The following is a 72089-nucleotide window of genomic DNA, read 5'->3' on the forward strand; positions in this document are numbered from 1 at the left end:
ACTTGGCCCACTTCACAGTTCGGATTAGGCAGGATTTCAGAGTCAACGTCTCCTCCTCCTACTGCTCCTCCTCCTCATTTTTAAATATGGTTTTTCATTTTCTCCCGGGGAGGAATGTTCAGGAACAATATGTACGCATCTGACCCAAAGGGGGGGGGGGGGGGGAGGGAGTAACTTGGATGTATACATTTCACTAAAAAAAAAAAAAAAAAAAAAATTAGCCAATGCTTAGTGCACTAAAAGATACCTCCGGTGACAAAAGGGCGCAATTCCGCATATTTAACCTAAGAGTCTGCAAATGGTTCTAAAGACTTCCAAATCTCCTCCCTAGGATAGTTTATTTCTCTCTGGTAGCATGGAGGCCACCAGAACAGGGGAGGAGGGGAGATAATTGGGCAGTGGCATAACTCCTTTCTCAGCTGGCAACCTTTTAAAGCCTATTAAATCTAACCGGCAGTTGGCCTCTCCGTACCTCCTCCGGCTGATGTCTGCTGCAGACTCCCCAGCCTGTTTTGACCGGCTCTTAGAAAGAAAAGCAAAAAACTGTCGGTGGCCTGCATCAGGCAGGGAAACACCCCCACAAAACTGCAAGAGCAGAAATGGATAGACTGTTAATAGCACGGACATATCCCAGGGTCTGTGCTTCTGCCTAATGGGACTTCTTGTCTTCAGATTAGTCCACAATGGGGAAGTTGTTCATCCTAAGAGAGATTCAAATAAGAGAGTTCTTCTGTTTGAACAGCAGGCAAGTAAATAGAATGCAATCTGCAGCCTGCACACAGCTCCAGGCTGAGAGAGGCAGAGCTCAGGCACTGAGCAAGCCAGCTACCAATTCCCTACTTCTCGAGGGTTAGCAACAGGCTCTTTGCAGAACCGTTTTGGAGGAAACAAATCACCGTAGCAACACTGAAATGAAAATTTGGTATTTAAAACACGGAGTCTCAACTCTAGCTGCACATTAGGAGCACTTGTGGAGATTTTTAAGAAGAGATGACTGGGTCCCACCCTCAGGGACTTTGTTGTGTTCTGGGGTTTTTTGTTGTTGTTTTGTTTTTTTTTTTTAGCTCCAACAGGGAATCTGATGCTACAGAGACCGGAAAAGGCTGGTGTGGGACATGGAGAAAGTTCATAAACAGAGACTTGAAAGCAGGACTCCACAGAACAAACTTCACAGGTAAAGGGCTGCTGACCCATAAAGAAGGCTCTGTGATAGCTTCATACTGAGGAATATGGTTTCCATATCAAGACCCTGGGCTATAAACAGTTTGTGATATATTTTTATGTAATTGTTAATTGTTTAATATAGCATTCCAGTTGAGCCAAAGTCAGCATAGCTCAGAATACAAGCTATCATCGACCATGCTCTTCGCCGCAAAGAGACACCGTGCTCCTGGAAACTCATAGAGGGAACTATTTAGCCGAGACTAGCCTACAGTTTCAGAGGTTTAGCCCACTGTTTTCGAGACAGGAAGCCTGGCAGCATGCAGGCGGACACAGTGCTAGAGAGGTAGCTGAGAGTTCTACATCAGGAACAGCAAGCAGCAGGAATGTGATGCCCCCTTCTTCCCCAGGGCTGTTGCCCACCAGCCAGCAAGCACGAAGGAAGCAGAAGTGGGGTGGGGGTGGGGTAGGGCTCGAACAGCTGGGACTGACTTCCAGGATCAACTTCAATGAGACAGTTCCACTTTATTGGGGATGAACAAGGTTTATATAGATCTTGAGGAGTGGGTAGGTAGGGTGGGAATACTTCTTTTGCATGAAGAAGAATTCCAAGAACCTGCCAGGCATGTTCAGGTTCAATGGAAGTGGGGAAGGGGGAGTGTTTAACCTATAATCTGGCCATAGACTATGTGACTGTGCTCAGAGGTTTTGGGGGGGGGGGGGTTACAGGTGGGAAGTGCTGTACCTCGTTATCATTCACAGTAAGGGCTGAGCAGGACCTCGGAGCTGAATGGAGTAGCATTTACAGGAAGCTCTGTGCAGGGTCATCCTCCAGATAAGGTAGGGCACCTGTGCCTAGAGACAGTCTCTAGATAAGATCAGACAGAGAGGAGGAAACCCCGCTGAGAACGGGAGTCCTCCATTTTGCACCAGGCTGGGAGAGCTTATCTGGTCACGATAGACTTTGACCTTAATAGCAGGGTCTTCCAACACAGGAAGAGAGAGAGATTGGTCCTGGCTTGAGCATTTGAAACCTCAAAGTCTACTCCCCAAGCCCTGACCCCATGACACCCCTCTCCAACAAGACCACATGTACTCCAACTCACACGTCCTAATTCTTCAAATAGTTCACTCCCTGTGAGCCTGTGGGGGCCGTTCTCATTCAAATTACCACACAGTCCTTGCATCAGAAGCAACTGCATTGCCCAGGAGCTTGTCAGAGATGCTGGGCCTCCAGCCCAGGCTTGAGTGCTATAGTGGCTATTCCTGGTTGTCAACTTGACTATATCTGGAATAAACTACAATCCAAAATTGGAAGGCTCACCTGTGATCCTAATCTGGAGGCTGGGAGATACAAGTTTCTGACCTGGATCTTGGCATGGAGATCTTGAGGCATAGTGGCTATGAATCCCAGAAGATTAAGACAGGGAGATCTCTGAGTTCAAGGTCATCTGGGACAAAGCAAGTCCCAGATCCGGGCATGGTGGCACACACCTTTAATCTGGGACGCGCCTTCTGCTGGAGACCTACATGAGGACACTGCAAGAAGGAAGATTTACTCTCTCTCTCTCTTTTTCGCCTGCTTGAGTTGTGGGACTGAGCAACTGCTAGATCCTTGGACTCCCATTCACAGCTGCTGCTGACCATTGTTGAGAGTTGGACTACAGACTGTAAGTCATCAACAAATTCCCTTACCATATAGAGACTACCCATAAGTTGTGTGACTCTTGAGAAACCTAAAACAAATGCTCTCCACAAACTGGTGGCAAGATCCTATTGCTGAGGTCAACATCTACACAACTCGTGAAACATTGACAAGTCAAGCCAGTGCCTGCCTATACATAGCCTCACGCCTACTGACTAGGAGTGTCCCTGGTATGGAACAGGACTCTGCACACTATCAGAGAAAGGTAAACACTAATCTAGGTACAAACCCTTTGATCCTCAATGGTGACCTGCCTGCATGACACATTGGTGACACTAAATTTGTGGAAGTGACGAACCACTCTCTGATTGGATTGAAGGTCCCCTTCATGAGATGGAACCCATGCCTGACACTGCTCAGGTGATCAAGAACCTGACACTGCCTAGGCCATGAGCCTAGGGGAAAACTAAATACTATTGTTCTGCTAAAGTCCTCTCACTGTCCATCATAAGGTCCAGAGAGTTTCCAGGTATGATATCCAGAGATTTCAGAAGCAGGGAGGTGTTTTAATAATAATAATAAACAACCAAAAACATATCCTGTCTTCGCCATATCAATCGCACCCAGGTCACGGCCTGAGGATGTTCTCAAGAGGAAAAATCCTGCTAATTAGAAGGAGTGATCAGACACAACCCTCACTACTCCCAGTGCAGTAATAGAATACCTACCAGTGATTCTCAGCCTCACCTGCTGTGGTTTGATTGTGTCCCTGGGAAGTGGCACTATTAGGAGCTGTGGCCTTGTTGGGAGGAGGACATGCATCACTACTGAAGTCCTATGCTCAAGCTCAACCAAGTGCCCCCGCCCCATAGCTTCCTTGCAGAAGAAAATCTCCACCTGTCTGCCTTCGGATGAAGATGTAGAACTCTCATCTCCTCCAGCACCATGCCTGTCTGGATCTTGCCATGCTTCTGCTTTGATGATAATGGACTGAACATCTGAAACTGTAAGCCAGCCCCAATGAAATGTTGTCCTTTATAGGAGTTGCCTTGGTCATGGTGTCCATTCACAGCAATGAAACCCTAACTAAGGCACCTTCAGACCAGAATCACCTTGATCAATGGGTCCCACCCCTCATGAGTGTCTGGTTTGGTTGATCTGGGGATGATGCCATAGAATAACCAACCACATTCAGCTAATTGTCGGCATGTGGACAGTCTTGCCTTATTTATTCCCCTCATGGTACCCCTCCTCTCCAATAGGAGATTTGAACTCAAGTTCCTTCCACAATCTACTTCCATCCATACACTCTTCTGAGTGTATCTCTAAACCAGAGGTTGGCAGGATCGGCCCCAGGATTTTTTTGTTGTTGTTTGTTTGAGGAAATAATATAACTTTAAGGGTCCAAGAATCACTGAAAGAAGTCACGCTCAAATCGTATCCAAAAGCAAAGAGTGTTTGTCCTTCAGAAACAGCCAGCATGTGAGAGCTGGGGGGAGAGGGGGATCAGCCATTCCTACAAAATGGCGACCGGAGATGAGCTCATAGGCTCCTTTTAATCGCAGCTAGGGGGATTTAGGGAATGGTTAGGTCATTTTTAGTATGATTGGCTAGGTAAGCAGCAGTTACATTAGTACATGTCTAATTGGTTACTATACTAGTTTTTTCAATTTATGTTCAGGCCTTAGAGAAATTCTAGGACCTGTTTCAGTCCTTGAGCTAGCTATCTCTCCAATAGATTTCAGGGCCATTGCTGATTCATGGCTGATTCATTGTCTGTGGTTTTTCCAAGGAGCCTTACCTGCCTCTTTGGGAAATTGAATGGCCTAGTTATAAAACAGAGCGAGTTTCAGTCAGACTGCTCAATAACCACCTTTTGTAAGACAAGGTCTGTCATGCCTGGAACTCATCAGTGCAGCGAGTCTTAATTTCTGCCCCAGTTGCTCTGTCAGGGGTAAGATCGCTGACAGAGCAACTTAAGTGAGAAAGGGCTGATCTGGCTCACAGTTTCAAGTTACAGGCCTTCCAGGCAGGGAAGTCACAGCTGCAGGTGAGAGAACTGACCACCTTACATCCACAGTCAGGGACAGAAAGCGATTAATTAATGCATGCACACCACTGCTCAGCTCACTCTCCCTTGCATTCGGCTGAGGACCCAGCTCATGAAAGAGTTCCACCCATGTTCTATCCAAATTCTACAAAATGGGTGGTCCCACACCAACCTAAACAGTTCATCCTTGAGACTTCCTTTGCTAGGTAAAAGTCTACATTGTTTCAAGTCAATAATTAAAAGTAACCATCATGCGGGGCTGTGGTGGCGCAAACCTTTAATCCTAGCACTTAGGAAGCAGAGGCAGGTGGATTTCTGAGTTTGAGGCCAGCCTGGTCTACAGAGTGAGTTCCAGGACAGCCAGGGCTACACAGAGAAACCCTGTCTCTAAAAAAAAACAACAACAAAAAAAATAGATAGATAGATAGATAGATAGATAGATAGATAGATAGATAGATAGATAGATAATGGATTAGCAGGGAGTCATCCATCGTTTCATAATCCTTCAAAGTGAATCCTAGCATGAAGACGGTCTCTGGGTAGCAAAGCAGCCTGTGGCATGCCGTTGTGATACGTAAGCTCAATAGATTCCCTCTGTACTGGCTGGTTGTGTGTGTCAAGTTGACACAGCTGGAGTTATCACGGAGAAAGGAGCCTCCCTTGAGGAAACGCCTCCTGAGATCCAACTGTAAGGCATTTTCTCAATTAGTGATCAAGGGTGGGAGAGCCATCCCTAGGCAGATGGTCCTGGGTTCTATCAGAAAGCAAGCTGAGCAAGCCATGGGAAGCAAGCCAGTAAGCACCACCCCTCTACGGCTTCTGCATCAGCTCCTGCTTCCTGACCTGCTTGAGTTCCAGTCCTGACTTCCTTTGGTGATGAACAGCATTGTGTAAATATAAGCTGAATAAACTCTTTCCTCCCAAACTTGCTTCTTGGTTATGGTGTTTTGTGCAGGAATAGAAACCCTAAGACACCCTCATTCTCTGATAAATAAGTCTTTCTTAATTAATCAGTCATTCTGAAACTGCTGACAGGAAAATCCAGAGGCAGCCCCTGAAAGCATCACTTACACGCTTGCCGCTTCGCGATCGGCTTCACCTAAATACCTTTCATCTATCAAGATCGGAATATGCTACCAAACGCTGGCACTTTCGTGTTAAATATTCAGTATCTTTAAGAGCATATTTCCCACACAATAACTGGTTCTGTCATATTATGTTTGATCTAGACAATCAGGTCCGTATTCTCCTCCAGGGTAAGAGTGAGTTATTTTACCAGTTAAGATGATTTCACTGAAGGAGGAGGAGGAGGAGGAGGAGGAGGAGGAGGAGGAGGAGGAGGAGGAAAAGGGGGAGGGGGAGGGGGGAGGGGGAAAAAAGAAGAAGCTGCCAAACTAACTTGAGCAGAAAAGGAATAAGTAAGTGTATTTCACAAAATGGAAGGAAATGGGGCATCTACAGGCTCAGAGATTCTGAAACTGGGGTGACCAGTTTAATAGCTGAACAGAAGCAGGACCTGGAGAATGTCACGTCCAGGTGTACTACAGAAATAGTAGAGTCAGCACTTGGGGTCTTGGGAGGGGGGTGCATCCACATGTGCCATGGCACACCTGAGAACAACTTGCAAGTGTGGGTTTCCTCCTTCTACCATGTGGGTCCTGGGGATTGAGCCCGGAACAACAGGCTTAGAGGTGCCTTTACTCACAACCCCATCTTGGGCCTTTGTATCACCGACTGACACTTTCCAGACGCTGTGCTGGGGTTAGCGGTCATTAGGTAACTGGCAAGCCCTCTGAACAGAAATAACGATGATAAGTGTCAACCCCAGCCATTCGTTTTTACAGCTGGAGACACCTCTTAAAGCGAGCCAGCCACAGGAATCCTTTATTCAATATGTAGAGGCTGCTAAGGATGGCATCCTCTGTCATCTTTATATTTCTGGTCACATAAGTAGAGACGCATACACACCGAACTGGCTGGTTTTGTGTGTCAACTTGACCCAAGCTGGAGTTATCACAGAGAAAGGAGCTTCAGGTGAGGAAATGCCTCCATGAGATCCAGCTGTATGGCATTTTCCCAATTAGTGACCAAGGGGAAGGACCCATTGTGGGTGGTGTCATCCCTGGGCTGGGAGTCTTGGATTCCCAAGAAAAGAAAGCAAGCCAAGCAAGCCAGGGGAAGCAAGCCAATAAAGAACATCCCTCCATGGCCTCTGCATCAGCTCCTGCTTCCTGACCTGCTTGAGTTCCAGTCCTGACTTCCTTTGGTGATGAACAGCAATGTGGAAGTGTAAGCTGAACAAACCCTTTCCTCTCCAACTTGCTTCTTGGTCATGATGTTTGTTCGGGAATAGAAACCCTGACTAAGACACACATGCACAGGAGCTGGAGTAAAAATTAAGAAGTATTGTGAGGACTGATCAAATTCAGCACAAGTGTTCAGGGGAGGGACATTATACACTTGTACTATTGTCCTAACTACCTCCTGAGGATGAAGCACTGAAAGACAATTTCATTAATTCTAACCTTATGGAACTTATATTTTAGTCAGAAGGTGACAATAAACAAAATAAAGATGTAAATTACGAGGATCATAGAAAGTAAGAATTTTCATGGAGAAAATTAAATAAAGGAATGTGTAGAGTAAGCAGCAGCACAAGGTTACAAATTTAAAAGTGGTCAATCAAGGGCTCCTGGAGAGGTGCCCGTGGAGCGAAGCCTCACAGAGAGGAGAGGAGAGCAGGCAGATATCCGGAGGAAAGAGCTGTAGGAGAACAGTGACCGTGAAGCCTTGAGGCAGGTGTACTCCCTGGGCATGCCAGTGGCGCAAAGAAACGGGTATGCCTGGAGATGCGGATGTACTTACTACAGAGCCTGAGGGTCTGAATTTCATTCCCTGGACCCACAGCCTGGGAAAAGAAAACCAATTCCCACAACTTCTGTATATCCACTCACAAACACTCACAAAAACACAAATAAAACGCATATTTTTTTTAAATTTAACTAAAAGAAGACTCGGGCTGGAGAGATGGCTCAGCAGTTAAGAGCACTAACTGCTCCTCCAAAGGTCCTGAGTTCAAATCCCAGCAACCACATGGTGGCTCACGACCATCTGTAATGGGATCTGATGCCCTCTTCTGGTGGGTCTGAAGACAGCTACTATATATATATATATAGAAGAAAGACTCTAAAAGAATACAGGAATCACTGATACTACTACTAACTACCCTTGACCTGAAATAATTCTCACCTCCTGGGGCTAAGAGGCAGGCCTTGTTAACGAAAATACAGTCATGATTCACCAAACTAAAAGTTGCTGGGGTGCTATTATGCTGTAGAACTTTCTGGAAATCCATCCTCTAATGTACCAGAGAGAGGCTCCACTGTAAGATCCTATGCCTTGTAACTGGCTATAAAGCTATACAAGGGGCTGCCAAGGAAGCTGCGGGAAGCTGGATGCAGGCAGCCGACCTGCACGAGAGAAGCCTAACACAGGGCAACCGCTCCCCCAAAGGAGCAGGTCGGTGGAGGAACCACATTTGGTGGAAACTGAAAACTACAGAAGTGAGACAGAAAGAAGCCACTGGGAATAACTGTGAGTCTTTCTAGAGAGCGCAACAGAACCAGGAAGAAAAATTCTCCCCAACATCCCTCGAGCACCCTCTAGTGACAGAGTTTAGCATGGCACCCACCACCTTCAGAGGAGAAACACTTCCAGGGTCAGCGAAGCTAAGAGGCTAGCTAGCCAGGGCTACATGGTGAGACCACATCTTCGGGAAACCAAAGTAAATACTTAAAAGATGATTCAGATCTGAATTTTTTCGTTGCTCTGATACTTACGGATTTTTATTCAACTGTCTGTGGTGAAAGCCTGGTCGAATGCTCTGCTAATTACCATATCATTTCTAAGCAATGTTCCAGAGTTGCTTTTAAAAGGCCAAAAAAATAGCAAGAGTGGTAGATATGGTCACTAAAGAGTAAAGCCGAGTCTTGTAACACTAGCTCTCTGCAGGCTGCCTCACGGTGACTCTGTCTTCAGAATGAGAGACACTTCTTAGATGTGAAGTCCCCTTTCCTCTTAAAACCATCTTGCTGTACCAATTCTATCCTCAACTTAGAACGTTGAAATAGCAAGTTACAGGGAAATAAACTTGCCCCTCACACGGAAGGCAGCGATTGCCTCACCGAGTGGGATGGGTGAAACGTTGAAGGACTGAGAACAAAGCCCTGCGTGTGAGCAAGATCGTAACCGCTTCGGTTAGCACCAGAAGGAACCCACCCTCAACTTTCTCATCAAATCAAGCAAGCTGCTAGAACGTTGAAATCTAATCTCCATTTCTAAAAGCCCCCAATGTACTTTTAGACTGAATATCTTTTTTTTTTTTTTTAACATTGTTAATGGGCTTCATCTTTAGACCAGACACGAAGCCAAAAAGTATTTTCAGGGCTGGCAAGACGGCTCAGCAGTTAAGAGCATCAACTGCTCTTCCGAAGGTCCTGAGTTCAAATCTCAGCAACCACGTAGTGGCTCACAACCATCTGTAATGGGATCTGCCGCCCTCTTCTGGTGTGTCTGAAGACAGCTACAGTGTACTTAAATATAATAAATAAGTAAATCTTTTAAAAAAAAAAAAGTCTTTCCGATTTTTAGGAGTTAAATGTTATCCAGAAATGAAGCGGAGCTCTTCCTTGACGAGAAGTTCTAGCCAAACCAATCAGATCCCCAACACAGAATCAGAAAATCGAGAGTGAAATGGAACCCAGGTGTTAGACTAATTTTTAAATTAGCCATAAATGAAAAGAGGAGAAATATTAGCCCGCGATGCAAGCTGTTGTGTTATTACGGAGAACGTCTTATAAAGGAAAGACCCCACATTGCTCTGTGGTTAACTGTATAAATGGTAACTGTGTGTGTTGGGGTGGGGATGGAGGTGAGTGGCCGTGGCAAGGGGACATCATGGTGGGAGTTGGGGATGCAATGGACATCGTGTAATGACCTGGGTTTACCGCATTCTCAGTCATGACACAGTTTCTCAAGATCTGTTCATGGACATTGGTGGGATTATGAGACAGCAAGATAACATTTTCACTTCGGAACAAAATTTCCTCATAGAAAACCTAATTCTTTGTTGTTATTGTGACTTGAAGTTAAACATGGCCACGCTGGTAATTTAAGGTTTTGTAAACATATGAATGTGCATCTGTTTGTCATTCATGAATGTCTGCGTCCTTTTATATAGCCCTTTGGGTATTAAAGCCTTGGTCATATGCAAATTGATTCATTCTGAAATGTTTTAATTGCCCATTATTTAAATAAGTTTCATATTTTTAAACATAGAAAAACATAAAAGGCTAAAACTAATATCTGCAGTGGATCAGACCCTTACTGACACTGCTTCAAGGAACATTATTTGGGTTATATTCTACCTAGACCCATTTAAACAAAAAAAAAAAATTCCTATTATGAAGGTATTTTATTATAGCGTAAAATGTCATCTGCTGGAAATGTGTATGAATTTTTATGAGTCTCATTTTATTTAAATTCATAGACTTATTAGTTATATGCCACACTGAGGATTTGAAAGAGAAAACCCCTTTGTATCACTTCTGGGCCTTGCAGAACCTTGCCCTGTAGAACATTCATGTTGGTATACATATATGCTCTCACATGGTTCTTGCCCTGGAGAACATGCGTGTTGATGCACATGCTCACACATCCAAATTTATCAGCATGCAGCTAACTCTGAACTTCATGTCAAGTGGCAAAGTTCCCACCCACACTAATCCACCTGCCTTAACTCAGAACTCTCTCCTCTCGCCTCAAAATATGTTTGAGAGCAATCAGAGGTATTCAACATTAACCCAAAACAAAGCAATTTTATGAAGGTCTAAAGTAAATTATTTGTTTATATCATCAAGTGATTTAAAAAGCAATGTGCTTAAAACTGGAAACGTTTTTTTGTGGTTTGTGCACTATTTAAAATATACCCCTCCAAAAGCATGAGAAAGTGTAGTGTTCTATTACATATTATGACCCCATCAACAGTCAATGACCAGAAGGAAGGAAGGGAGGGAGGAAGGGAGGGAGCGATGGAAGGAAGGGTAGACTCTAACCTTTGGATAGGATATTATCCAATTGCTACAGATTATTAGAAAATCCAATGCTCTACAGAACTCATTTATAGCGTGCATATTATAGCTATGTCATGCTGTTTATGGTCAACATTTAATAAGATGACGCCATGATCAGTGACCATGGTTTATGAGCCGAATCTGGCCCGGCATTTATTTCTGTCCAGCCTACAAGGTGTGCGCAGTTTTTCACATTTTTAACGATGGGAAAAAAATCAAAAGGATAACATTTTATGATATGTGAAACTGATGTGAAATTCAAGTTTTAGAGTCCATAAATCAAGTGCTATTGAGACCCAGCTGTGCTGCTCACTCATTGGCTGCTGCATCGATGGTAGCTACAGAGTCAACCCATTTCAACAGAGACAAGCCTCAAAGAATGAAACTGTCATTGGTTCCAAGTCAGCACTATGTGCAGCACATAGTAGGGGTTCAGTAAATGATATTTATGTACATATATATATATATATATATATATATATATATATATGAATGATTCATGGACTAAGTTTATGTCCTTCAGGAGGTTTTTCATGCCTTTACAATGTAGTACAGAAACTCACCTCAACAGCCAGGCCACTTTGAGTAAGCTATTGAACTGGGCAATGGTAGTTCAAGCCTTTAATCCCAGCACTCAGGAGGCAAAGGCAGGTAGAGTGCCTAGTTCAAGGCTAGCCTGGTGTACACAGAAAAACCCTCTTGGAAAACAAACAAACAAGAAGATTCGTTGAACTGACCTATAGGCTGTGGTCCAGGCAATCCAACAACGAGTATCAATCCATGTAGCTGAGTGTCTCAGAAGGCTCAGTCTGATGCTGGTGCCCGAGACGACTCTGGAGAGCTGCTGGCCTTCAGTCTACACTGGAATCTTGAAAATATTGTATTGAATACTGACCACAGCCACAGGCCAGACAAACCTACCAATCAGCGAGAGGGCAAGCAGGCACAAAGCCAGGTCCTTCTCCCGTGTCCTTTCACATGCCACCAGAAGGTGTGACCAGATTTAGGGTGGGTCTTATTACTTGAACTAATCTGATTGAGGAAATCCCTCACAAAGAGAGGGGGTTCAGTTCCCAGCACCCACATGGCAGCTCACAACTGTCCTCACCTCCAGGATCCAACACCCTCACACAGACATATGTGCAGGCAAAACATCAGTGCACATAAAATAAAAATAAATTATACGAAAGAAAAAAGAAAGAATATCCCTCCCTGGGGTGTCCAGAATTTGGAGTCTTAGTTGATTCCAGATGTAGTCAAAATGACAACCAAAATCAGCTACCATAGCTACATAATGAAACCTGATGGAAAGAATCAATAAAACTCTACCCAGTGTGGTAAAGGCTTAAAGATCAATGGAATAGAAATGGTTGTGAGCCCAGAAATGGTCTACATAATATTATTTATTTTGTCTTTATTCTTAGAACTTAGGATATACAGTGAAGTACAAGCACACCAAGCCCCACCCTCCCCTCCAACCCCCTCTGTATCCCCAACGTTCTCCATCCCAGTTTGTTTGTCTTATAACCCACTAAATACAGTTACTGCTACCCATACACACACGGGAGTAGGAGGATCCTCCACTGGAGCACAGGAGTCCTACTGGCAGCCACGTCCTCAAAAAAGACCAATTCTCTCTCCCCAACTCGTTATCCACTGTCCACAGTTCCACAGTGAGCAGTGCAGCCTTGAAGACCAGCTACTCCAACGATTCCAGAATGTTGACTGTCTAAGACCAAATTATTGTTAGCGAGGATACACAAGACTTCTGTTGGAAAGAACAGGGTTCTAAACAAGGGGTGTTAGGAACACGGCGTATCCACAGGCCAAAGATTGAAGAGGTCGCTCAGCGGTACAGTGCACACTCGATACCCAACACACACACACACACACACACACACACGCGCGCGCGCGCGCGCGCGCGCGCCAAGAAAAAAAGAAGGCTTGGCTGGGATGAGGCACTGCGTGGATGAACCGTGGGGATACCGTGTTAAGTGAAGTAAGCCAGGAAGTAAATGGCAAGTGTCATACAATTCCACTGTGTGAGGCACTTAGTTAGAAATCCTAAAGAGAGCGGAATGGTGGTCTCCAGGAGCTGGGAAGGAAGGGAAATGAGCATCGGGTATATCGGGCACAAAATGTGGATGTTGCATCGTGAACAGAGCTTCGCAGACAGGGCAACAGCTGCTCCACACTGAAATTCATGTAACACCAGGGTACACTTAAAAGTGGATAACTCACCAGGCATCTTGGCTTGTACCTTTGGTCCCAGTGCCTGGGAACCAGAGGCAGGCGGATCTCTGTGAGTTGGAGGACAGCCTGGTCTACGGAGTGAGTTCTAGACCAGCCAGGGCTACACAATGAATACTTGTTTCAAAAACAAAACAAAACAAAACAAAACACAAAAACCAACCATGGATAATGCAGTACATTTTATGTCTCTTTTCTCTCTTAAATACAAGAACTGTTATCAAATCATTATCCAAAAAGTAGAACCCAGGACTGGGTGTGGTGATACCTGCCTCTAATCCCTGCACTCTGGAATCTGGACAGAAGGACCACAAGTTCAAAGCCAGAATGGGCCACACAGTTAAATATTAACAATAACAACAACAACAACAACAACAACAAAATTTAAATGTCCACTATTACTAAATTTAAAAAATAAGAAAAAAATCTTATAATCATTTAAAATTTTGGAAAATTGCTTAGAAGTTTTATGGTAATTAGAACATTCTACCAGGATTTGGCCATGGACAATTGGATAAAATCCATAACAATATCAGAACAATAAAAATTTCAGATCTATACAGTGTTTCTCAACCTGTACGGGGTTGTGACCCCCTCGGGAATCAAACGACCCTCTCTCAGGGGTGGCCTAAAACCATCAGAAAATACAGACATTATTATTACTATTATAATTCATAACAGTAACAAAAATACTACTGTTAAGTAACAACAAAATAATTTTATGCTTGGGGTCACCACAACATGAGGAACGGTATAAAAGGGTCGCACCACTAGGGGTTGAAAACCATTGATTTAAAAAGCTGGGGGAATCTTCCTAGGGAGGTTTCTGGTAGCCTGGGGATCCCCTCAGTTGTAACTCGAGACGCATTGTTCTAAAAGCAGTTACACTGCAAACACGTGAAGGCGGAGGACACTGATGGTTGGAACATTTGGCCAAAAGAAGTATTACAATATTAGAAGAATTAAATTTAGCTGCTAAGTCAATCACTTATCTGAATACAGAATCCCACTTGCCAAAAGGTCTAAGACCAGATCCAAACAAACCTTCACGTGTAAAACAGATGCAGTGATGCTGCAAACAATAATGTTCTATTACATAAAAATCAGTAAAAATCAGGAGAGATATAACTTGTTTTTAGGATATCAAGAAAATGCTGATAATAGAATATTATTGGAAAGAAGAAGCATTTTGCTACCATGGGATTTTAGATCAATAATTTGATTTAAAAAAAAAGACCCTCAAGTGCCCCTTTCTACTTATTTAAAAACAAGATAAAATCTACCAGAGTAAAATGCCTCTGGATCCATATGCTGCCTCAAAACTAAAAACTCATTATCAAAGGATGGCACAGCCCCAGTTCATCCAAAGGAGTTTTCCTGCTGTTTTTCCAAAACCTAAATGCAGTCTGAAGGACAGACTCCCTTTGGAGAACCAGGGCAGCAGAAATTCCAAGAGTGGAAACTAAAGATAAAAGCCTCAAAGACAGAAGCTGGTGTCCAGTTCCCCCAACAGGGCAGACCAAAGGTCACACTGCTCTGTGCACACCCATAACTGGTGCTCAGGGAATGCCTGCTCTTCCACATTCCCATCCCAGGAGTCCCTGGCCAGGAAGTATGTCTACAGACACCCAACGGGGGCTTCTTAGCAAAAGCTCAATTAAAAAAAAAAATGCATGCAGCTCAGAAAAGAAAACTATTGGGTGTGTGACAGTAAGGGGAAGAATCTTTGGTCAGGGCACTTCTCTTCCCTTGAGCCCCAAGCATGCCGGTCTCGTCTCTACACACACATCTAAAGAACAAACGAAAGCTACAGTCCAGGCTTAAAAATCATTACTTTAGAACAAGGTTTTAGTTGTAAGCTTCTAATTAATTCGAAGTGCTCAGTTAATCTCTGGCTTTTTTGTCAACTCAATCTGAGGTTAGATCTTCAACCACAAACTGTGAACAACACAGGCTCCATGGTTCAGGAGTTAAAAGAATTTGCTGCTCTTTCAGGAGACCCAAGTTTGGTTCCCAGCACCCACAACTCACAGCTGACAACTGCTCTGTGGTCTGCACAAGCAAGCATGAACACATACCAACAAAATCGGGGGGGGGGGTTAGTCTTTAAAAAAAAATCAATAAATTCTACACACTGAACCCAACACGGGGAGGGAGGCACTGGAGAAAGTTCCAGTCAGAATTTTCCCTTCTGACTCATGTAATTCTAGATTTCTGAGCGACTGTAATAGTCATGTTTTTGTATATGATTTCTGAGATTACATTTCCAGGTCCTTTGAAACTACCTGAGATGTACGTACACAGCCCAATGATAAGCCATGTGGTCTGCTAAGGCACTTTGTCTATTCATCCAACAAACTAACTCCCTTCAGGAATAATCCTTTGACATTTAGAGGGCACTGTCCATGTGCCAGGCACTGGCTCAAGAACTTCCTCAGAACTATATCCTTTAACTCCCTCCCTCTTACACCATACCAACCCTGACCGTTCTTCATATGAGGAGGCAAAGCTCAGAGAGGGTCAGTAAACTCCCCAAAACCCTTCAGCTGACACTGACAGAGCTGCCATTTGGCTTCACAAACACCATCCATCACTGTGTGGCTTCACCCTCCCCAGCCTCCTCTGCTTTATCATCCATCTGGGAAGATGGCGTGACTGGTCAGAGCCCTGTGCTAAATGTACAAGAGGGGATATGAGTGGTTGGAGGGGACCCTGGGGGCCTGGAGGGGGTGGAGACTGGCAGAGAACATTTCCCAGAGAAAGCTTCCAGCACAGGCAGGTACAGGGTACCTGGTGAGTGTTTCAAACAGGTCATCTCGCTGCATATCCAGAACAGCTCCATGAAATAGGTGACATGTTCCCATTCGCCAATCAAGAGGCTCCAAAACTGAAAGTTGTCTGATGCTAAACAGATCCAGGTGTCAAAGATTTTAAAAGATAAAAAAAAAAAATGAACATTTATGAATCTGACTTACAGCCCAGGGTCTTTCTACTATACTGCCTCCTCACAAGAAAGAGAGGGGAGAGGAGGAGGGTGAGGAAGAGGAGGAGGGGGAAAGTAAATGCTCATTAAAACTATTCTGGCATAGACTAGTGAGAACCCTCAGTCAGTAAAGTGTTGTAGGGCATGGGTTCAATTCCCAGAATACACACATACACACTGTTTAAAGAAGATGTGGAGGCACACATTTATAATCCCAGAGTTATGTAGGTAGAGAAAAGGAGATTCCTGAGTCTCACTTGCCAACTAGCCTTACCCTCCTCAGTGAGTTCCAGGCCAGGGAAAGGAGTTGATCTCAAAAAGAAAGAGAAAAGGAAAAAGAAAAAAAAAGAAGGAAAAGGTTTCCCAAAACTCAAGGTTTGCTTGAGTTATGGCGGTGCTCATCTTTGATCCCAACACTTGGGAGGCAAAAGGATCTTTGTGAGCTCAAGGCTAGCCTTGTCTACATATCGAGTACTAGGACATCCCGGACTACATTGAGACACTGACTCAAAAAATTAAAAAAATAACCAAGGTTGTCCTCTGACCTCCACATGAATGCATACATGCACGCGCACACGCGCGCGCACACACTCACATGCACACGCACACGCAGACGCACGGACACGCGCGTGCAATCTTGGTTCCATAAGTCCCTAGGTGCTCCCAAAGCAGCCTGGCAAATTAAATAAGCAGGAGGCCAGCGACTTGAAGCTACCAAACTCGGTTTATAAAGAAACTGGAAAATTCAGACTTAATAGTCTAACAGATAATTGAGACCCAGCCAATCAGAAGCGGCTGAGCGCCAGCTCATCACAAGCTGTGCACCCTCAGACCTTACCAACGAGAGGAAACCTGAGCATGCCCAGTTCAGCTCCCCTGACCCTCACTCCCCCTGCGGGTCTGTGCTCTCCCGCCTGCTTAGCAGCTCCTGGAACCTCTCCTGCCTTTCCCGCTGGTGACTGAGTCTCTTCTTGACTGTGAAAGGCTTTTCTTTTTAACTGACCACAGCCAGCCAGCCAGCCACCGCACACACATCCCGTGGGGTGATCGTCTGTGTCTGGAAATGTTTGTGCAAATGTGAGCATGTGTCAGCTCGTGCTGGAAGGGCTAAGGTGAGAATTTAGACTACCCGACCTCTGGGTACCATTGAAGCTAAAGATAATATTATTCCATGGAATAATTCTTGGTTTCCATGGAAACGCGAGCGTTCCCAGAAGTTAAGTGCAGCTACAAAATGAAGTTCTACTTAGCGCTGGTTTTGTTGCTGTGACAACATTGTACTTCTCTGAAGACAAGAGCGTTGCCTCGTCACCTTAATTATGCCAGGTGTGGTCTTCACTCTTTTCAAGGACACACAAGCATCCTTACCGGCCTCTCTGTTCTCCTCTTGCTTAACCTCTCAGCCGTTGCAAACACGTCCTCCAGACAGTTTCTCCTGTTTCCATGGCCCCACACTTCCTCTCCCCTGATCCTGTCTGTTTCTTCTTTGCCTCTTTTCCCGGCTCCTCCTTCTCCAATCTTCACATTGGAACCTGGTTTGGGACTACCTCCCCTGGTATCTGTACGCTGTCCCTGGACCAACTGGCTCATCTCCTGATCTTTGAATAATCACCCTTGAGCAAACAATGCCCACACTTGAGTCTTCAGCCCTGACACACCTGGGGTCGATGTGCTTGAATCCAACACGCACCTGAAAGCAACCACCAACCTGAACGCAGAACTTCCACCTCTACAGCTCTCTCCTCTGGTTCCCAGTAATTTCTCAAGACAACTCTTGACCGTGGCAACTTACACCCGCCATCTCCAACGGGCTGAGGCAGGAAGATTGCACAAATGCAAGGCCTCCCTGGGCTGTGTAGTGAGTTCTAGGCTAACCTGGCCTCCAGAGTGATACCCTGTCCCAAAGAAACAAAATCGTGTTTCCTCTATCCCCATTTATAACACATCAGTAAATCCCTTTGGTACTCCAAAATGCATGTTACAATCAACAACTTTCTTCCTTCTCTACCATTTCATGGCTCACCTGAAGTAGCCTGGGAGCTCTGCATTCTCGTCCACAGAATTGTTCTCCCAGTTTCTATCAGAATAACATCTGACCTACTCCCCGGGTCCTTACATCATCTCCGCACCCGCCTTCGCTCCCTTTCCTCTTTGCTCCCTGGGCCGCAGCTACCACGGCCCCTTCCATTGCTTCACTCACTGCTCACTGGCTCCTGCCTCGGGCCTTGACCTGTGTTTCCAATATCCCGGGCGCTAACCTTCCTCACCGCTTCAACACCTGCTCTGATGCCCTCAGACGCCCTCTGCTTCCCACGCCCCACGTTCTCAATCGCATTATCCTGTCTTATTGTCCACATCCGCTCTTTGTTTGTTTGTCTGTTGTCTTTATTTCCACTTGACAATAAGCTCTAGGGAGGCTGAGACTCCACCCACCTTGTTCATCAGACTCCCACTGCTTCGGAGGCCGCTGGTTCTCAGTAAATATTTGTGGAAGCCATTACATGTATTAAAGTTTTCTGTTCCCGGGCTAAAGAGATGACTCAGTGGTTAAGAGCACTGACTGCTCTTCCAGAGGTCCTGAGTTCAATTCCCAGCAACCACAAGGTGACTCACAACTATCTGTAATGAGATCTGATGCCCTTTTCTGGTGTGTCTGAAGACAGCTACAGTGTACTCACATACTAAATAAATAAATCTTAAAAAAAAAAAAAAGTTTTCTGTTCCTTGAGTCTGGCGATAGTTTTCTGCCATAACAGGAGTTTAAAGTATTAAAGACATTGGCCTCTGTCATAAGCTAGAGATCACAGAATCCCAAGTGGCCCAAGTCACCCCAACTAGACTCTATCGGTCCTGAGTCTTTTTTTTTTTTTTTTTTTTTAGATTTATTTATTTATTATATGTAAGTACACTGTAGCTGTCCTCAGACACTCCAGAAGAGGGAGTGTCAGATCTTGTTACAGATGGTTGTGAGCCACCATGTGGTTGCTGGGATTTGAACTCCGGACCTTCGGAAGAGCAGTCGGGTGCTCTTACCCACTGAGCCATCTCACCAGCCCCGGTCCTGAGTCTTATGAGTGGCCCTAGAGCAGCGTCAGGGGCATATGGGATCCATTCCTTTTGTCTTGCTTTCAGTTTCTTCATCTCCCATTCCCAATGTTTTAAAATGAGAAATGGAATTAAATTTTTTAAAAATTAACTGGTTTCTTCCAGGACTACGTGTGCTTATTCAAAATATAAGTTCAGCATGGTGGCGCACGCCTTTAATCCCAGTGCTCTGGAGGCAGAGGCAGGCGGATCTCTGTAAACTGGAAGTCAACCTGCTCTTCATCGTGAGTTCCAAGCCAGCCAAGCCCATATAGTGAAATCCTGTCTCAAAACAACCAAAACTAAGTTAATAACAGTGTGCTTACTTACTTAAAATGCAAAAATGCCAAGGCAGAATAGTACTAAAATTGGGCCAGGACATAAATTATTCTGTTGATACAGTCAGATGTGTGACCTAGTCTTCTAAAATACTATTCAAAAGTAATATCATGACCCAATTCCAATTTCATAGAGAAATTCCCATGTGGACACCCTCCGAAATCTCTAGTGATTTTCTGGTTTCATAAGCAAGTGTATATTCAGAAACATCCACGATATCTAGATATTAAAGCAAATCTCATAAGGAGGATTAAGAATTAGGTGTTATTAACATTGGCAAAGGTAAAATAACCATTCATAATCATGACTGCATTAAGGGGGAAATAACTCCCTTTCGTTGGCTCTTGGCTTATCATTATTCCGAAACTAGCTTCTGAAAGGTCCCAAGTAACTCATCATAGTCATGATGTGGGAAGACACAGTTTGCCATCAGTCTCCTATTGCTTCTAGACTGTTCAGTTATCTGCGACTGGATCAATAAGGACTGCCGGCTCCACAGGAAGGATGCTGCCGTGACAGACAGAAGTACAGAGAAGATGAGCGTGACAGATAGCAATGTGTGAGATACTTGCATCCCCTTGGACTCTTCATGCCAACCCTGCTTCAAAGAGATGCTGGGAGGAGTGAGGGACCGGCTTATGTGAGGTTGGTCACGAGGGGAAACCCTTTATGCTGTTGCTACATCACATGAGTACTGGAGAAAACAGTATCTCAAGACTGAGTCCCCCAAAAGGTTGCTCACCATCCCCAGCAAGTCCTTTTGCACAGTCGGCCACAGCCGAATGTTTCACTTCTAACTCTTCTATCAACAATGTAACAATGACTTAGTTTCACTTCCCCGGGATAGGTAATATATGCTACATTGCTCAGCGTGGCACCTCACAACTGTAGTCTTCATACTAGACACAAGGAGGCAGGAAGACCGCAAGCATCCGGGCAGCCAGCAAGCTCTTGTCTCAAAAAAATAAAAAGGTACCAGAATAAGATGGACGTCGGCACAGCTCTAAAGAAGCAAGGTGTCTTAGCTTGGGTTTTTAATTTCTGTAAAAGCACCATGGCCAAAAAGCACACTGGGGAGGAAAGGGTGTATTTGGCATACACATCCATGCTGCCATTCATCATCTAAGGAAGTCAGGGCAGGAACTCAAACAGGCAGGAACCTAGAAGGAGCCGATGCAGAGGCCATGGAGGGGTTCTTACGGACTTGTTTCCCCTGGCTTGCTGAGCCTGCTTTCTTAAAGAGCCCAGGGATGATCCCACCCAAAATAGGCTGGGCCCTCCACCACCAATCACTAATTAAGAAATGCCCTGCAGCTGAATTGAATGGAGACATTTTCACAGTTGAGGCTCCCTCCTTTTGGATAATTCTAATTTGTATGTCAAGTTGACACAAGACTAACCAGCACAAAAGAGTAGAGACTTCCGGCTAGCCGTAACTTGCAAGCCAACAGTATTACTATAAAATGCCTACAATTGTCTATTCTTTAAACTCAAAATCCATTGACCAATCTTCTGACAAGAATGTCCGGGCTGTGGAGATGGCTCAGCCAGTAAAGCACTTGTCCTGAAAAACCTAATGATCCAAGTTCCACCTCCAAAACCTACAGAAAGCTGGGCCCCACAATCACGCCTTCTGACCACCACGTGAATGTCCATGCACACATGGTCATAAAAAGTAACAATTTTTCCTAGAAGAATGCACATGGCCCTTAATTTCCTTCTTTGTCTGACAAACGGCACAAGGACAAGATGCATTGATACAATGAAATTGTGTGTGTGTGTGTGTGTGTGTGTGTGTGTGTGTGTGTGTGTGTATTTATGTGCACCTATGTATATTATGTGCATGTGTGTTTATGTGCATTTATGTGCATCTGTGTAAAAGGACAAAAGCCAGCAACCTAGGGCGTGAGTCTCAATGATGACTCTTTATTCAAATCCAGTGTTTGAGTTCCCCCCTCTTCACAGCGACACTGGATTAATTAAAGAAAATACTAATTGTTCAATAGGAGAGCAAATCAGAAAGCCACATTAAGAAATCAGTAGAGGGCTGGGCGTGGTGACACACGCCTTTAATCCCAGCATTTGGGAGGCAGAAGTAGGTGGATTAGTTCCAGGACAGCCAGGGCTACACAGAGAAACCCTGTCTCAAAAGAGAGAGAGAGAGAGAGAGAGAGAGAGAGAGAGAGAGAGAGAGAGAGAGAGAGAGAGAGAGAGAGAGAGAGAGAGAGAGAGAGAGAAGAAAAAAAGAAATCAGTAGAAGGTCTAGAGAGATGGCTCAGCAGTTAAGAGCACTGGCTGTTCGCTCCTGAGGTCCTGAGTTCAATTCCCAACACCCACATGGTGGCTCACAACCATCTGTAACAGGATCCAACGACCTCTACTGGTGTGTCTGAAGACAGCTACAGTGTACTCATATAAAACAAATAAATCTTAATTTTTAAGCAAGCTGAACAAGCTATGGGGAGAAGCCAGCAAGCAACGTTCTTCCCCGGCTTAAAAAGAAAACAGACATCAGTAGAAACAGTGGTCTGTTGTCACTCTCCTATTTTGAAAAATGCTGAAACAATACCACAGGAACTAAAACCATGCTCCCATTCAAACCTAAGGCAGGTTTTCCTCCTCTTTTAAACTGAAAATCCCTCTCTCTGAAGTAGAACCTATCTCACATCTCTGGGTCCTATCGTAATGCCTGTAAACTCGAGGGGATGAAAACATGTCCTCTAACCGTGACGGCCATAATGAGCTCCCCTGAACCATACTCCACGGAAGATACACGCTTCTCAATAGTGATGGCCGTTCTATTAAAAACGAAGGGAAATGTCTCTCAAACCATACTCCGCGGAAGATACACGCTTCTCAATACTGATGGCCGTTCTATTAAAAACGAAGGGAAGAGACGAAACCAAACAGAGAGGTCCAGCTGTCTGCTCCTGGGATCTTAGATCGTAGGATGCTGAGGCCCCTTTTCCTCAGATGCTAATGGACGCTACGTCAGCATGCTCTAGACAGGCTCGGGTGCCCATTTGTATTCAGGGCTATCCACAGTAGCCAAGTCATGGAATCAACCTAGGTATCTATCAGTGGATACGTAAAGATAATGAAGGGCCGATCCACAATGTAGTTCTATTCAACCATAAAGAAAAACAAAATTACATCAAGTACAGGAAAATGGATGGAACTGGGTATCGTGTTAATGGAAACAAGATAGACTCGGGAAGACAAATGCAGAATCCGGTTTTATTTTTTAAGATATAAAAGTATAAGGAAGATTGTTTAAAAGCAGAAAAGACACAAAGACAAGGGGGCAGGGAAAGAGGACCCTAAGGGAGTGTCATTAAAGTACATGACATACACACACACACACACACACACACAGATTATTTTGTACAATCAATATATGTTAGTAAAAAGAAAAATTGGGAGAGAATAAGGATCCTTTAATCGAATAAGTTTGAGAAATATAAACTGTATGAGATTAATTATGTATTTCACAGTTGTAGTTTTTTTTTTTTCTTTTTTGGGGAACCTTCGATACAGGGTCTCACTGTGTAGCTCTGGCTGTCCTGGAACTCACTCTGTAGACCAGGCTGGACCTGAATTCAGAGATCCACATGCCTCTGCCTCCCAAATGCTGGGATTAAACGTGTGTGTCACCACCACCTGGCTGGCGATAGAGTTTCTTAAGAAAACCTTGTTGTAAAATTCCAGGAAAGGGTTAAAGTGTGCAACTTTTTCCAAAATTGATGAAATGTATCACACTTTGAAAAACAACATCTTTCAAAATCAGGTTTAGGAAGTAATGTGTCAAACAGATGTTTAATGTGTATGCTTTGTTTATTAGAATACTGCCTTTTTGCTTAGATTCACCATTCTTCTGACCCTCCACACAAACAGAAACAGCGACTACTTAATCAGGTTGTTATGTGACTGAAATGAAGTCAAATATAGTCAGACACCAAAGTCATAACAGTCAGACCATGATGGACAAAATTCCAGCCAACAACGGACCACAAAAATGCCAGGAGTGGTGAGTTATGCCTGCTGTCTACGCACTCACGAGACCGAGGCAGGATTGTGAATTCATAGCAGGTCTGGATACACAGCTAGTCTCTATCTGAAAAAAGAAAACAAAAACAAAATAACTATACATAGGAGGCTGAGACTGCTGGATTCTAATGAGCTGAAAAAGTCCTTATTGGCCATAAGTGCAGCTCCCACCCGCATTGAAGGAACTTCTCTTTGCTGTAACAGACAGAGACCATTATAGAAAACTATAACCAATCAAGACGCAGAGAACAAGAGACCTGACTGTGTCCAGTTCCAGCTGATACCTCTACAACACAATTCCGGCACCTAAGCTTCAGGGATCATTGCAGTAGAGATGGAAAGATTGGAAGAGCCAGAGGAGCAGAAGTTTTCTGGGGTTTGTGTCTCCTAGAACTGCCAGGGGGCTGTGCCCATGAGTCTCAACAACATGGCTACCTAACAAGGACAACAGCAATGGACACGCTAACGTGGAAGGAGGAAAGCTCACAGTACCTCAACCGCAGTCAAAGAAAGACTAGCAACTGGGAATACTGAGAGCCAAAGAAATTGTCTTCCCCAAGGAAAAGCCTCACAACTGGTTATCCAATGCCAAGTGATCGGGTCCAGAGATTGTCGACATTCAGCATACAGGACACATTGTATGAACTAAGCAGTAGTGTGTGTGCACGCGTGTGTTCCTGTGTGTGTGTGTGTGTGTGTGTGTGTGTGTGTGTGTGTGTGTGTGAAATCAACTCGACTCTCACCACTCTCAGACATCAGAACTGTCACATTTGACTCCTGTTGTAGTTGGGAGCCAAGTCAGCCCACCTAGCAATCCCACCCTGTCTGGGACTTTCGCTTCTCTACCCTGATAAATACCCACCCACCCTTGACTCTTTCTCACAGTGGAAGATCCGAGAGGGAAAAAACGCCAGGATCTAAGCACAAAAGGAAGCACAGGACTTTCAGATGTCAAAGCCGAGCCGAAGGACTTCCTAAATCAAGGCGCCTAGGCGAAAAGCTATACATCATTTAGGGAAATGCAGACGCTGGAGAGTGCACTAGACCTGCATTTAATTTCTAATCTGTTTTTGCACCGCTGCATGCCAAAGTTGATTCAAATAAATATTTAAATAAAACCTGAACTGCACAGAGTACTGAGAAAATGACCGGATCGGGTGTGACTGGAAGCTCATCGGTGGTGCGCGTGCGCCCTCTGCTGCTGGACAGCGCTTCCAACAGCTCACTCTCCACGCGGCCTATTTCTGTTCCTCTTTAATGCTGGAGGGGTGGGGTGGGGGGTGAAGATAATATTATTATTTTGGTTTGTTTTGCACATAACAAATGGAAATCCGCATGCATAAACTTGATTTGTGGTTCACCCTCATCTCAGAGAGATGTCATGGACAAAAGCACTCAGAGATTTCCTGGAGGCTGAGATCATGGAGTATATACTATTCTTTCAATGATAAAATGTCCTGACTGGAGGGAGTGGCACATGCCTATAGTCAACTTGGGAGACGGAGGAAGGACGGTGCCTGAGATGTTTCTGACTTTGAGAATGTGGCTGTGGTCATGCACAACTGTGATCCTACCTCTTTGAAAAAATAAATAATAAGTAAAATGTCCCATAAAAGGTATTTTACGTGGGTATCCTGACAGCACATCATTGAGGTTCAAATTTTATTCACGATATAGACCTTTTTAGTCTTCATTTTTCTGTGGCTTACTTCTCAAGATTGCCAGATTTAACAAGCATAAACACGCCCCGTGTGTTTCCGTAGGATCTTGTTACAAATTGGGGCTGGAGAGGTGGCTCAGCAGTTTAGAGCACTTGCTGCTCTTGCAGAGGACCCAGGTTCAGTTCCCAGTGTTCTCAAGGAGGCTCACAACTGTCTGTAGCTCCAATTCCAGGGAGATCGGACGACCTCTGTGGGCAATGGATGAACACGGTGTGCGTACCTACATGCCGAAAATACTAATACACATGTCTTACTTAGGGTTTTTATTACTGTAATGAGACACCATAGCAGAAAGGAAGATGGGAAGGGAGGGTTTGTTTGTCTTACACTTCTGTATCATTGTTCATCACTGAAGGAAGTCAGGACAAGAACTCAGGGCAGGAACCTGGAGGTGGGAGCTGATGCAGAGGCCATGGAGAGGTACAGCTTCCTGGCCTGCTCATTGTGGCTTGCTCAGCCTAATTTCTTGTACAACACAGAACCACCAGCCCGGCAGTGACTCTACCCACAATGGACTGGGCCCTTCCACATCAGTTACTGGTTAAGAAAATGCCCGACAGCCAGATCTTCTGGAGGCTTCTCAATTGAGGTTCCTCCCTTCAGATAACTCTAGCTTGGGTCAAGTTGACAGAGACTAACCAGCACAACACATAGCATAAAAGAAATAAATAAATCATATATATATGTAGTTTCCAGGTCTGGTTACAGACACCTTTAATCCCAGCACTCAGAAGATAAAGGCAGTGGGCCATAGTGGCACATGCCTTTAATCCCAGTACTTGGGAGGCAGAGACACTTGGCCTCTCAGTTCGAAGCTAGCCTGGTCTACAGAGTGAATTCCAGGAAAACTAGGGCTACACAGAGAAACCCTGTCTCAAAAACCCAAAAGAAGGAGGAGGAGGAGGAGGAGGAGGAGGAGGAGGAGGAGGAGGAGGAGGAGGAGGAGGAGGAGGAGAAGGAGAAGGAGAAGGAGAAGGAGAAGGAGAAGGAGAAGGAGAAGGAGAAGGAGAAGGAGAAGGAGAAGGAGAAGGAGAAGGAGAAGGAGAAGGAGAAGGAGAAGGAGAAGGAGAAGGAGAAGGAGAAGGAGAAGGAGAAGGAGAAGGAGAAGGAGAAGGAGAAGGAGAAGGAGAAGGAGAAGGAGAAGGAGAAGAAGAAGAAGAAGAAGAAGAAGAAGAAGAAGAAGAAGAAGAAGAAGAAGAAGAAGAAGAAGAAAAGACAAAGGCAGGTGGATCTCTGTGAATTCAAGACAAACTTGGTCTATATAAGGAGTTCCAGGAAAGTCAGGGCTACTAGAGAGGCCTGTATTAAAAAATAATAATAAGTTAACACAGTGGCACATGTCCAGCTATTTGGGACTATGAGACAGCAGAATTCCAAGCCTGAGAACAACCCAGGCTACACAGATCAGTTCAAGGCCAGCCTGCAGCAGAGTAAACTCTCTCCGTCTGATAAAACACTAAGTCACCGAATAAAACAGGTATTCACTGTTTATCTAAAATTCCCGCTTTACCAGGTTTTTTTCTCTGTTTTTTTCTGATAAGTTTACCTCCATTTTCCTGTGACCTCTGAACTTCACAACTAAAATTATTTTCGCTTACGCTAACCAGAGCAGTTAGCTCATCTTAATAAAGAATAAAAACAAAGCATCTCTCCCTTCATTTTCTGTTTGTCCCCTCGAGTCTTTAACATCGGATCTAAGAGTAAGAGCCTAGTAAGGAGGGTCAGCCAGACACGAGACTGAAGTTCAAGAAACTTGTTCTTAAAGTTACTTAATGAAGAAACGTAAAGAACTCTCTAGTTTCTTTTTACAGCAAAAGTATTATACAAAACCTACATAATATTTTAAAAGTATAATAGTATAGTAGTCTAAACTATATAATCGTTTAGAAAGAGAAGGACCCTCCGGATGCAGAACCCTCCAGTCCTGAACCTCCTGTGGGAGCCTTGAAACTCCAGGATGCCCAGCCCCATCTGTTGGCCAGTCATTACATAAGATCCCTGAATCCAGAAACTCAAAGAATTCCGGGCTCTCTAAGGTGGTGGGGGTGATGTAAGCAGACAGGAAAGGAATCCACTCCCTTGGGGCTGCCAAGGTCCTTCAAGGACTACTTCTCCACTTTGACGTCTGTGTGTGAATTGAAGCACACGGACTGAGAGCTTTTGAGTCTTTCTAACCAGCTGCTAGCTGTTGTTAATGCTCAGGACCAAGGGTTCCACTTAGACAGCAAAGAGCCTAGGGGACCAAAAAAAAGAGGTAATTTGCTATAATATGGAGTAATATAAGATCTGTGTGTACTGAAATAGCAGGTCACAACTACATTACTGTCATAATGTCACAGCAGCTGTAGAAACGGGAAGGATCGAAATGGGAAGAAAAAGAAAAAAAAATCTTGATTGTTCTTCGGGTGTTCTCTGTGCTGTCTTCAGTGATGTCTTCTGTCTGTCACTTTCCACCAGCAGAAAAAGACTGAGTGCCCGCTCCCTGCCTGCTCCTCCAGAAATGCTGCCAGAATTTGGGTGAGACCGTTCTACACCCAGCATCTCAAAGATAGCAGCCATCTAAACCACATAAGTTCAAGTCATATTAGAAGTTGGTTCACAGGTCATTTCTGCCTGGCGATTCTTAACCATTTTGATCAGTCAGAGCTCCAAGGAGCAACTTCCGCAGTCCATGAAAAGGTGTGAGGCTGATCAAATCAACCCTGGAAAGCATAATTGACAAATCTCCTCGTGTGGTTTTGAGAAATTAATCAAGACAGGTCTGGTGGACCTTTGCTGAGCCTCTTTGGGACAAATGACTCAGTTCCCGATGCACTGTTATAAAGGAAAACTCCAGCTGCAAACCCCAAGGTGACCCATTTATCCACTCGGTTGGAGAATAATGACTTCTTAAGCACAGCAAATAATTCCGCTGGTTTAAAACCAATTTGGTTAATACGATTAAATGAACTATTTGATCTTTCGGGTTCAAAACCCATCAATTTGACTCACGCGTTAACATTTTAATAAGGACGTAAGCGTCTTCCAACAACGTTTCGGAGGAGTGGGTTTCCAAAAGTAGCACACGTCACATCACACTTCAAGTCCCTAGAATTACTCATAAGAATTGATACTGCAATATTCTCGCTTTAAGCACTCATTCCGTTTTATTGGTGATACCAAAGAAGAAACTGGGCTCAAGCTCTGCCCCCACCCCACCCCCAACCTACACACACACACACACACACACATATTGTGTGTTAGACTTGGCCAGTCATCTCCGAACCACAAGGCTTCCTCGGAGCACACAGGCGTGGTGAGTCTCAAAGGCCTATTTTCTGTTGTCATCAGAATGAATCAGCCAATGATAATGCGATCAACCGTTGCCTCTCTTCTTGGAACTCACTTATAGAATGTCACTCATTTGAGGCCTCTACAACCATCTTCCAATTCCTCCCCCTCAGACACAATGTTAGATGCTGTTTTTCACCAGTGTGTAATCTTTACCCTCTTCCTTTCCCGTTACACCCACTGTCTCTTTGTGCTTACATTTCACCTATTAGCCATAAATTGAGAGCTCCACCATCTGTAATTCCAAGACTGGCCTCTAGACGCCGAGTAAGATGGCTAACCCCCTCCCCCAAAAAATGTGGCTAAGAAACACATATTTTGTAATTTATTTCTTTTTATGTATATGAGTGCTCTATCTGCATATATATCTGCATGCCAGAAGGGGACATCAGATCTCACTACAGAAGGTTTCAAGCCACCATGTGGTTGCTGGGAATTGAACTCAGGACCTCTGGGAGAGCAGCCAATGCTCTTAACCGCTGAGCCATCTCTCCAGCCCCTAATAAACACATATTAAAATTAAATAAAATTTCATTCTTGCTCCAAACCAGCCACATCGAAAGCATCAGTGCCACGGTTTGGGTGTGGCTTAGGTGTTCCACATCTGTCTATTGAGACTGAGGGCCCAGGGCACAGGGTAATGGTATAAGATAGTGCAGTCTTCAAGAAACAGATAAAGACACAGAAACCCACTTCTTGTTATACTCCAGAATTCCATAAAAATACAAAACCAGAAGCCATAACATATATTCAAAGGACCTGGGGGGGGGGGGAGAGAAAGAAAGAGAGAGAGAGAGAGCTATAAATAAATTTTATACACACACACACACACACACACACACACACACACACACACACACATATATATATATATATATATATATATATCACTGAAGGGCTTGAGGTATTTTTTGTGCAAACACCCCCCCCCCAGGCAGCCTTGCAGAGGTTCTCACGACAGGATCAAGCCCAGTATTAGCTGTCAACTTGTCAAAACCTAGAATCACCCCGGAAAGAGATCTCCGTACATGCCATCAGTAACTACTCAATTACCTTAATTGAAGTGTGAGGTGTAGTAAGAATTTTGGTTTCTTTGAAAAACACAGAAAGATTATAAGAAAGTGTTTTCACTCTAATCCCAGGTGTAGGATATGGGGGCTGTTTCAGATTGCCCACTGCAGCTGACTATGATTTGCCTCATGCTCTAGCAGGGGTGTGATTTTGCCAGCTGCCAGTGTGTGACCTTTGGGTTTCTGGGGACTCTTCAGAGGACAGATAAACAGTAGGGCCCTGAGAGGTTGTGGTGGGTTGGTGGTTGGTCACTGTTGGTCATGGTCTGTTAAGGAGTCATGCACAAAGAAGAAACTAAGAAGAAATTAGTTATCTTGACAGTGAAGATCAAACGTGCCCCAAGGAACTCAATGCCCCTAATCAGCCAAGTAGACTAATGATGACCTTGCACCCTCTACCCCTCTATCATTTTCTCTCTCCTATCTAAGTGTTAAGAGGTTGAAAGGATGGGAGAAAAAGGGGTGAAGGGTGGAAGAAAGAAAAACCCACAACATAGCTCAAGTCTGGCTACAGGGAAGACTTACCCACATTGGGCGGCTCCATTCCCTGGCTGGGCTCCTGCACTGCACAGACAGCTAGAAAAGGTGAGCAGAATAGTGGCCTGTGTTCCTTGTCCTCCATTCCCAACTGCAGATGCAATGTGGCCAGCTCCATCAAGCTCCTGCCGACCTAACTCTCCCACCATAATGGATGGTGTGAGTTACAATACCTCCCTCATGAGGTGTGTCTAGACCACCCGACTAGTGGAACAACCCAACAGCTATACACAGAAGTATAAACAAACAAGTCGTGATCTATTTATATCACTGAACTCTCTCTGCAAGAAAAGGGTGTTACAGGTACAGGAAGTAAGATAAAGATGCACAAACACTTAAATAAAAGGAACCTGGTACTAAGAGAGGGCATATTGAGGATGTGGCTCACAGGCTCAGTGCTAGCACTCAGGAGGCAGGGGCAGCTGGTGTGGCCAGGCCAACCTATCCAGGACAGAGAGGGGAGGGAGGGAGGGAGGAAAGAGGGAGGGAGGGAGGGAGGGAGGGAGGGAGGGAGGGAGGGAGGGAGGGAGGGAGGGAGGAAAGAGGGAGGGAGGAGGGAGAAAGCATATTGATGATGCTGTGTATGGGAAATTCTAGGATGGGCAAAATTAATCTGTGTTGAGATAAATCAGAACACAGGGTTCCTGCAGGGCTGAGGGGGGGGGGGGAATAAACTGAAAAACAAGGACTCTGGAAGGACAGAAATGTCTCACATCTTCGTGATGTTTGGGGTAACCCACTGTAAATTCAGACTGTATTTGACACACTAGTACATCGGGGAGGGTAAGCACATAAGGATGTCAGGAAAGTTACCACAATGGGCTGGAGAGATGGCTCAGTGGTTAAGAGCACTGCCTGCACTTCCAGAGGTCCTGAGTTCAATTCCCAGCAACCACATGGTGGCTCACAACCATCTGTAAATGGGATCTAATAGCCTCTTCTGGTCTGACTAAAGGCAGCTACAGTGTACTCATATAAATGAAATAAATAAATAAATCTTTAAAGGAAAATAAAAGGGAAGTTGCCACGCCTGAGTGACAAGAGGAAGAGCATTCTTTATACTCCTGGGGTTTTTTTCTTCTTCTTTTCTAGGTGTCTGAAGTTTTCTACAATAAAGCCTTTTTTAACTGGCAGACCCACAGTCTTTGCTGAAACGTCATCATTAAGCAATGAGGGAACCTCTGTTTTGTTCATTTCTTCCCTCAGGAGAAAGAGAGACCGAGGAATGCATCAGACAGTGATCTTAGCCTGCAACTATCAGACCACACTAGCTCTACCATCCAACTTCTCTCATGGGGATAGAAATATCCAGACAAGATATTACCAAACCTAGTTATTCTCATTAAACTTCAGAGCAACACGCTGAGTGTATAATTAATAAATGCTCATTTGTGTTGATAATAATGTCCTTGAATTTTTTTTCTACCTTTTCCCCAATTTATAATATTTGAACAGCAAGTAAAACGCATTCTAATGATAATCTGTATTTTAATAGGTTTTTTTTAAGATTTATCTTTACTTTATGAGCATTTTACATGCATGTTTGTTTGTGTAATGTGAGTACAATGTCCCTGTAAGCTAGAAGAGGTGTGGGATGCCCTGGAACTGGAGTTAGTCACCATGTGGGTACTGAGATCCAGGCCCAAGTCGTCTGCAGGAGCCAGTGTTCTAGTGCTAAGCCATCTCTCCAGCCCCAGTCTGAATTTATTTCTCGTAATTTTCCTTCTCACCACTGCCGATTCCCTCTTCTTTTGAACTGAAAGCTTTGAAGTCGTGACAGCAAAATCTGGCTCTATCTGGGATTCTGCTGCTGCTGCTGTTTTGAAAGCATCTCACCATATAGCCCTGGATGACCCAGATCAGGCTATCTAAACCTGGCGGGCCTCAATTTGCTATGACACCTGCCTCTGCCTCCCAACCGCTGGGATTACAGTGTGTACCACCATGGCTGACTTCAGCTGAGATTTTATAAGGACAGTTTGGGCATTCAGCAGGCACCAAGGTGTAGTTTAAAATAAAGGCTGGCAAGATGGCTGACCCAATAAAGGTCCTTGCCACCAAAATTAACAGCCTGAAGTGCACTCCCAAGATCTACATGGTGGAAGGAGAGAACCACAAATGTTGCATATTTGATCACACTTTGAACCCAAAGATTGTGCTAGTTACTGGAGAAACCTGTTTGTGGTGCGGCTCAGTCTTAGCACACACATTATTCAGGCCTGGAGAGATGGCTAAGCAGTTAAGAGCACTGGCTACTCTTCCCAAGAGGAGCCATGTTTGATTCTCAGCATCCACATGGAAGCTCACAACCATCTCTAACTCCAATTCCAGGGCATCCAGAGACCTCTTCTGGACCACTGCATACATGTGGCACACAGACATACATGAAAGCAAAAACACCCATACACATAAAAAATAAATAATATTTCCATGTCTCTAACCACTTCTATAATGCCAGTTTCCTACCCTATGTTTAAAAAAAAAAAAAAAAAAAAAAAGGAAAGAAAAAGATAACTCTATAAAGTTCATCTGGAAATCACAGAAAGAGAAATAGCCTTCCCCCCCCCCAATAAAAATGTAATTGTGACAAATATTTTCTCTAAGACATGAAGACATTGTATTACATATACAAATGTGTCATAGTTTAAGAAACATGAAACTATAAATATACAATTTTTAAAAGGCATGCATGTGATATACATACAGGCAAAACACGGTGCTTAAAATCTAAAAAAAAGGGGGGGGGGAGCTGGAGACCCAGCTGTTAGAGATATGTGCAGCTCTGGCAGAGCACCTGAGTTTGGTTCCCAATACCCATACCAAGCAGTTCCCACCATCTGTAACTCCAGCTTCAAGGGATCTGACGCCCTCTTCTGGCCTCTACAGGCACCTGCTACACACCGGCACACAGGCATCTGCACCCAACTTAAAGTACATCTTTAAAACACAAGTAAATACTGGAGACACGTAGCAAACTGCACCAGCGCAGCCTCCATGGCAACCAGCATGAAGGCTCCTCAAAAGCTGACAGCAGAAACACCGAGTAAGGGCTGGCGAGATGGCTCAGCGGGTAAGAGCACTGACTGCTCTTCTGAAGGTCCTGAGATCAAATCCCAGCAACCACATGGTGGCTCACAACCATCTGTAATGAGATCCAACACCCTCTTCTGGTGCGTCTGAAGACAGCTACAGTGTACTTATGCATAATAATAAATAAATCTTTGGGCTGGAGCAAGTGGAGCCAACCAGAGCTAGCAGAGGTCCTAAATATAGTTCCCAACAACCACATGAAGGCTCACAACCATCTGTACAACTACAGTGTGCTAATATACATTAAATAAATAAATAAATAAATAACAAATAAATAAATCTTTTTTTTTTAAAGGAGAAAAGAGACAGCTTGTAAGTAGAAGAACACACCTGGGCATATGCACACCCGACAGATCTACACCAGCACACATGACAACCTGTTAGGGAACAGCCAGGTGAAGTGCAGGTGCAGAGCAGACAGGTAAGGAGACAATTAGAACAAGACTGTCCTTTACTGGGAAAGGGACAGACGCTGGAGAGAATCATATAAAGGAAAGTAAGTCGGATTCCTGACAAATGCATCTCCTCTGAAATACGGAACCTAAAGTGTGTGTGTGTGTGTGTGTGTGTGTGTGTGAGAGAGAGAGAGAGAGAGAGAGAGAGAGAGAGAGAGAGAGAGACTAGAGAAGGGGTCAGGAGAGTTACAGGGGGAACACCACACAATAGATAAATGAATTAAAATGTCATTTTGAAGCCCATTACTTTGTACACATAAATACACACTAATAAAAATTTGACTCTAGTCCGGAGGGCTTTGCTGGAACACCTGGGGGAGCCTAGTCTGTGCAGGTGAGAGTGTGGACTACAGAAGCTAACAGCTTCTGGGACAGGCAGAAGCGACACAGCTTCTGGGGGAAACCCCGTTTCAGGCTCCAGACATCCGGGCACCTTCCCTGCCAGAGGAGAGGTGTCTGCCTGGCCTGGGAGGGCTTTGGCAGAGCACCTGGGGGAGCCATCTCTGGTCCAGGATCTCTCAGAGACTAGTCTGTGTAGGTGAGAGTGCTAACTATAGAAGCTACATAGCTTCTGGGACAGGCAGAAGCGACACAGCTTCTGAGACAGGCCCTGTTTTGGGCCTTCATCTTCTGCCAGGAGGCAGGTCCAAACACCAGATATCTGTGCACCTTCCCTGCAAGAGGAGAGCTTGCCTGCAGAGAGTACTCTGACCACTGAAACTTAGGAGAGATCTAGTCTCCCAGGTCTGCTGATAGAGGCTAACAAAATCATGGGAGGAACAAGCTCTAACCAGAGACAACTATAACAACTAACTCCAGAGATTACCAAATGGTGAAAGGCAAACGTAAGAATCTTACTAACAGAAACCAAGACTACTCACCATCATCAGAACCCAGCACTCCCACCTCAGCCAGTCCTGGACACCCCAACACACCCAAATGCTAGACCCGGATTTAAAAGCATACCTCATGATGATGGTAGAGGACATCAAGAAGGACTTTAATAATTCACTTAAAGAAATACAGGAGAACACTGCTAAAGAGGTACAAGTCCTAAAAGAAAAACAGGGAAACACAACCAAACAGGTAGAAGCCCTTAAAGAAAAACAGGAAAACACAACCAAACAGGTGATAGAATAGAACAAAACCATAAAAGACCTAAAAAGGGAAGTAGACACTATAAAGAAAACCCAAAGTGAGGCAACACTGGAGATAGAAACCCTACAAAAGAAATCTGGAACCATAGATGCGACATCAGCAACAGAATACAAGAGATGGAAGAGAGAATCTCAGGTGCAGAAGATTCCATAGAGAACATGGGCACAACAATCAAAGAAAATGCAAAATGCAAAAAGATCCTAACTCAAAACATCCGGGAAATCCAAGACACAATGAGAAGACCAAACGTACGGATAACAGGCATAGATGAGAATGAAGATTTTCAACTTAAAGGGCCAGCAAATAACTTCAACAAAATTATAGAAGAAAACTTCCCAAACCTAAAGAAAGAGATACCCATGAACATACAAGAAGCCTACAGAACTCCAAATAGACTGGACCAGAAAAGAAATTCCTCCCGACACATAATAATCAGAACAACAAATGCACTAAATAAAGATAGAATATTAAAAGCAGTAAGGGGAAAAGGTCAAGTAACATATAAAGGCAGGCCTATTAGAATTACACCAGACTTTTCAACAGAGACTATGAAAGCCAGAAGATCCTGGACAGATATTATACAGACACTAAGAGAACACAAATACCAGCCCAGGCTACGATATCCAGCCAAACTTTCAATTACCATAGATGGAGAAACCAAAGTATTCCACGACAAAACCAAATTCACACACTATCTTTCCATGAATCCAGCCCTTCAAAGGATAATAACAGAAAAAAACCAATACACAGACAGAATCCACGCCCTAGAAAAAGCAAGAAAGAAATCCTTCAACAAACCTAAAAGAAGACAGCCACAAGAACAGAATGCCAACTCTAACAACAAAAATAATAGGAAGCAACAATTACTTTTCCTTATTATCTCTTAATACAATGGACTCAATTCCCCAATAAAAAGACATAGACTAACAGACTGGCTACACAAACAAGACCCAACATTTTGCTGATTACAGGACACCCATCTCAGGGACAAAGACAGACACTACCTCATAGTGAAAGGCTGGAAAACAATTTTCTAAGCAAATGGTCTGAAGAAACAAGCTGGAGTAGCCATTCTAATATCTAATAAAATCTACTTCCAACCCAAAGTTATCAAAAAAGACAAGGAGGGACACTTCATACTCATCAAGGGTAAAATCCTCCAAGAGAAACTCACAATTCTGAATATCTACGCTCCAAATGCAAGGGCAGCCACATTCATTAAAGAAACTTTAGTAAAGCTCAAAGCACATATTGCACCTCACACAATAATAGTGGGAGACTTCAACACTCCACTTTCATCAATGGACAGATCGTGGAAACAGAAACTAAACAGGGACACAGTGAAACTAACAGAAGTGATGAAACAAATGAACTTAACAGATATCTACAGAACATTTTATCCTAAAACAAAAGGATATACCTTCTTCTCAGCACCTCATGGTACCTTCTCCAAAATTGACCATATAATTGGTCACAAAACAGGCCTCAACAGATACAAAAATATTGAAATTGTCCCATGTATCCTATCAGACCACCATGGACTAAGGCTGATCTTCAATAACAACATAAATAATGGAAAGCCAACATTCACATGGAAAATGAACAACACACTTCTCAATGATACCTTGGTCAAGGAAGTAATAAAGAAAGAAATTAAAGACTTTTTAGAGTTTAATGAAAATGAAGCCACAACATACCCAAACTTATGGGGCACTATGAAAGCATTTCTAAGAGGGGAACTCATAGCTCTAAGTGCCTCCAAAAAGAAACTAGAGAGAGCACACACTAGCAGCTTGACAACACACCTAAAAGCTCTAGAAAAAAGGAAGCAACTTCACCCAAGAGGAGTAGACAGCAGGAAATAATCAAACTCAGGGGCGAAATCAACCAAGTGGAAACAAGAAGAACTATTCAAAGAATCAACCAAACCAGGAGCTGGTTCTTTGAGAAAATCAACAAGATCGATAAACCCTTAGCCACACTCACTAGAGGGCAGAGGGGCACCATCCTAATTAACAAAATCAGAAATGAAAAGGGAGACATAGCAACAGATCCTGAAGAAATCCAAAACACCATCAGATCCTTCTACAAAAGGCTATACTCAACAAAACTGGAAAACCTGAATGAAATGGACAAATTTCTAGACAGATACCAGGTACCAAAGTTAAATCAGGATTAGATTAATGATCTAAACAGCCCTATATCCCCTAAAGAAATAGAAGCAGTCATTAATAGTCTCCCAACCAAAAACGCCCAGGACCAGGTGGGTTTAGTGCAGAGTTCTATCAGACCTTCAAAGATCTAATTCCAGTTCTTCACAAACTATTCCACAAAATAGAAACAGAAGGTACTCTACCCAATTCATTCTATGAAGCCACAATTACTCTGATACCTAAACCACAGAAAGACCCAAAAAAGATAGAGAACTTCAGACCAATTTCCCTTATGAATATCAATGCAAAAATACTCAGTAAAATTCTCACTAACCGAATCCAAGAACACATCAAAACAATCATCCATCCTGACCAAGTAGGTTTCATTCCAGGGATGCAGGGATGGTTTAATATACAGAAATCCATCAACGTAAACTACTACATAAACAAACTCAAAAACAAAAACCACATGATCATCTCATTAGATGTGGAGAAAGCATTTGACAAAATCCAACACCATTCATGCTAAAAGTCTTGGAAAGATCAGGAATTCAAGGCCCATACCTAAACATGATAAAAGCAATCTACAGCAAACCAGTAGCCAACATCAAAGTAAATGGTGAGAAGATGGAAGCAATCCCACTAAAATCAGGGAGTAGACAAGGCTGCCCACTTTCTCCCTACCTATTCAACATAGTACTTGAAGTCCTAGCCAGAGCAATTCGACAACAAAAGGAGATCAAGGGGGTACAAATTGGAAAGGAAGAAGTCCAAATATCACTTTTTGCAGATGATATGATAGTATATATAAGTGTACTGGCTAGTTTTGTGTCAACTTGACACAGCTGGAGTTATCACAGAGAAAGGAGCTTCAGTTGAGGAAATGCCTCCATGAGATCCAACTGTAAGGCATTTTCTCAATTAGTGATCAAGGGGGAAAGGCCCCTTGTGGGTGGGACCATCTCTGGGCTGGTAGTCTTGGTTCTATAAGAAAGCAGGCTGAGCAAGCCAGGTGAGGCAAGCCAGTAAAGAACATCCCCCCATGGCCTCTGCATCAGCTCCTGCTTCCTGACCTGCTTGAGTTCCAGTCCTGACTTCCTTGGTGATGAACAGCAGTATGGAAGTGTAAGCCGAATAAACCCTTTCCTCCCCAACTTGCTTCTTGGTCATGATGTTTGTGCAGGAATAGAAACCCTGACTAAGACAATAAGTGACCCTAAAAATTCCACCAGAGAACTCCTAAACAGCTTCATTGAAGTAGCTGGATATAAAATTAACTCAAACAAGTCAATGGCCTTTCTGTACACAAAGGATAAACAGACTAAGAAAGAAATTAGGGAAACAACACCCTTCACAACAGTCACAAGTAATATAAAATACCTTGGCGTGACTCTAACTAAGGAAGTGAAAGATCTGTATGATAAGAACTTCAAGTCTCTGAAAAAAGAAATTAAAGAAGATCTCAGAAGATGGAAAGATCTCCCATGCTCATGGATTGGCAGGATCAATATAGTAAAAATGGCTATCTTGCCAAAAGCAATCTACAGATTCAATGCACTCCCCATCAAAATTCCAACTCAATTCTTCAACGAATTAGAAAGGGCAATTTGCAAATTCATCTGGAATAACAAAAAAACCTAGGATAGCAAAAAATCTTCTCAAGGATAAAAGAACCTCAGGTGGAATCACCATGGCCAACCTAAAGCTTTACTACAGAGCCATTGTGATAAAAACGGCATGATACTGGTATAGCGACAGACAAGTATACTAATGGAATAGAATTGAAAACCCAGAAATTAACCCACACATCTATGGTCACTTGATCTTTGACAAGGGAGCTAAAACCATCCAGTGGGAAAAAGACAGCATTTTCAACAAATGGTGCTGGCACAACTGGCAGTTATCATGTAGAAGAATGCGAATTGATCCATTCCTATCTCCTTGTACTAAGGTCAAATCTAAGTGGATTAAGGAACTACACATAAAACCAGAGACAGTGAAACTTATAGAGGAGAAAGTGGGGGAAAGCCTCAAAGATATGGGCACAGGGGAAAAATTCCTGAATAGAACAGCAATGGCTTGTGCTGTAAGATCAAGAATCGACAAATGGGACCTCATAAAATTGCAAAGCTTCTGTAAGGCAAAAGACACCATCAATAAGACAAAAAGGCAACAGATTGGGAAAGGATCTTTACCAATCCTAAATCAGATAGGGGACTAATATCCAATATATATAAAGAACTCAAGAAGGTGGACTCCAGAAAAATCAAATAACCCCATTTAAAAATGGGGCTCAGAGCTAAACAAAGAATTCTCACCTGAGGATTACCGAATGGCTGAGAAGCATCTGAAAAAATGTTCAGCATCCTTAATCATCAGGGAAATGCAAATCAAAACAACCCTGAGATTCCACCTCACACCAGTCAGAACGGCTAAGATCAAAAATTCAGGGGACAGCAGATGCTGGCGAGGATGTGGAGAAAGAGGAACACTCCTCCATTGTTGGTGGGATTGCAAGCTTGTACAACCACTCTGGAATTCAGTCTGGCGGTTCCTCAGAAAATTGGACATAGTACTACCAGAGGATCCCGCAATACCTCTCCTGGGCATATATTCAGAAGATGTTCCAACCGGTAAGAAGGACACATGCTCCACTATGTTCATAGCAGCCTTATTTATAATAGCCAGAAGCTGGAAAGAACCCAGATGCCCCTCAACAGAGGAATGGATATAGAAAATGTGGTACATTTACACAATGGAGTACTACTCAGCTATTAAAAAGAATGAATTTATGAAATTCCTAGGGAAATGGATGGACCTGGAGGGCATCATCCTGAGTGAGGTAGCCCAATCACAAAAGAACTCACACGATATGTACTCACTGATAAGTGGATGTTAGCCCAGAAACTTAGAATACCCAAGCTACAAGATACAATTTGCAAAACACATAAAACTCAAGAAGAACGAAGACCAAAGTTGGACACTTTGCCCCTTCTAAGAATTGGGAACAAAACACCCATGGAAGGAGTTACAGAGGCAAAGTTTGGAGCTGAGACGAAAGGATGAACCATCTAGAGACTGCCACAGCTGGGGATCCATCCCATAATCAGCCTCCAAACGCTGACACCATTGCATACACCAGCAAGATTTTGCTGAAAGGACCCTGATATATCTGTCTCTTGTGAAGCTATGCCGAGCCCTGGCAAATACAGAAGTGGATGCTCACAGTCAGCTATTGGATGGAACACTGGGCCCCCAATGGAGGAGCTAGAGAAAGTACCCAAGGAGCTAAAGGGGTCTGCAACCCTATAGGTGAAACAATATGAACTAACCTGTACCCCCAGAGCTCATGTCTCTAGCTGCATATGTATCAGAAGATGGCCTAGTTGGCCATCAATGGGAAGAGAGGCCCCTTGGTCTTGCAAACTTTATATTCCTCAGTACAGGGTAATGCCAGGGTCAAGAAGTGGGAGTGGGTGGGTAGGGGAGTGGGGAGGGAGGGTATGGGGAATAGCATTTGAAATGTAAATGAAGAAAATACCTAATTAAAAAAATAAATTAAAAAAAGAATGTAAATAGGTACCACATTAAAAAAAAAGAAAAGCTGTGCATGTATGTGTGTGCTGTTTGTCTGTGTGCATGTATGTGGCTTGTACCCACAAACCTTTATGTATGATTGGTGCATGCATGCCCTTCTGATATTCTCTTGTCTGTGTGGCTGTGCATACCTGCATGCCTTGCTTAGTTTATGTGTGTATGTATATCCATGTGTCTTGCATGCATATGTTGTTTATACATGTATATCCATGTGTCTTGCATGTGTGTGTTGCTTATGCATGCATGTTTGTTTGTGTATGACAAAGATAGATGCTATCAGGGGCTTGGAAGTCAGGGCTGTATTGTCTTTTGTTTCTGCTGCGTGTTTGGGCTTTTTCTTTATGATGTTGAGGGTGGATTTGGGTAAGCACCATAGGACTATGCCAGCCTCACAGCTCCCACCATAGACCTGACGTCCAGATCAAAATAAAAAGAAAGGATGCTTTGTCAATTTAGAAAAAATATTGTTAAAATATATAAAGTGGTTGAGGAAAATCAAAAAATTTGACTGTACAGTTTCCATTTTAGTTGGAAAGACTACAACATGTATTGTCTACTCAGACACACCCACACATCTCCATTTGGACTTAGCGTTGTCTATAACAGAAGTGCAGCCAATCAGGAGCTGTAGCCAGTCAGGAGATGCAGCCAATCAGGAGGTGCAGGCGACAGGACAGTGTCTCCTTTTCAAAGTCTCGTGTAGGCCAGGTTAGCCTCAAACTCACTATCTAGCCTACACTAGCCTGTACTCCCCATCCTCCTAGCTCCACCTCCCACAGGCTAGGAATAGAGGCAGGCCACCACACTGTCTAGAATATTTTCTAAATGTTAAACTCAGGTATATGTGGTGACAAAGTATTTTAAAATTATGTGAAAAGTCCTATAAACACATAAAAATTAAACTAGATTGCATTATAGATTGAATGTAGTATCTTAGTTTTAAAGAATTTAATAAGGGGGACTGGAGAGATGGCTCAGCAGTTAAGAGCACTGGCTGCCCTTTCAAAGGGCCTGAGTAGAATCCCAGCACCCACACAGTGGCTCATAACCACCTCTGACTCCAGGCCTAGCGGATCCAAGGCCTGGTTCTGGCCTCCCAGGCACCAGGCAAACACATGATACACAGACACACATATAGGCAGAACATAAATATACGTAAAATTAAAAACAAATAAAACCTAAAAGAAAAATAAATATCAAACATTAAACTGTCCCCAGGAAATTAAGTCATAAGTCCCCAATACATACACAATGGACAGAGAGAAAATGACCTTGACCTTGAGTGAATTACTCCCGACTTTCATTCTTTGCACTTTGACCCTGACAAAATCTCAACAAATGTCCTATGGCCTGATCGTCTAGCTGTCTGTAAATACTAACATTGACCACCCACCATCACCCAAGTGCATGCTTCACAGAGGCCACAACCAAATTTTAAAATAATCTCATAAGAGAACAAAAGAGCCAAAAAATAAGTATACTGTAAAAAATACAAAAATGTCATTTATTTACATTTTTCACTAATGATTAGCTCTGAAGATTCCATTTCTGCACTGCAGTTTAAGGAGTTCCTTTCTGCCGTGTCCAATTTTTTGTAGTCAAACGCTAAAATCAGCACGTTCTGCACTTTATGCGTAGACCCTAACTGACCATTTACATTTTATACATTCTGTGCCGAAGAACCCCATGTTCCTCACGGTCCTGACAGGCGGCTACCATCTTCATATGTTGGAGTAGTAGCGGTCCCGGTTCTGAAAGTCCCTGTGAGCGTATCTGGCATACGTCTGGTTATGTGGGATCCTGCCGAAGGGCTCCCGGTCATTGAAACAGGTCTGGAAGACTTCATCCACAGCCTTCTGGGCCTCCTCTCTGCTGACGTTCCGGACAGCCAAGATAGAGAGAACAGCCCTGTCCCGCACGCAAGTCTACGGAGAAGGAAAGCCCAGGGCTTTAACTGTGTGTGAAACTTAATCATTCGATATCATCACATGTTACCTAAACCAAATTAAGATTAATTTCTCCAGGGCTGGCGAGATGGCTCATCTACCAGAAGACCTAGGTTCAATTCCCAGCACCCACACGGCAACGCACAACTGTCTGATACTCCAGTCCCAGGGAATCTGACACCCTGACACAGACAGACATGCCATCGAAACACTAAAGCATATAAAATAAAGCAAAAATAAGTCATAGAGATTCACTTTTCCTCCTGTTCTTTTTTATTACTTTCTGCCATTCTAAAAATTAAAATAAAATTAACAAATATAATTCTCTAACCATGGAACATGTCAGTTTGCTCTAAAACTATTTGGGCATAAATAAGACCCCACTTCTTATTTTCTCAGGAATATAGCCAATGTCATCCTTTGATGCACCAGGCAGTGTCTGCCAAATATGAATTCCCACTTTGCAAAATCACAAAAAGTCCGTAGACAAGGTCCTGAATGATCTTGGTTAATTAAATTGAAAACAAGTTTCAAGGAGCTGGAGAGATGGCTCAGTGGTTAAGAGAGCTGCCTGCTGTTCCAAAGGACCCAAGTTTAATCTCCAATGGCCATGGTGGGCAGCCCACAACACGTGTAACTCCAGCTCTGGGGATCTGATGCCCTCTTCTGGCCTCCAAAGGCATCTACACTCATATGCACATGCCCACACACAGTCACAAATACATGTAACCAAAATAAAACCTATCTTTTTAAAAAAATAAAATATACTTCACTTCCACACCTCTCCTTCATAATTTTTCAGCTGACTGGTGATAGATTAACTTTTTGCTACTTATCCTGAGGCAACAGGAAACTATTCACAGACACTCAGACTTAAAAGGTGCCTCTGGTTTTAGGCAGAAAGAAAAATTAAACATAATCTTTTCATAGGTCTCAGTTTTGCTATGAGAATAACTTGTCTAATATCTTAAATCTGTTGATCTTAAAACTTCCATGTTTTAAGAAACGTAAGGACCCCGCCATTTCAATGCCTAGAGGGCTTTTAAAATCCTTATTTCTCTCTTTTCCTAACTAAAACTCAAAAGAATATCCATTAAAGATAACTGTGGTGGTTTGAATAAGCTTGGCCCACTGTTAGGAGGCGTGGCCTTGTTGGAGTGGGTGTGTCTCTGTGGGGTGGGCTTTAAGACCTTCATCCTAGCTGCCTGGAAGTCAATTTTCCACTAGCAGCCTTAGGAACAAGAGGTGGGGCTCTCAGCTCCTCCAGCCCCACCTCTGCCTGGACACTGCCATGCTCCACCTTGATGATAATGAACTGCCTGGACCTGTAAGCCAGCCCCAATTGAATGTTGTCTTATAAAACTTGCCTTGGTCATGGTGTCTCTTCACAGCAGTGAAACCCTAACTAAGATAATCAAAGGAATATCATCTCTTCTCCAAACTGAAATTCCAAAGAATGGTATGTGACCCATCCATTAAAGATTATCAAAGCAGGCATGGCGACCCAAGCTTTCAAAACCAGTGCTCAGGAGGCCTGAGGACCAAATTCAGGCCAGCCCGGCTATATGACAAGACTGTCTCTCAAAATTAAAAGTAAAAGCAACGGCCTGTGTGGAGACACTCCTCTGTTCCCGCCACCTCGAGGCTGATGCAGACTGAGCCTGAGCCCAGGGGAAGAAAACCAACATCAGAAGACCTAGTCTCAAAAGAAGGAACAAATGAAAGATAAACAGCGGTTTTGATGATAAGCACCAATATTCTGCTTTCCTAGTTTTACCTCCACCTCATCACTTGAGCTGGAAATGCCCATGCGCCAAAGGACAGTGCAAGATACACAGCGAGACCCTGTTCCCCTCCCCCAAAAAGCACAGATGTGGAAGCTTCAGATGGTTCAGTGGCAGGCCACAATTGGTCTGAACTCCTCCTTGCCAGGCCGTGGTAGCACACACCTTTAGATCCCAGCACTCGGAAGGCCGGAGGCGGAGGCGGAGGCGGAGGCGGAGGCGGAGGCGGAGGCATCTCTGCAAGCCCGATCTACAGAGGAAGTTCCAGGACAGCCAGAGCCACACAGAGAAACCCCGGTCTCAAAAAACCTCTGCCATCAGCTCCTGCCTCCAGCTTATCTAACTTGACTTCCTTCAGTGATGAGCTACAGATATGAAATATAAGCCAAATAAATCCTTTCCTCCCCAACTTGGCTTTTGGTTTTGGTGTTTCATCCTAGCAATATTAATCCAAACTAAAACAAATTCATATCAAAGTAGTGGGACATCGCTGTGACAGACCTGACCATGTTGTAATGCGGAGGGCTGTGGAAGGACTTTGGAACTTTGGGCTAGAAGAGCCATCGAGTGTTGGGGGCTCAGTGAGATATTCCGTAGGAGCCTGAAGGATGTTGAGAGCTGTGCAGATGGAACGAGCCTGGCTATGGTGTTTCAGAGGAAGTTTAAAGACTCCATCAGGGCTGTTTGCTATTTCAATTTAAGATTCTGTGGTTCCAGTCAGCTGAGGCTGAAGAATCAGCTGTGATTAACATGAGACCAGAACCACTGAGGTGAAATCTTCTGGGAAGTGTTTCCTGGGAGTCAGCTGTGTGCAGAGGTGGCCAAGGTTGTACGTCGCGCTGGCAGCCAGACTTGGTCATGTGTAAGAGTCACCCAGGTGGTACTGATTCTGAAGGCATGAAGGGGTCATGGAGAGCAGCTGAGGCTTGGCACTGTGAGAGGCCGGGAGAGGTCACTTTTGAAGGTACAGCCTCAGAGGCAGTGGAGTCCCCAGAACTGAGGGGCTATGGAGAAAACTGAGACTCTGACATGAAGATAGCCCAAGAAGGGTTACTGTGAAAGTGCAGCCCAGGTGCAGTAGGAAGTCCCAGCATTTTGGAGATGCCAGGACCACAGGATGGCCTCTAAGAACAGCAGCGACAGTGGAGTGGAGCCAGCTGGAGCCGAGAAGACAAGCTGTGTGCTGCGGAGGGCAGAGCTGGAGACGTGACGCGGGCCCTGTGGCGGCCAGAAGATCATGGCTGCATCCCAAACATCAGATGATGAGTTATTTACATTGCTGGGGTTTTGTCCTGCTTTGTCCAGTTTATGAACTGTGCCTGTTTCTTCCCTCTTGAAGTAACCAAAATTATTTTTTTTAATTTTTTTGGAGCCCACAGTTGAAAGACTGAATTTTTAAAAGAGACTGAGTTTTTACAGAGACTGAACTTTTTTGGTTTGGTTTTTTTACAAGGCGGGGTTTCTCTGTGTAGCCCTGGCTGTCCTGGAACTGGCTCTGTAGACCAGGCTGGCCTTGAACTCAGAGATCTGCCCAGCCAAAGACTGAACTTTTAAAGTATTAGAATTGGTAAAGACTGTGCGACTTTTTAAGTTTGTAATATTTTGGGGAAAGGATATTCATTAATCTGAGATCTTGCATACAAGCCCCAAAAAGGAAATATTATGTCTTAAAGTATTATGTGTCAAGTTGACAAGGGGTCAAGTGTGTGTGTGTGTGTGTGTGTGTATGTGTGTGTGTGTGTGTGTGTGTGTGTGTGTAAACCCACAGGATATTATGACATAAGGAAGACAGGCTATGATGTCACTTGGATTCTCTATCTATCCCCATTTCACCGTATCCCAGAGTTGGAGCTGGAGAGATGGCTCAGCAGTGAAAGGGCACTCACTGTTCTTGCAGAGGGCCCAGGTTTGGTTCCCAGCACCCACATGGAAGCTCACAACAATGTAACTCTGCTTCCTGGGAGATCCGACGTCCAACATATTCTTCTGACCTGCATAGGTGCCATGCATGAACCTGGCCCACTCACACACACAGAACAAGGTCACGGCTCTCTTCTCAGGCAGTCACATGGCTGACCATGACTATGAAGCAGAACTAATCTCCATCATACTCTCTTCACACGGGTAGGGGCATGTTTACCTGATGATGTTGCTTTAATCCAAAACGCAGCCTGAAGAGTTCGTTCACAAGGGAGCAGTCCCCGCTGAGGCTTGCGGCTCGAATCTGTCACAAACACAGAGGGCAAGTGAGAAGCAAAGAAGATGTCTGTCTCTCCACACCAGCCAACCTTTAAAACTGGAAAAGAAGAGAAAACCACCATGTATTTCTGAGACTCCAGTGTATCTGACACTTTCTTCTAGAAAATTTCTTTAAGCATCTGTTAGAAAGGCCTCAATCCCAAGAGCGTGTTATACAAATCAGGGCACTGGGGCAGGGGGGATTTTCTAAACTTTACCCGGAGCCTCATGGGCAGCAATAATTTCTTCTGGAACAAAGGGCCAGAGTTGGACCTGCCGGTTAAAGTTCATGATCTCTAAAGGATAATACAGACACTTCTAGAAATTACCAAAGGACTTCAAGAAAGCATCCTTCCAAAAAAACTACCATTGACCCCAGCCAAAGCCCAAACCTCAGGTGTTCTCAGACCTCCAGCCTCAGCCATGAGTCTCCTCAGGCCCCTGACTGTGTGTAAGATGCTACCTCATACAAGGCTCAAAAAACAAAGACTATTCTACTGAAGTCAGCCCAGATCTTCTGATCTACGATGTTAACAATATTTAAGTTCTGGGCCTGCCCCCATACATGGCACACCCTTAGGCCACACTTTTGTAATTCACTGCCAAGAGAACGGTCTGCTCCGTGTTACTTCCACACGAACACAGGTGCATTCCTCTGTGGAACTTGAAGCATTGAACATGTTAGCTAATAACGTTGGAGAGAGAGGTCTATTTAAAAACTCAGGCTTAGCCTACTTTCCAAATAATGTTTTAGTTAGATGCAGTGGGGGGTGGGGGGCACCTACTGACTTCAATGAAAGGGAAAAACAGTCTACATTATAAACTACATGCCTGAGATTTGCTAATTCCTCAATCACTCATAATAATGTGCTCCTCAAATAATGAAATTCAAGAACTAAATACATATGTCCCGCCAGGAGTATACGGACTTCTGAGAGCAACCCAAAATCATTAATGATAAATACGTTTTTTATATTGTGCTGCTGAGGCTAAATGTTTTACTCTGGGGCAAACAATGACTTTCAGTATGAAGCAAGCAACCTAGTTAAGAAGCCGGGCCAGCCCAGCTCTGCCAGTAACTGTAGAATCCAAACTAGTGTTTCACTTTGCACATACGGAAGACAAGAATAACAACTATCGTCCTCAATGGACTGTTGTAGAGAGTGAAGGAGAATAAGAGGGGCTGGGGATGTAAGGGTCATGGGCTCTACCCAGCATGCACTAGGCTCTCAGCTCTACCCCAGTTTTGTAAAAGCAAATCCAAGGCTGGGAGTACAGTTCAGTTAGCAGTGTTTGACACGCATGCATGAGGCCCCGGGTTCAAATCCAAAACGATAGAAATCAATCATTTAGCTCTCTCCACCAGCCGAGCAAGATGCCCAAAGAAAAGGAGGCCAAGGAGAAGAAGGTGGTCCCGGCCCCCACTGTCATCAAGAAACAGGAGGCCAAGAAGGTGGTCAACCATTTGTTTGAGAAAAGGTCCAAGAACTTCGGTGTTGGGTAGGACATCCATCCCAAAAGAGATCTAACACACTTCATCAAGTAGCCCTACTACATCAGGCTGCAGCGGCAAAGAGCCATCCTCTGTAAGTCGCTCAAGGTACTTCCTGCCAGTAACCAGTTCACCCAGGCCCTGGACAGACAAACAGCTACTCAGCTGCTTAAGCTGGCCCAGGTACAGGCCAAAGACAAAGCGAGAGAAGAAGCAAAGGCTACTGGCCTGTACTGAGAAGAAAGCTGCTGGCAAAGGGGACGTCCCAACTAAGAGTCCACCTGTCCTCCGAGCAGGAGTCAATACAGTCACCACCTTGGTGGAGAACAAGAAGGCTCGGCTGGTGGTGATTGCCCATGACATAGACCCCATTGAGCTGGTGGTTTTCCTGCCTGCCCTGTCTCAAAAGATGGGGGTGCCCTACTGCATCATCAAGGGAAAGGCCAGGCTGGGACGCCTGGTCCACAGGAAGACATGCTCCACTGTTGCCTTCTCACAGGTTATCTCAGAAGACAAGGGTGGTCTGGCTGATCTGGTGGAAGCTATTAGGATCAAATATAATGACAGATGTGATGAGATCTGTCACCACTGGGGAAGCAATGTCCTGGGTCCTAAGTCTGTGGCTCGCATTGTCAAGCTGGAAAAGGCAGAGGCTAAAGAACTTGCCACTAAACTGGGTTAAATGTACACTGCTAAGTTCTCTGTACATAAATATAAGTACAATTTTTTTTAAAAATCAATCATTTATTTTTTAAAAAAAAAAACCCATACAAGCATTGCATTTATCTCTCAAGTGTGACCCACGAAAAGTACTTACTATGATTTAGTATAACTTAAATGAGCCGATACTACTATTAGGCCTTGAAGATGACATTTATAGCAATTCTACAAAGAGACTGCTAAAGTCACAAGTGCAGGGAAAAGGACTATCTTTAAATACTTCACATCTGAACAAAAAGCTCGGTGCTCTGGGAAGAATAAATGTCTAAACTCACCTCCGAGCACGCCAGATGTCTGATGTTGGTGAACCAGTGGACGTGAGCCCGGCAGTGGTCAAACGCGTGAATGAGCTCGTGGGTGACGACCCTGCCCATGTGCGCCTGATTCCGGATGTTATTCTCGCACAAAACAATCTAGGAAACACCAAAGTAAGAGAAGTTCGCTCGTTTCTAAAACCACCTCCTTTTCCAGATCCCATTTCTCTCATGGCATGGCCTCCCCTGGGAAGCCTCCACTTAACCTTCTCCCCCTCATCCCCTTAAGTCCCACTTCTGGTGACCTCTTCTCGTTAGCCCACGCCTGCAGTCCCGTTAAGGGCGTGTTCATACGCTGCACCCCCTCAGCTGACCACACCAGTTTACCTCGGGATGCCGCAGCACTGTGGTTTTAAGAATGGGCTTTGGTTTGGGAGGCAGAGGCAGGCGGATTTCTGAGTTCGAGGCCAGCCTGGTCTACAGAGCGAGTTCCAGGACAGCCGGGACTACACAGAGAAACCCTGTCTCGAAACACCAAAAAAAAAAAAAAAAAAAAAGAATGGGCTTTGGAGCCGGGCGTGGTGGCACACACCTTTAATCCCAGCACTTGGGAGGCAGAGGCAGGGGGATTTCTGAGTTCGAGGCCAGCCTGGTCTACAGAGTGAGTTCCAGGACAGCCAGGGCTATGCAGAGAAACCCTGTCTCGAAAAACCTAAAAAAAAAAGAATGGGCTTTGGGGAGAAACAGACTTATTTAAAACACAGTCTGGGGCCCTGCTAACTTAGCAAGCTGGCAGTTTTCCATATATATATTTTTTTTTTCCAACTGCTAGGAAGTAATACAGACATGAGTGTGGGTAGCCACAGAGACCAGAGGAGGCACTAGAGCTGTAACCCAGAGCTGAGGTTACTAGTGAGCGTGAACCACAAGACAGGAGTGCCGAGATGTGAACTCTGGTCCCCTGAAAGAGGACCAAGTGTCCTGGAGTCATCTCTCCAGGTCCCCAAGCAAGTTTCTTAGCCTGTCTGCGCCTCAGTCTCATAAGGAGACAATTATCTGCAGAGAACTGAGACTAAGCAAAGTGCTTGTCCACAGGTTTCAGAGCAAGCAGTGAGTGAATACCGGTCCCAGCTAGAATGAGGGAAAGTTCCCAGGAACCCCCGCGTCGGGAAGATGTCAGACAGGAGAGCGAAAGCCAGTGGCATGCTAAGCAGGACCCTGTGAGGACAAGGCAGACATGAGGGGCCTAACCATGACAGTTGCGTTACTACACGCCTGAGAGACACTCGGTAAGTGTAGATGCTTTATACGCATTCATTCAACATGAACTTACTCGGCTAATACTCATTAAGACCTAATAATCGATTTACAATCTACTAATGGAGACAGAAATTAATAAATATTCATCAAAGTGATTAACACCTGCAGTGCCGGTCCTGAGCAAGTAAGGAAGTCAGGCCTGACCTGGAGAGCACCGGCTTCTTTGTAGTAGCAAAGTTTCAAATCAGACCGGCGGGGCGGGGCGGGGCGGGGCGGGGCGGGGCGGGGCGGGGCGGGGCGGGGCAATGTGGCCCAGTTGGGAGACTGTTTGCCTAGCAAGCACCAGGCCCTGGATTCTATTACCCAGAATCTCTCCAGCCAGGCATGGCGGACCACCACTCGGGAGGTAGAAGCAGGAGAATCAGAAGGTCACGGTCATGCTCAACTCTAAGTTGAGTTCAGCCAGCCTGAACTACAGAATCTGTCTCAAAAATGAGCAGATAGGGCTGGAAGGATCGCTCAATGGTTAAGGGCACTGGCTGATCGCCAGAGGACCCGAGGCTAATTCCAGCACTCACGTGGCAGCTCACAACCATCTGGAACGGCAGTTCCAAGGGATCTGATGCCCTCTTCTGGCTTCTGTGGGCAACACACACACACAGACATGGAGCACAGACATATTACCAAAACAGCCATGCAGATAAAAATGAAAAATGAAATTTGAAAGACAGCAGGGGAGGGAGGTACCTAAGAGGGATTGGGGGTTGGAAGGAAAAGGGGAAATGATGTAATTAGACTCTAATCTCAACAGACAATTTATTTAAATCGAAAATTAAAACTTTATCTTAACAATAAAATAGAGAGGGCTGGTGAGATGGCTCAGCAGGTAAGAGCACTCACTGACTGCTCTTCCAAAGGTCTTAAGTTCAAATCCCAGCAACCACATGGTGGCTCATCCATAATGAGATCTCTCGCCCTCTTCTGGTGTGTCTGAAGACAGCTACAGTGTACTTATGTATAATAATAAATAAATCTTTGGGCCGGAGCAGGGCCAACTGGAGTGAGTGGGACTGACAGGAGCGAGCAGAGGTCCTAAATTCAATCCCCAGCACATGAAGGCTCACAACCATCTGTAGAGAAACAGTGTATTCACATACATAAAATAAATAAATCTTTAAAAGAAAAAGAAAGAATAAATAGAAGCTGCCCTACTTAAACAGAGGATAAAGAACAAGAACAACATGTGCAGAGGAGGAGGAGGGCTGGACGGAGAGAACGCACGAGAGGCTGAGAGCTGGACCAAGAGCAGAAGCCGAGTGGGTCTGAAGGCCTGAGCCAGGTTGGTGAAGTCAGCCGAGGCTGTGCCACACAGACCCTGTCTACTCCACAGCAGCGAGAAGCCTCGCAGGGGAATGCTGAAGCAGGAGCATGCTTTTGTGTTTACTCTTGTGAGAGGTGACCAAAGCTGTGTTCAGAGAAACTAGATAGAGGCCCTAAGCTAAACCTTGACCCTCACCCTAACCCCCTAACCCTAACCCAGGCTACACCTGTGTCAAAAAAAAAAAAAAAAAAAAGCAGTGAGTGCATACCACGTGTGTTCTTTTGTGATTGGGTTACCTCACTCAGGATGCCCTCCAGGTCCATCCATTTGCCTAAGAATTTCATGTGTTCATTGTTTTTAATTGTTCAGTAGTATTCCATTGTATAAATGTATCACATTTTCTGTATCCATTCCTCTGTTGAGGGACATCTGGGTTCTTTCCAGGATATTAGCCCAGAAACTTAGATTATCCAAGATACAATTTGCAAAACACATGAAACTCAAGAAGAAGGAAGACCAAAGTATGGATACTTCGTTCCTTCTTAGAATGGGGAACAAAGTACCCATGGAAGGAGTTACAGAGACAAAGTTCAGAGCTAAGACAGAAGGAAAGACCATCCAGAGACTGCCCCACCCGGGGATCCATCCCATATACAACCACCAAACCCAGGCACTATAGCATATGCCAGAAAGATTTTGCTGACAGGAACCCTGACATAGCTCTCTCTTGTGAGTCTATGCCAATGCCTGGCAAATACAGAGTGGATGCTCACAGTCATCTATTGGATGGATCACAGGGCCCCTAATGAAGGAGCCAGAGAAAGTACCCAAGGAGCTAAAGAGGTCTGCAGCCCTATAGGAGGAACAACAATATGAACTAACCAGTACCCCCCAGAGCTGTGTCTCTAGTTGCATATGTAGCAGAGGATGGCCTAGTCGACATCAATGGGAGAAGAGGCCCTTGGTCTTGCAAAGATTATATGCCCCAGTACAGGGGAACGCCAGGGCCAGCAAGTGGGAGTGGGTGGGTTGGCAAGCAGGGCACAGGGAAGGTATAGGGGGCTTTGGGGATAGCATTTGAAATGTAAATGAAGAAAATATCTAATAGAAATAAATAAATAAATAAATAAATAAATAACAGATTGGGTGAACAATTACCAAGGTGAACTTGAACACACAAGGTCTAAGGCACTTTTTTTAAAATATGGGGGTATGTGTACTGCAGGATCCATGAAATACATTTTTTTAATTTTTAAGATGTACGCTATTTATATTATTTATGTGAGTACACAGTCACTGTCTTCAAACACACAAGAAGAAAGCATCAGATCCCATTACAGATGGCTGTGAGCCACCATGTGGTTGCTGGGATTTGAACTCAGGACCTCTGGAAGAGCAGTCAGTGTTCTTAACCACTGAGCCATCTCTTCAGGCCCCAGGTCTAAGGTATTTTTAAGACAATCCAAGTGGAAGTGGAAGCAAGCATTCGAATACACAGGCAGAGCATTCAAAACAGAACTCTGACCCCAAAGTAAAACAAGATCCCCTCGGCAGAACACAGAAGAAGAAAAGGTCTGTGGGACTTCAACGCTTGAGGGCAGAAGAGAACATCAGCAAAGCAGCAGCCGGGAGAACGTGCATGAAACCGCAGAACAGCGTCACCAGCCACTGTCCCACATCCGCTATGACGCTGAGGATCCCAGCCACCGTTCTGGGCAGGCTAAGACCCTACGATTCCAAGCCACCATTTCACACTATGACCCTGCGATTCTACTCAGACTTGTATCTCAGAGACACTTACAAATATCACCAGGAGGGAAGGTTCAAGAGTATCTGCAGCATTGCCTCACACAATGACAAGGTTGGAAACTATCGGATAGGGCGAGCTTTGATGCAAACACAGCAGAACAGCATACAAGAGACGTTAAGTAAACCAGAGACGGCACACACGGTGGCATGGAAAGATTCACAACCATGAGCCAAGCAACTGACTTAAAAGTACTACACAAAGGCTGCCAGACAGGACTAGTGGCGTGTGAAAAGTGTCCGGCGTGTATCGGAAGGGAGAAAGGGGGAGAGAGCAACTCAGCAAAGAAACACACCTGAGACGTAGACGCATCAAAGCCTCCGCTGACGTTTCCATCGCAGACTTCGCAGGAAAAGTGTCTTCCCCTGTTCACAGCACTGGAAAGCACAGAGAGATGTGAGCAGCCCCCACCAGGACACCCAAGACCGCACGGCACAGCCCTCTCACCGACATTTAACACGGTCAAGGCTCAGCTGTCTCGTCTCCAGACTAAAGGGAGACTGTCTCTTCAGAGTCCATACCATCTCAGACTCCATCAGCATCCACTGGTCACCTGACTAGGACCACGCTGAAAATATGACAGAGTCCCACCCTTGGGCCAGAGTGGTAAGAAGTAGATATCAGGAGTTATTTCCTCTAATCGTCTCTGGGTTAACATCTGGAAGCCTCCTACTAATTAGTCCAAGCTATGGTTTCTTCACCACAATGCCCTAGGCTGGGGGGAACGGAGAGGCCAAATTTGGTAATTACTGACAAGATAGACTGTGAATATTGCCTTTACTCATATTCAAAATGAACAGCAGGGACAGAGACTGAGCTGGGACAGAAGAACAAGGCCAGCGGGAGAGCACATAGCCCGCCACTGTTGACAGAGAAATCTTGTGGTCCCAAGTGAGAAATCCCAAGTGTAACAGCTCTGCTATTAGTTGGGGGTTGAGGGGGGGGACTCCAGAATATACGGTGACTTTTTAAAAAAAAGATTTACTTACCAACCTGAGTGTTTCATAGCATCAAGTAGAAGTTTGACATATGGATCTACAAAGACATTAAGTATGCTCATTAGAAGATGTAGCAGCAATTAGTGCACCCAAGCAACAGGCACCACAAAACAACTCACAAACACTATCTTAAACCAGAGTCTAAAATGGGAATAAAACGTGTAAATTAGCGCCAATTAAATCAAGTCATGACGAAATAGAACATAAATACAAACACTAAAATGGCGCCCCCATGTATCTTTATACCGAAAGTTGGTTTTGCTAAAGTGACTAAACGCTTCGCATTAGGGCCCGTGTTAGGAGAACATGGGCATCCTGGGCCACGGTTAGAAAAACAAACCAGCATAGAACCTAGACTGGAGGAAGGCAGCGCCTACACTGCTCTCTGTGGTAGCACCATGCCTCGCTCTGAGTACCACAGCCCAATGGGACCTGCCCACCAAAGTTCTTCAATGAGGGTTAGCAAGCAGAAATGTGTGAGTCTATGGCCAGTAAGAGAGAAGAACGGTGGCTTAGGGATTGAGCCCAGTGGTAGGGCCTTGCCTGGTAAGCACAAGGTCTTAGGTTCAGTTCTCACCTCTGAGGAGGGAGAGGAAAGGAGGGAGGGAGGAAGGGAGCTAAAAAGATGGCTCAGTGGTTAGTAGCACTTGTTGCTCTCGCTGAGAACCCAGGGTGAGTTCCCCAGCACCTGCATAGTAGCTCACAGTCCTGGACACCAGGAATGCAGAGAGTGCGCAGACACACATGCAGGCGAGACAATCACACACAAAAATAAAGAAATCAAAAAAAAAAAAGCTTTAAAAAGAAGACAGTAAAATCTTTGATCAGTTGATGATTGAATTATGACCAATTCTGCTATAAAATAGTAACTATTTGGAGGGTCGAATACATTTAAATCTTACTTTCCTAAATAAATCTGAGGTAGACAGGCAATCTGCAGATGCAGAGGAGCAAGGCAGTGTCCCGGGACTGGAGATAAATTGCTCAGTGGGAGCCAGTGTGCCTGGGTGACCCGCGGCAATAATAAACCTCTTAGATGTCACAGGCTTCTTAGAGACTATGATGAAGCTAGGAACTCTCCCTAGAAAAATGCACTTAGGTGCATAAACACGAGGGTTTTCAAAAGTTCCTATTCTAGCATTCTCCACAGTTCCTACTGCAGTGACTGAAGGTTAAAGAATCGCCCACCCCACCCCCACCCCAGGGAAGGGGTGCATAGCCAGAAGTAGAGCTGCCTTATTAATGAATGGAGCTCTTTCCAGCTCTCACCTGCACCCTAGAGCCCGTGCCGCTGCAAAACTTACATAAGAAACTGGTGAGTGTGACCCAGGAGGGCAGACTCCCAGCCCAGGCCTTCAGAAGCGCGAGTGGGGCGGAGGCCCACGCCCCCTCCCGCCCACGCAGCCCTAGGGCTGCAGTGCAGTCCGGGATCAGTGGGGGCACGTCCGGGCCCTTCCTCACCCCCCGGGTCCTGTGCCACCCCGACCCCAGCCTCCAGGTCGCGGCTCTTACTGGTATCCAGCGTCTTCTGGAGCATGAGCGGACAACTCTGGTCCCGGGTGAAGAGGCTGGAGAGGAAGCCCTGCTGGGGCTTCCCGTGGGCCGGCGGCTCAGGCGAGCCCTGGCCAGAGTCGGGTCGCTGCAGCAGTGGCTCGCCAGCCGCAGGGCCGAGCTCGCCGCCGCCCGGAGCTCCTGCCATGAGGCCCGCAAGCCTCCTCCTGCCCGCTCGACCTAGGACAGCCGCTTCCGCCGCCGGCGCACGCTCCGCGGGCCAGCACGAAGGAGACGCGGCGTGCAGCTCGTGGGCGGGGCTTGGTAGGCGTGGTCGGTGGGCGGGGCTGATGGGCGGTGCCTCGCGACCGCCGATGCTGGCCACTATATTGCCTTCTGCACCTCAACCATCCTCCCACTCCCTCACCTGCTGTTTCTCTTATTCCCGCTACCCACTCACACCGAATTAAAGGCAGTGTTTTCAGAAACGCTTGGATATTTCAAAGACTGGTTGGTCTCATCAAAATGTGGCTCCTGGGGACCCATTCATCAACCCTCCTCTTGCTCAGAAATAAGATACACACATCTTGGGTCTGGAGAGATGGCTCAGTGGATAAGAGCACTGACTGCTCGTCCAAAGGTCATGAGTTCAATTCCCAGTAACCACATGGTGGCTCACAACCATCTGTAATGGGATCTGATGCCCTCTTGTGTGTCTGGAAACAGCTACAGTGTACTCATATAATAAAATAAATCTTTTAAAAAGAAGGGGGTGGTTGGAAAGATGGCTCAGCGGTTAAGAACACTGACTGCTCTTCCGAAGGTCCTGAGTTCAAATCCCAGCACCCACATCGTGACTCACAACCATCTGTAATTTGACACCCTCTTCTGGTGTTTATGAAGACAGCTACAATGTATTTATATATAAATCTTAAAAAAAAAAAAAAAAGGCTTTTTCCTCAGTTCCCATAATCAGAGTCCACCAGCACACTTACTCAAAATTAATGTTGCCAGATCTGCAGTTTAAGGCACTTTGTCCGTGTTAGTGCTCTCATGACAGACTTCCAGCTTTTACGTAGTGTGTGTGTGTGTGTGTGTGTGTTTCTTTCCTCACTAAATTATTCAGCTCAGCTCACACTGCTAAACACCTGCTCCCACGGGCCAGGCAGGATGGTAGAGTTGGAGAAAACGAGGACAAATGTCCAAGAAAAATAGGCATGCAATGCCTTGTGAACAGCACTTAGGGGTCACGGTGCTCCGTAAACAAGAGTTGAATGGGAAGCAGAAGGCATCACTCGCTTGGAATATTATACAAATATGAGCGCCTGCACTTACAGACTAATAAAGCCATAAGCCAAAGATTAGATTCTTTTTATCAAGGTCCACATATGTACATTATTACCAGTCCTCATGACAACCTTGCAAAATAGTATCAACCCTAATTTGCAGATAGAACTTGCCCAGCTACAGAAGAAGGCTGAAGGTGTTACTCAGTTGAGAGAGCGCTTGCCTGATTGATACACATGAAGTGCTGGGTTCTACGCCCAGCACCACACAAGCAGACAGTGGCAACATGTGCCTGTAACAACAGCCCTGGGGAGGTAAAGACAGGAGGATCAAAGATTCAGTGTGATCCTAAGCTACATAGCAAGGTCAAGGCCAGGCTGGGTGACACAAGACCACTTTCACATCAGACATGGAGATGCAGAGTTTAGAGTTTGCCCAGCTGATTTCCTGTCTTGGTTTGGGGATTACAGTTAAGTGATTAGATGGATCTCAGAAGAGACTTTGAACTTTGGACTTTTACATTGTTGAGACTGCTACAGACTCGGGGGGGGGGGGCTTTTGAAGTTGGACTAAATGTATTTTGCATTGTGCTTTGGCTATATATGGCCCCCATAGACTCGTGTGTTTGAATAGCCTGTGGGGGCCAGGGAGTGAAATGTGATGCTCTGTATGTGCTTGGCCCAGGGAGTGGCACTTTTAGAAGGTATGGCCCTGTTGGAGTGCGTGTGTCACTGTGGGTGTGGGCTTTAATACCCTAGTTCTAGCTGTCTGGAAGTCAGTCTTCCACTAGCAGCCTTCAGATGAAGATGTAGAACTCTCAGCTCCTCCTACACCATACCTGCCTGGATGCTGCCAAGTCCTGCCTTGATGATAATGGACTGAACCTCTGAATCTGTAAGCCAGCCCCAATTACATGTTGTCCTTATAAGACTTGTCTTGGTCATGGTGTTTGCTCACAGCAGTAAGACCTGAGACAACATCTAAAACAAATAAACAAAGGCACGTTAGAAGAAGGCTGAAGAGATGACTCACCAGGGGAAAGCAATTGCTCTTGCAGAGGACCTGGGATCAGTTTCCAGCACCCACATAGTAGCTTATATCCATAACTCCAGCTCCAGGGGACCCAGTGGCCTCTTCTGACCTCTGGATGTCTTAGGGTTTCACTGCTGAGAAGAGACACCATGACCAAGGCAAGTCTTACAAAGGAACGTATTTAATTGGGACTGGCTTACAGGTTCAGAGGTTCAGTCCATATCATCATAGTGGCAAGCATGGCTGACGGCAGGCAGACATGGTGCTGGAGGAGCTGAGAGTTCTACATTTTGATCTGACTGCAGCCAGGCGGAGGGTCTGAATCACTCTGTAAAAAGGCTACATGTCCTCCCATAAGGCCACACCTCCTAACAGGGCCACTTCCCATGGGCCAAGCATATTCAAAACATTGCACTGGGCAGCAGTGCAGGCAAAGCACTCATACACATAAAACATAATCTATATATAGAAAGCTTTTTGTTAGAATGGTGATGAACGAACTTGTGGAAACTGAGTCATTCAAATATTCAAATTCAGCGTGGTTAGTTTGGAATGCTAGAGAAAAGTCAGTAGACATGGTACAGACCATAACCTGTTGTTCTCCTCTGCTTCTCTGTTGCTGTAACCAAACACTGACAAGAAACAACCTGAGGAGGGGGTTCACGTCACCTCTCACGGTGTACTGCACCATCAGAGAAAGTCAAGAACTGAGGAAGGAACGGAAGCTGACACCTCAGCAGAACACCGTTCACTGACTGCACAAGAACACCACTTACTGGCTTGCTCCCACGGCCTTCAGCCTGCTTAACCTACTTCTCTTGTTGTCTTATTTTGTCTTATTTTGTTCTGTTTTGAAGCAGGTTCTCACTATCTCAACCAGGCTGACCCAGAACTCTATATAGACCAAGCTGATCTCAAAGTCACAGAGATCCACCTGCCTCTCCCTCTGGAGTTCTGTGCCACCATACCCAGACCTCAGCCTGCTTTCTTATACAACCCAGGACCACCTTCCCAGAGGTGGCACCTCCCACAGTGGGCGGGGCCAATCTGATGGAGGCATGTCCCTGAGTCCCTCTTCTCAGCTGTGTCAAGCTGTGTCAAGCTGACAGCACACCGCGTAGAAAGAGGTCGAGATTCTGCTTGAAATATTACTCAACTACACGGATAAGCAAAAATGCAAACTAAGAGATAAAACTAAAATGCAATATTATTCCAGAAAACATTTTTCAATACTCATTACTAAAGGAACAGGAAGAAAAAAATAGAAGTATATCAAAATATCAGTGGGGGTATGCGTGTGTGTGTGTGTGTGTGTGTGTGTGTGTGTGTGTGTATACTTGAGGGCTTGAGTGTGAGTGTGTCACAGCACATATGTGGGGTTGAAATACGACCTCAGATGTCCACACTACCGCCCGAAGCCTTACATATGACCTCCAGATCCAAGCTCAGGTACTCACGCTGACACCTCAGCGCGCTGCCCACTGGGCCATCTCCCTAGCTCCTAAACTTCCTACTGTCCTACAATCACCGTGCAATACTTTATAATCACAAAGATTAACTTTAAGGGGCTAAATGGGCTTTCAATGCTACATGCATAACTTCACTTGACCCTGCTGACTGTCAAGCACACATATCCTATTTTAGGGAGTGGGGAATATGGTCTGATTGTTTGATTCAGGACTTTTACTTTTTTTTTTCTTAATATTAAGTGGCGGGCTAGAGAGATGGCTCAGTGGATACAAGCACTTACTGATTTTATAGAGGTCACAGATTCGATTCCCAGAACCAAAATGTGGCTCACAACAGTCTAAAAGTCCATGGTCAGAAGACATGACGCCCCCTTCTGGCATATTCGAGCACTGCACGCACGCACTGTGCATTCCTACACATAATCTTTTTTTTAATTATTTATTATTATTTATACGAGTACATCGTAGACACACACCCAGAAGAAGGCATCAGATCCCATTACAGATGGTTGTGAGCCACCAAGTGGTTGCTGAGAATTGAACTCAGGACCTCTGGAAGAACAATCATTGCTCTTAACCACTGAACCATCTCTCCAGCCCCCATAAAATATTCTTAAGAGGAAAAATTAATCCCAGCACTCGGGAGGCAGAGGCAGGCGGATTTCTTAGTTCTAGGCCACCCTGGTCTACAAAGTGAGTTCCAGGACAGCCAAGGCTATACAGGGAAACCTTGTCTCGAAAAACAAAAACAAAAAGAGGAAAAAACACTAGATACTGATCTAAGGGCGGCCCGCATGCTAGGCAAGCTCTCTACCGTTAAGCAACCACTACAGCCCAGTTCCGGATTTTTCTGGTCAAGAGGACACACTGTGATCTAGACCGCAGGGATCAGGAGTCAAGCCACGCGCCCTGCGGTAGTTTTGCAACCAGCATCTGATCCACTTATCCAGCGTCAACAACAATTCGGGGAAAACATAGCATTTCCTTATTTCGCTAATAACTGCGAAGGTTCGGAGCGAATCCAATCGCCCGAAGCTGCGCAGGAAAAGTGCCACACGCTGTCCACCAAGCGGCCTGCCAATACTCGCTTCCGGAAGGAGCCCTAGTACCGGAAGTAGGCAGGCGCGCGGAATTTTGGGAAGAGTTGACCTGGCGCTTTAGCTGTTACCAAGGCAACCGGAGGCGGGCCCGAAAGGCGGAGAACTTCCCTTCTGCTGGTAGCTTCTCGCTGTCTCTGCCTCCTTTTTAAAAATATAAATTGAGGATTTTTTTTTAAGTTACAGACCACTGTGTTCTAATGTAAAGTATTCTTTTTTCAACTGTGCAAGTTAAAAAAAAAATCGTTAGCTATCCAGTTACCCAGAGGCAGAGTAAAATTACCTATCATGGTTTTTTTCCCCCCCCCCCCGTCTATAGTAACATTTTTGCATTGTCTAGCTGATTTCAGGAAACTAATCTTGCTCCTTTCATATATGTATGTGAATGTTGTAACTATAACTCTGATATTAAAATCTCCGAGACAAAAAGATATTGAGGCCCCAGTGTAAATCTGATTGTCCCGAGTTTGAATGCAGCACATGAAGACATTTCTTTCCAAGAGGTTTGACCGTAAAGGAAAAAAGATGTCAGTAGCCTGAGAAGAGTAACAAGCAAAAGAAAGAAATTGGAATTGTTCCAATTTATAGAAGCAAGGCCCTGACTCATAATAAATACAAGAGAAGAAAGAACCCATAGAAAGTTAAAAGATAAATAAATAAGTACCAAAAAAAAAAAGAGGTAGTTAATGGGTGGACTAGCCACCTCACTTCATCGCTACACAGGAAATGAGGTGCCATCAAGTCTGTAAACTAACATTAGAAAGGACCTTGGGAAAAAGGATGCCAAAGTGAAGTTGGCTGGTTAAGAATGAAAACCTGAGGACTGGAGAAATGGCGCTATGGTTAAGAGCACTTGCTGCTCTTCCAGAGGACCCATGTTAGATCCCAGCACCCATATCAAGCGGCGTATAACCACCTGTATCACCATCTTCATAGGCCAGGTGAGGTGGCGCTGGTCTTCAGCCCCAGCACTCAGGAGGCAGAGGCAAGTGGATCTCTATGAGTTTGAAGCCATCGAGGTCTACACAGGAAGTTTCTAGGCCAGCAAGGGCTACACAGTGAGACCCTGTCTCCAGATAGACCAGCAACAACAGGGTTGCCAGAAAGACATTCAGTAGCCAAGATCTCCATCTGCCCTTTGACAGGACTAGGGCTAGGTTCCCTGCAGTCAGCTACTCTATCACTCCAGGTCCAGGGGATGGCTCCTCCTTCCTCTGCCATCCTGATCTGCGTACCTTGCTCATCAGGCGTGAGCAAGGTACGCAGATGTAAATGCAGGCAAAATACCCATACATGTGAAATAAAATTTTGTTGGAATTTTCTGAGAAAATTCTCAGATGTAGGAGGAACTCAGAACCAAGTACTGAAGAAAATATGTTCCAGGCTGCTGCAGATGTCCTTAATTCAAAGGATATTTTGTGAAAAAATTGTGTGAACTCAGAGCCGGGAGCAAGAAAGGATGGTTGAATGGATTTATATTGTGGATTTAAAATAAATAAATATGCCCATAAACATAAATAAGACTAAAAATAAATATAATAAATGTTTTAAAGCCAGGCATGGTGGTGAGCTCTCGTGATCCCGGCCCTGAGGAGACAGAGGGAGGCGGCTCCCTGGGGTCACTGGCCAGCCAGCCTCACCTAAGCTGAGACTGCCAGACCAGTGAGAGTCCTCTTCTCAAAAATAAACACATATACACACCTCTGTCCAATATACACACAACAATACACACACACATTCACACAACACACATACATACACAAACACACACATACACATACATACATTCACACAACACACATACATACACAAACATACACAACACACACATATATACACAAGCACACATACAGAAACATACAACACATACATACATACACACACACAAACATTCACACAACACGCACACCACTAAAATACTAAAATCACCAGAATATTTTGGGAAAGAGGTGAGTTTTGTGGGCCAAGGGAAAATTTATTCTTGTGTAGCCTGTTCAGCTGTTAAATTTCAAAATTCTCTAGGATTTAGTGAGGAAAGGGTATGGGCATAAAGGACCAGAATTTAGGGAAATAAGAGAAGACATAGAGATGAGGCAAGCGAAGCTGGGTCTTGATGATACATGGTAGTGCATCATACAAATACTAGAAAATGAACTGACCAGGAATTAAAGGTGTAAGTCTTTTCTTTAAAGATGGGAAGCCTTAAAGGTGTAGTTGGTACACGCCTTTAATCTCAGCACTCAGGTGGCAGAGGCAGGCAGATCTTTGTGATCTCTACAAAGCAAGTCCAGGACAGCCAGGGCTACACAGAGAAACCTTGTATTAAAAAATAAATAAATAAATAAATAAATAAACAAACAGAAGGAGGGAAGAAGAGGAGAAGGAGGAGACATATTTCTTATCCTCGCCTTTAAATCCCTCTTGTTTTTCTTTTTTTCTTTTTACAATATTCAGTCCTATAGCCTAATGAGTGTTACATAATAAATAGGCTCTCTTCATCCCTCTTAGGAAACACCTCCTGAGCCAAGAGAAGCCAGATTGAACCAGTCAGCTTGGAGAGGAATTTGAGCCAAAACAGCTGAGTTGAACCAGCCAGCCAGAGTTCAGAAAGAGCTAGACAGGAAGAGCTTATTCAGCAGTAAGCCTCCAAAAGGACAATTACATCAAGGAAATAAAAGTAGGGTTTACACTGACTTAAATATATCCAAAATCATTATTCCAGTCTATACATCCTAAAATGTTTGCATTACCCAAACTTTAGGTGGGGTTGATGGATCTTAATCGATCTGTGTCCAGGAATTTACATCAAGTGGATCTGGATCCTTCAGGTGTGTGTGTGTGTGTGTGTGTGTGTGTGTGTGTGTGTGTGTGTGTGTGTGTGTATGTGTGTGTGTATGTGTGTGTGTGTATGTGTGTGTGTATGTGTGTGTGTGTATGTGTGTGTGTGTGTATGTGTATGTGTGTATGTGTGTGTGTGTATGTGTGTGTGTATGTGTGTGTGTATGTGTGTGTATGTGTGTGTATGTGTGTGTGTGTGTGTGTGTGTGTGTGTGTGTGTGTGTGTCACTTAGAGGATGCCACTGCTTCAGAATGACTGTTGTTACATGTTTATCTTCCCTGCAAAATGTGTCTTTGTTTTACCCACAAATCTTCATGTGGTAAGAAAATAACTTTTTTCACTCTTAGAAACTGTGACACCAGGAAACAAGGAAACTATATATAATCAGTCAGACAGCAGGCAGCAGGTGTTTCTCAGGTCTGATTCAGCACACTTCTTCCCATTGCCATGGTAACATCTCTGACAAGAGCGATTTAGGGTAAAGGGGCGTACCCTGTTTAGGTTACAGTCCATCACTGCAGGGAGTTTCAGTGGCAGGAGCTGAAGAGGGCTGGCAGCACAGGATCCCTAGTCAGGAACCTGAGAGCAAAGAGTCCCTGTGCTCAGCTCCCCCTCTCCTTTCATGCAGCCTAGCACCCGGTTCATGAACTGGCCCTGCCCACAGTTAATAGATATAATCTCATAACAAATATGATCCCCCCCCTTCACAAGCATGCCTGTGCTGGTTTGAGTGAGAATAGCCCCCATAGGCTCATATATTTGAATATATGGTCCCCAATTAGTGGAGCTGTCAGAGAAGGATTAGGAGGTGTGGCCTTGTTGAAGAAGGTGTGTCACCTAGAGTGGGTTTTGAAGTTTCAAAAGTCCATGCCATTCCTAGTAAGTGCCCTCCCTCTCCTCTCTCTCTCTCCCCCTCCCCTCTCCCTCCCCCTCCACCTCTCTCCCTCTCTCCCTCTCTCCCCCTCCCCTTCTCCCTCTCCCTTTCCCCCTCCCCTTCTCCCTCTCCCTCTCCTCCCTCCACCTACACCTCTCTCCCTCTCTCCCTCTCTCCCTCTCTCCCCCTCCCCCTCCACCTCCACTCCTCCTCCCCTTCCCCCTCTCCCTCTCCCCCTCCCCCTCTCTCCCTCTCTCCCACTCTCCCTCTCTCCCTCTCTCCCCTCCCCCTCCCCTCCCCCTCATGCTTGCTGCTTATGGATAAGGCTATGAGTTCTCATTTACTGCTGTCACGCCCCCTGCCATGATGGTCATAGACTCTAAGCTCCCATAAACTCCCATAAATGGCCTTGGTCATGGTGTCTCTTCACCACAACAGAACAGTAACTAAGAAAATCCCCAAAGCCCCACCCCAGAAGATTCTAGATTCTTCCAAGTTGACAATACCACTGACCGTCACAATGCATATCAAACCTCAAGCTTTGAGGCTATTGAGGGAACCTGCTCAGCACATGGGATCACCTTCACTATGCTCTGAACGACCCCGAGACCTCCAGGCAGAAGAAGACCTAACTGTGGGACCAGCCTCAAGGGCAGTTCACCCATATCTTCCTCTCCCACCTCCTAAAGTTCACCCTGGCTCTTAAGAGGGCCTCCAAGGCCAGTGTCCTAGTCAATGTTCTACTTCTATGAATAAACACAATGACCATGGCAACTTGTATAAAAGAAAATTTTCATTGGGGCTGGTTTACAGTTTCAGAGGTTTAGTCCACTGTCATCATGGCAGGAAGAGGTAGCTGAGAGTTCTACATCCATATCCACAGGCAGTAGGAAGAGAGAGACACTGGGACTAGCTAGAGCGTTTGAAACCCCAAAGCCATCGCCAGTGACACACTTCTTCCAACAAGGTCACACTTTCTTCAATAAAGCCACACCTACTCCAACAAGGCCACACCTCCTAATCCCTATCAAGTAGTGCCACTTCGTAGTGACCAAGTATTCAAATATATGAGCCCATGGGGGGACACTCCTATTCAAAACACCACAGTCCTCTCCCTAGCCCCCATAGTCTTGTAGCCATATCATTATACAAAAATATGTTCAGTCCAACTTCAAAAGTCCCCATAGTATATCACATTCTCAACACTGTTTAAAAGTCCAAAATTTAGTCCCTTTAGAGATGGCAATCTCTTAACTGTAATCCCCTGTAAAATCAAAATGAAAGAGCAGATCGTGTCCATCAAGCCTACAGAGGATGTGCATCACCATTCCAACCCGTAGGGAGAGAGAACAGTGAGGAAATGCTGGACTGAAAACCAGCAGACAAACTGTAAACTCTGCGTCTCCATGTCGGATGGCATGGCTATCTTCAGATCTCCTGTCAGCTCTGTTGACTGCAGCACACTTCTATCTCCTGGGCTGGTTCCACTCCCTGTTAGAGCAGCTTTCCTTGGCAGGCATGCTATGGCTCTGGCATCACCAACATCTTTGTATCTCCAGCAAAATCCAGGCTTCCCTTTCATATATACACTGGCCTCTCTGAGCCTCCATGCAGGGCCCCCACACTTGCTTGGCCTCACCAGCTGTCCTTGGTTGCAGAGGGAGACTCCATAACCCCTTTCTTGTATCCTTGACTCTGAAGGCAGAACCACATGGCTGAAGCTGCCAAGTTCTTCTGCTTACTAAGGCTGGAACATGGCCCCCTACATTTCCACCATCTTTCTTTTCTCAGTGGTTTCCTTCACTGCCTAAGCTTGGCTGTCCTGAAACCCACTGTGTAGCCCAGGCTGGCAGTTAACTTAGAAATCCTCCTGCCTCTGCCTCCAGAGTGTTGGGAGTAAAGGTGTGTGCCTACACAACTGGACTAAAAGTCTTCTTTAATTCCTTTTCACAAACTGGAAGCTTAGCTGGGTGGAGTCTTGCCCTGAGGTCACCAGTCCAGTCCATTCAGCACCCAGCTTTTCTTTAAACCTTTTATTGTCTTGAACACTGGACTTAGTTCTACCTCACTTCCTGGTACCTCCTTTCCCCTCAAACTACACATTTTATATTTTTTTTTCCTTGCTCAGTTTGCTCCTTTTCCTTATAGATCGGCACAAAACTGGGTACCAACTACCACTCTGTTTTGAAATCTCCTCTGCCAACCCCATTAATCCAAAACTCTTCAACTTTTTAGACAAAAGCAAAAGACACATTGTTCGCCAAAATATCACAAGACGGATCTCTAAGACACTAATATTCTTCTCTGAATTCTCTTGAGCTGTAATCTCAGCACCACTCTCTGCCTGTTCCTGCTGGAATGGCCCAGTACGCCCCGACTTAAAGCATCCAACTGCCTTCCTGACCCAAAGTCCATATTTCACCAACAAGAAACACGGTCAGACCTGTCACAATCAGAGGAAAGAAAGGAGACCTGGGAAGGAGAAAATAAGGAGGAAAAGATGAACATGGTAGGGTTTATTAAAACATAATATGATAGGAGGTGGGAATAAGAGGTATAGAAAGATTTAAATGCAGATAAAGGTAAAGAGGATAGGAAAAATTGGGGCTAGAGAGGAGGGCTACGCACAACTGAGGATATACAACAAAGCCACAGAGGAACCTACAGTTCTACAGTGGGAGCAAGAGAGACAGGTCAGCCTGATTGCTACCAGGCATGGCGGCCTGAGTTCAATCCCTAGAACCCAGTCCCACAAGCTATCCTCACACATTCAACAGCACACATTTCTACATAGACACACACACACACACACACACACACACACACACTGAAAAGAAACCTATTACTTTATACATTACCTAGGGGGAAAGTAAATGTTTTTGAGACAGATTCTCACTATGTAGCCCTGGCTGTCCTAGAACCTGTCACATAGACCAGGCTAACCTTGAACTCACAGACATCTGCCCACCTCTGTCTCCTAAATACCAGGATTAAAATCCAAGTGCTACCTCGCCCATGCCGGTCGGGGTTTCTTTTTCTTTTTTAACGTGGCTATCAGGACTACCTAAGCACCTGGCACATTCCTCTCAAAGATGCAATAGGAAGCCCTCACAAGGTGATCTCCAGTAGTGTCATGGTCAACTTTTGTAAAGCTAATCTACTAAGAATAATTATATGGCTTTTGTTTCCTTTCTGTGCACACTCATGTACAAAAAATCAATATCTACTCTGAGTGCTTTTAATTTTTCAGAGAGGCCCTCAAATCAGTAGCTATCAGAGTAGCTATCTGATGAAGCTAGCTGTCACACTCCACAGTGCGGCCTCATTCCAGGAGCCTGGCAGTCACAGAGCCATCGGAAACATCTAGAAGTCTAGGAAATCCATCTCATTAAAATTGAATGAGTCCAGTGTAGCCAGGCTAAGTGTTCTCCTGGGTAGTGTGACAGCCATGCTGAGATAACAAAGCATTAACTAGGTTGTCTCCATTCCTTCGTGTCTCTGAGAACGGCTTTCCATCTTAGCACCAACAAAGGTTTGTGCTCCAGTCCGCAGTGTGGGCTTCCGTGGTCTTACAACACTCTCCCATCGGCTCCAGTGCGCAGACTGCGCTCTCGTGGACATACAGGTTCTCTCTAGTGTATTCAAAGTTGTGTGTGTGAGTGTGTGTATGATATGTTCTCACTCATTTATCTTTGTGGTCCTGGGAGATGACGTACTTGAATTGTACACTTGAATAGCGTACAGTGCGATAATTCAACATATGGATGCAGCATGAGAGGATATCACATCAGCGTAAACAGCGCTTCCCTCTCCTTAACAGTTCTTTGGTCGGAAACCTTCAAGCTGCTGTTTTCCATTTATTCATAAAACATAGGAGATTATTTGGGACCCTGCGCGCCGCAGACAACCAGAACCTGTTCGTTCAAGCATCCTTGGCCCTGGTACCCATTATCCGGTCCCCTTCTGTGTCCTCTCCCCTGGTATGTAAATTCTAGAGGAACAGGCAAGGCTTCCATCAGGTCCACGGGGGGGGGGGGGGGAGCGTTGAGGGGGGGGGGCGGCGGGACACGGTTGCTTAGCTAAGTTGAGCAGTAGTCAACCCTCTGTGTTTCTACTGCTGCGGTAACTGAGTACCACAGACTCAGCAACTTAACTCAGCTTCTGTTTCTGTAGGCCTCACGAGGCTGGAGTTAGGGCGTGGTAGAGCGATGCCGGCCGGCCTGAGGTCTCTAGAGGAGAATCAGTTCCTTGCCCTTGCTCTCTCAGATGGTTGACCAGACTCGCATCCTTGAAGCACCCCTGTTCCTTGATGATGCCATCAGTTGTTCCGAGGAGCTAAGGAGGCCTATTATCCTTCCTCAAAACCGGTGTTCAAGCGGGTCAGAGGGATGGATCCCCAGTCAAGAGGGTCGGAGAGACGGTTCCACCATTAAGAGCACTCACTGGCTGCACCGGGTGTGATGGCTCACACCCATACAAAGTCAGCTTGGTCTACAGCTCTACATAGAGAGTTCCAGGACAGCCAGAGCTATAGAGACTGTCCTATAAATAAATAAATAAATAAATAAATAAATAAATAAATAAATAAATAAATAAATGAATAAATAAATGAATGAATGAATAAATATTTTTAGAGTTACATAATTAAATCTTAAAGTTAAAAATAAATAAATAAAGTATATAAAATTTTTTAAAAATTAGAGTTCAAGGCCCGCTCACGCTTGGAGTCTCTGCTCTACAGTCTTACCTCCTCCGCTCATCTTTTTCCAGCCTCCCACGATAACCCAGGCCTCTCTGGATAATCCAGATAATCTCCCTCTTTTCAGCTTCACAATCTTAATTCCTTCTGCAAAGCCTTTTTTACCAAGTGATTTAACACAGTCTCAGATCCTCAGGGTTAAAATGTGGACCCCTCTGGGTCTGCAGTTCTGTCTTTCACCTTTCCTACTGTCTGTCTGCTCTATTCCAAGGTAGAGGAAGGAGAGGCAGGTAACGGTTAGCTTTCATGCAGAGTGGCCATCAGCAAAACTATTAAACGCATGCTTATTCTCAACAGCCGTCGCAACCTTTTTGCCTCTGGTTATTGAGTATCTGCCAGTCCCCTACAGAGTCCTCAGGCCTGAGCCCCAGGACACCCCTCGTCCTGCTCCTCAGGACAGGCGATGATTTCAGTCTCTAAAAGTAACAGTGGGGCCAGCAAGACAGAATTGAAGGGTTTTGCCTCCAGACCTGATAACTAATGAATCTGGATCCCAGCACCTATGTAACAATCCAGGCATCCTGTAATCACCCATAACTCTACCCCCAAGAGCTCTAATGCCTCTTCTAGCCTCTGGGAAAACACAGTCATGCACTCCTGTACACTTGTGCACACACAAGCACACAGACACACACACTCACATACAAGCATGCACACTCACATACAAGCAGGCACGCACACACACAAGCATGCATGCATACAGAGAAATAAATAAAAATAAGTCTTTGGGGCCGGTGAGATTGCTCAGCGGTTAAGAGCACTGACTGCTCTTGCAGAGGTCATGAGTTCAAATCCCAGCAACCACATGGTGGCTCACAACCATCCTTAATGAGAAACACAACAACAACAACAACAAAAACCTATGAGCTGCAGCAAGCAGGGCTGGAGCAAAAGGGAAGGGGCGGGGAAAGGAAAAACTTAAAAAAAAAAAAGGTTTAAAAAAATTAAGTCTTTAACAATAAACTACCTCACTCAATCATCCTTATCTTCTTGCCTTGTTTTTTTAGTACCCAAATCGTCCCTCAGAAAACTGTTTCTTGTTCCCCTGAAGTGGACATCTCTGGTTTCTTTAACAGCTCCGTTGTGTCACTTTATGTTTTTCTGGAAACTGTCTTGTGAGAGGGCATGTGATGTTTAGAAAGAACATAAATGGATCCCCACCAACAGCGAGAGGATGCTCTTGCACTGGGATGTCATGCAACACTTAACTGGTCTTCACTGGTCTTTGCTGGTCTTCATTGATCTTCACTTCATAGAGAGAAATGCGCCAGAGAACTTCTGGTATTTCAGCTGATTCTGGCCGCTTCCACTAACACGTGCCGATTTGCTCAGCCTTGCTGTTTCTGACGGGTCCAGTTGCCACTACTGATTCCTGTTGGGTGTTTGTTACTGAACTGAACTGCTAGTATCCTGACCATGAAAAGTAGAATTGCCCCCAAGGAACTACTTCTAAACAGGTCCACACCCCTCTTTTCCTATTAACCTTCTTTCTCCCCTACCTCTGGTCAGTCAGCTAGAAGGGAGGTTGAAGCGTTTAAGAAGCCTAAACAAAGTAGGTTTTGAAAATAAAAATCTAAGCCTACATGATGGTTTGTAGATGCTCAGCCAAGGGAGTGGCACTACTAGAAGGTGTGGTCCTGCTAGAGTGGGCGTGGCCTTGTTGGAGTGGGTGTGGCCTTCTTGGAGTAGGTGTGTCACTGTGGGTGTGGGTTTAAGACCCTCATCCTAGCTGCCTGGAAGCCAGTCTTCTCCTAGCAGCCTTCAGATAAAGATATAGAACTCTCAGCAGCTCTACCTGGATGCTGTCATGTTCCACCTTGATGATAATGGACTGAACCTCTGAATCTGTAAGCCAGCCCCAATTAAATGTTGTCATTTTAAGACTTGCCTTGGTCATGGTGTCTGTTCACAGTGGTAGAACCCTAACTAAGACAGCCTACATTCCCCATTCTTTCCTGGCACCTCCTCAAGAAATTCTTCAGGGGACAAGAGAAGTTTTAGTTTTAGTCTTGACTTTTGAGACATGGTTTTACTAAGAAATATAGACTGACCTTGAACTCACAGCAATCCTCCTGCCTCATCCTCTCCATTCTAGAATTACAGGTGTGTGTCACCACACCCAGCAGAGGTTCTAATTTCACTCTTTGTAGGAGTTTGGAAAACATAACTGCTATAAAATAATTGTATGCTTCATTATATATTGTCCCTACTTAAGCTACTTCCTAAAGCTTTCTCTGTAATGAATTGTTCTCTAGTGTGCTCTGGGCAGCCATATGTATCGGAGAGGAAGCAAAGGCAAAAATGAGATCCTTCTACCGTAACAGGCTTAAAGGACTTGAGATGGATTCAAAATTAATACACAGGAATAAAATAAGAGCTGAAAGAATTCAGAAGATTAAAAAGAAAAGAAAGAGAGAGGGAGAGAAAGAAAGAAAGAGAAACAAAAGAAAGAAAGAAAGAAAGAAAGAAAGAAAGAAAGAAAGAAAGAAAGAAAGAAAGGAAGGAAGGAAGGAAGGAAGGAAGGAAGGAAGGAAGAAAGAAAGGAAGAAAGAAAGAAAGAAGACTGTGTAGAGGGTCTGGAGAGGCCTAGAGGATGTAGGTTCAATTCCCAGCACCCACA

At 44.8% G+C, this 72089-nt stretch overlaps 1 protein-coding gene and 1 pseudogene across 6 annotated transcripts; one reads left to right on the forward strand and one right to left on the reverse strand.

Moving 5' to 3' along the window:
- Nucleotides 1–22860: 22860 nt before the first annotated feature.
- Atp23 (ATP23 metallopeptidase and ATP synthase assembly factor homolog) lies at nt 22861–57056 on the reverse strand. Of its 6 annotated transcripts, none has more exons than XR_003948791.1 (6): nt 56134–57056; nt 54613–54658; nt 53919–54000; nt 49257–49394; nt 46672–46827; nt 22861–23757 (listed from the first exon to the last, which is right to left on the reverse strand). XR_003948791.1 is itself a non-coding variant. In NM_026858.3 (6 exons), the coding sequence occupies exons 1-6, from the start codon at nt 56318–56320 to the stop codon at nt 23689–23691; spliced, it is 606 nt and encodes a 201-aa protein (NP_081134.2). In that variant the 5' UTR covers nt 56321–56403; the 3' UTR covers nt 23459–23688. The 6 variants fall into 6 exon arrangements, 4 of the variants coding, with proteins under 4 accessions (NP_081134.2, NP_001153031.1, NP_001345898.1 ...); NM_026858.3 differs by having other exon boundaries at nt 23459–23757; nt 46672–46755; nt 56134–56403; XR_003948790.1 differs by lacking the exon at nt 22861–23757 and adding an exon at nt 42278–42726.
- Gm6333 (predicted gene 6333) lies at nt 48126–48984 on the forward strand (annotated as a pseudogene).
- Nucleotides 57057–72089: the final 15033 nt, after the last annotated feature.

Source organism: Mus musculus, chromosome 10 (assembly GCF_000001635.26).
Source record: "Mus musculus strain C57BL/6J chromosome 10, GRCm38.p6 C57BL/6J".
In the NCBI taxonomy this organism is placed as follows: Eukaryota; Metazoa; Chordata; class Mammalia; order Rodentia; family Muridae; genus Mus; species Mus musculus.

Excerpts from the sequence above, each read along its gene's own strand:
- Atp23 (NM_001358970.1), bottom strand. The coding sequence starts at position 56,320 with ATGGCAGGAGCTCCGGGCGGCGGCGAGCTCGGCCCTGCGGCTGGCGAG. Across the intron at positions 54,659-56,133 it reads CCAGAAGACGCTGGATACCA|ATCCATATGTCAAACTTCTA; the intron begins GTAAGAGCCGCG and ends ATGTCTTTGTAG. Across the intron at positions 49,395-53,918 it reads TTGATGCGTCTACGTCTCAG|ATTGTTTTGTGCGAGAATAA; the intron begins GTGTGTTTCTTT and ends GGTGTTTCCTAG.